The 59,784-nt window shown below is 45.2% G+C and overlaps 1 protein-coding gene across 1 annotated transcript; it reads right to left on the reverse strand.

Moving 5' to 3' along the window:
• Window positions 1-2,205: 2,205 nt before the first annotated feature.
• Window positions 2,206-55,835, reverse strand: rnf216 (ring finger protein 216). Its single transcript, XM_083779176.1, has 17 exons — window positions 55,752-55,835; window positions 54,986-55,053; window positions 51,737-51,861; window positions 49,258-50,514; window positions 44,370-44,440; window positions 42,634-42,733; window positions 39,755-39,916; window positions 30,060-30,165; window positions 29,113-29,246; window positions 27,624-27,674; window positions 25,713-25,850; window positions 24,535-24,683; window positions 21,691-21,769; window positions 10,328-10,425; window positions 8,432-8,654; window positions 5,974-6,049; window positions 2,206-3,175 (listed from the first exon to the last, which is right to left on the reverse strand). Exons 2-17 carry the CDS (start codon window positions 55,047-55,049, stop codon window positions 2,721-2,723), a joined length of 3,288 nt encoding a protein of 1,095 aa, XP_083635302.1. The 5' UTR covers window positions 55,050-55,053; window positions 55,752-55,835; the 3' UTR covers window positions 2,206-2,720.
• Window positions 55,836-59,784: the final 3,949 nt, after the last annotated feature.

The following is a 59,784-nucleotide window of genomic DNA, read 5'->3' on the forward strand; positions in this document are numbered from 1 at the left end:
AGAGACAGACAATAGAGTGACAGACAGTCAGTCACTGAACGATGCCCACGTTAACCCATTCTGACCTCAGATCAGATTCATACGAGGTTTCCGCCGGACACACACTGGTCTGATGAACCCATTCTGACCTGAGATCAGATTCTAAAAAAATGTCAGTCGCTCTTCGATTTTTCAAAAAATAGCAGACCTACAAGCTCGTATCGCGCCACTCGGTGGCGCGATACGAGCTTGTAGATCTGCTATTTTTCAATAGCTAAAGCATAACATGATGCTGACACCAAAATGGGTGCCCGGTCAGAATGGGTTAAAATAACACAATATTGATTCTCTTCATCAGATATCTGGTTTAAAATAAATCCCACATTGCTACGGGACAGGCCCAGGGACTAGAATGGAAAATAAAAAGGTTAAGTCCTGAGTTCCATTCAAAGTGAAAAGCTGGAGCAGATTATAAGCAGTAAATAACAACAAACAAACAAACAGCCGCGGCACACTGGAAACACGACGCAGACGTCAGAGTTTAAAGCAAGCTGTAAGGTCGTGTGACCTTCTGAAGTCATCTTGGAGCTCAACACGAACACACCAAGACGTTAGACTATCGGTACATGACCTTAATGTCCACACACACACACACACACACACACACACCAAGACGTCAGACTATCAGTACATGACCTTAATGTCCACACACACACACACACAGCACTCACAAGTTACCATTTATCCCATTCTGACCTGAGATCAGATTCTAAAAATGACTCTTTTCTGAAAAAGCTGTTTCTATGTCAGTCGTTCTTCGATTTTTCAAAAAATAGCAGACCTACAAGCTCGTAGTAAAAATAGCAGATCTACAAGCTCATAGCGCGCCACCGAGTGGCGCGCTATGAGCTTGTAGATTTGCTATTTTTAAATAGCTAAAGCATAGCACCAAAAGGGGTTCCTGCCTAAAATGGTGACACATACACATACATACAAGTGACACATACACAAGCTGATTATGTCGGAGACTGACACACACACACACACACACACACACACACACACACACTTTCATCATCATCCATGACTGAAACCATTAGGCTCCCCAGGCTCAAATGGGGGGGTTTGACGACGTCTCTCTCTCTCTCTGTGTATGAGTAGAGAAAGTGATTTGTCACACTTACAGCACACTGGGCTGAACAAAGACGTCCCTTTTTCTCTCAACAAACATCACAAAGCGCCAAGCTGTCTCTAATGCTCGCCTTGGATTGGTCGGAGGAGAAGATATCCCGCCGTCATGTGATCGGTTCACTGCCACCGCCGCCTGAGGGGGGGGGCCAAGTTATCATGACTCAGCCCCCCCCTTTTTGTGTGTGTGTGCTGTGCACCGAGTGGCGCGCTACGAGCTTGTAGATCTGCCATTTTTCAATAGCTAAAGCATAACGTAATGCTAACACCAAAAGGGGTTCCTGCCCAGAATGGGTTAAAATACAGAAAAGGATGATGGGCTCCATTCTCGTCACCGCTAAAGCCCTTATCTCTAAATTTTTTACTATTTTGCAAAACATTTTTGAATAGTTAAAATGGCCAGTCTACAAGCTCACAACGTGTCAATGTAGATGACATTTAGTTGAACTATTCAAAAATGTTTTTCAAAATAGTAAAAAAAAAAAAAAGGCAAAGAAGTTTAGGGAGAAGGGGTTTAGTGATAAGCCCACTATCTCCAACACTAAATGAGAACCAGACAGAGGGATAAGTTTACGCAAAAAAAAATGTTTATTACAAAACCATACTGCTCACAGTCAACTAAGCAGAGGTACACAGAAACAAAGACCCAACAAATGTAGTTTATTTTGTTCAAAAATATATTTATAAATCAGTAATTAAAACCCCCCCTCCCCTCCCCTCCAAGCGCTCAAAACATTCAGTTCAAGAGTCGCCTATAGAAGAGTAGAAAAAGAACCTGTGAGGTCACAGAAGAAGACCCACCAGGAGAAAGATGGTGGTCGAGTGACCACTCGTGTGTCCAATGATTTCTGGGGGAAATGCATCATTGCCGGAGGGACACACGCTGTGGCACCATTCTGCCCAAAGCTACCCCAGTCACATTGCAACGGTCAGAGACTTAAATAATGGAACAGAATCGCTAACGATGTATCTGAAATGAAACTGTGAAAGTGAGTGAGAACAAAAGCCTTTTGGTATTTATTTATTTTTACTCTGTGGTAAAAAATAGGCTTGGATATAAACAAAAGATGATAATCGGCTAAACGAGGCATTGGAAACGTGTATTTTAGCTGGTAATTCAACCAGGAATGCTGCGCACACACACACACACACACACACACACACACACACACACACACACGACACCTTAATGTCTAGTATGGGGATAAATAAATATATATCTATACACATACACACCCATAACTAGTGTGTGTGTATGAGTGTATGATCACTCCCAACAATAGCAACATAATGCCTGATTTAGGAGTGAAAACAAAAGCCGTTTTGTATTTTGGTAAAAGCCTATTTGGTAAAATAGGCTTTGATATAAACAAAACGGGCCGCCGTCTAGGGCACGGCAGTTTTTCCGGGTTTTTTTTTTTTTTAAGTCAGCAGGCCACAAGCCGTCCAAAAAAAAAACAGGAAGAGACACTGAAAACTGCCGTACCTAGACCCCTAGAAGTGTGGAAACGGATTGTGTGTGTGCGCATGTGTGTGTGTGGGGGTCCGATCCATCAGTAGCGTCTGTAGTGTCTGTGTGGGGGTCCGTAGTGCATGGGGAGGTCCATCATGTGGGGGTGATTGTGATTGACGGCAGGATGGTGGTCGAGGGGGGCCAGGTGTTGCAGCGCAGGGACATAGGGCGCCACCGGGGGCGCCCTATGTTCCTCCATCCTGGCCCTGTGGAGCTCCATCCTGACCCTGTTCTGTTCGAGTAAGGCGCGGCCTCGGAGGCCTCCGGCCATGGCTAAGATGTGGTGATGGTCGGCGGCGCCGGGGACTCCGCCCAGTCCGCCGGGCACCACGGGGATGAAGGGGGCGCGGACCACCTGGGGGGGGTGAGGCACGAAGTTGGGCTGGGGAGGAGGGGGAGGAGGAGGAGGGGGGTGGTCGGGGGGCGGGCCCACACGTGGCCGCTTGGCGGCGGCGGCGGGCTCGGGAGGAGGTCCGACCCGCTTCCCTGAGTTTTCTGAGAGAGAGCGAGAGCGAGAGAGAGAAAACAGACAACAGTATGTTCAGATGGGCGAATAGAAGTCAAGCAGCTCAACCATCACCTGTGGGGTACCGCAGGGCTCTATTTTAGGTCCTAAACTATTTATATTATATATTAATGACTTATGCAAAGTCTAGTATGTTGTTTTTGCCGACGACACCAACATCTTTTGTGCCGGGGAGAACCTCCCAACAACTATTGGAGGTCGTCTCTGCAGAACTAGAGAAACTGAAACTGGTGGTTTGACACTAATAAATTATCACTCAATCTGAAAAAAAAAAAAAACTAAATTCATGATCTTTGGAAATAAGAAAATACATACATTAGTTGAATTAAAGATTGATAATGTAAAATTGCAAAGAGTTTATGAGAACACCTTTTTAGGAGTAATTGACCACAAATTCACTTGGGAAACCCCATATAAAGTATATCCGGTCCAAAATAGCAAGAAGTGTTGGTGTTCTTGGCAAAGCAAGGTATTTATTAAACTATAAGTCACTACTCACATTATACAATACGCTGATATTACCATATCTATCTTATTGTGTGGAGGTCTGGGGAAATAATTACAGAGGAAACGTCCAGCCACTTGTCATCATACAAAAGAGAGCCATAAGATTAGTGCATAAGGTAGGGTAGGGTATTACGATCATACTAATGAACTGTTTTTAACCCATTCTGACCGGGCACCCATTTTGGTGTCGGCATCATGTTATGCTTTAGCTATTGAAAAATAGCAGATCTACAAGCTCATATCGCGCCACCGAGTGGCGCGATACGAGCTTGTAGGTCTGCTATTTTTGAAAAATCGAAGAGCAACTGACATTTCTAGAATCTGATCTCAGGTCAGAATGGGTTAATCAGACCAGTGTGTGTTTATGTGGAAACCTCGTATGAATCTGATCTCGGGTCAGAATGGGTTAAGGTAAAATACATTGAAGTTTAGTTTGGCGTTTGGTGTAGGGTGGCATTCTCGTTAATGTAACGAGTATTCCGATCCATGTTCTGTTGTAAGTAGGATAGGCATTTATAAGCTTTGAGCTTCTGCCTACTCCTTTTGATCATCTTCATGTGTCGGTTTTGTTTTGTTTTCATAACAGCTTACATTCATTGTCTTTAACCCATTCTGACCGGGCACCCATTTTGGTGTTGGCATCATGTCGTGCTTTAGCCATTGAAAAATAGCAGATCTACAAGCTCATAGCGCGCCACCGAGTGGCGCGCTACGAGCTTGTAGGTCTGCTATTTTTGAAAAATCGAAGACACTTTTAGAATCTGATCTCAGGTCAGAATGGGTTAATAATGAAACTGTCAGGATGTGATAGACATTTTTAGAATCTGATCTTTGATTGATTGATTGAAATATTTATTAACAGTTTGTAGAATTTACAGTACATTTTAAGCACAAACTCAATACAAAAGACTGTCAACTGTGAGTGGACGACCCAATTAAGCATTACACTTGTTTACAACAGGGTCCACATTGTTCAATTCATCAAAACATTTAGAGACATACAAATAGACACTTCTATGTAGCTAAAGAACAGAACAGGAATTCATCATATAGGAAGCAAAAAGGGAAAAGATACATATACAGTGAGGGGAAATGGGGTGGGGGATTCAGTTTTTACAGAGGCCAGTTTCGAATTGCAGCCATCCGTAGGTGCCCTTTGAGAGCGGTTTTGAAGGAGTCAAGGGATTCACATGTCTTAATGACTGTTGGTAGGGCGTTCCACATTTTGGTGGCATAGGAGCGAAAAGAATTTAGTCCCTTGTTTGTGCCGAATCTGGGTTGTACATGGTTTGTTGCACTCCCTCTGGTGTTGTGGGTGTGGACTTCGCTTACATTAAGGAAGTATTTAGACAGGTACATGGGTATCTTGGTGGTGTATCGAATCTTGTGGACCAGACCCATTGCAAGATGCTGTACTCTGTCGTCGACCCTAAGCCATCCCAGCCTGTCAAAGTGGGCAGGGGTGAGGTGGGTTCGGGGGGTGAGGCCAATTAGGAGCCTGACCAGTTTGTTTTGGGAGGTCTGGAGCCTTGTTTTAAGGGCCTTTGAGGTGCTGTGGTACCAAGAGGTGGATGCATAGTCAAAGAAACCTTGTACGAGGGCTCCTGTTAAGGTCTTCAAGGTGTTTTTGCTGACCAGTGAGGAGATCCTGTAAAGGAATCTTGTTCTTTGATTGACTTTTTTGATTACGTTGGTGGCCATCTTATCACCGGAAAGATTGGCCTCCAGGATGGAACCTAGGTAGGATATTTGATCTTTTCGTGTGATAATATTGTCACCCACTCTAACCAAGAAGCCATCTGCCTTGCTGAGATTACTATTTGATCCGAAGAGGATGGATTCAGTTTTTCCCAGGTGTAAGGATAGTTTGTTATCAGCGAGCCAGGTGCAGATTCTACCGAGTTCAGAGCTGAGGGTCTTTTCAACCTGCAGTTTGTTCCTGTCCGAGACCAGCAGTGCTGAGTCATCTGCGAACAGGAACAAGTTGCAGTCACAAGCTGAAGTCATGTCGTTAACATATATTAGGAACAGTAAAGGCCCCAGTATGCTTCCTTGTGGGACGCCACAGCTCACTGGGAGGGAAGGGGACAGTGTTCCGTTCACCTCCACCATCTGTTCTCTCCCCTCCAGGTCAGAATGGGTTAAATATTGTATTTGAAACTGAAGGATGATCAAATAAACTAAACTAAGAGAGAGAGAGATGGACATAGAAAGGTAAACTCTGGTGCGTGTCTGTAAAAAGCGAGGGTTAAACACTGACCTGGACTGCTCTTGTTCTTGTTGAGCTCTGCCTCGCCCATCTTCTGGATCTCCTGAATGATCCGCTCATCATCTTCCTGCAGAGAGAGACACACAGACGGTTCAAAACCCCACAGCCACTGTTTGGGGGAGACGGTGGCGTTGCTAACCCATTCTGACCTGAGATCAGATTCATACAAGGTTTTCCACTGGACACACACTGGTCTGATGAACCCATTCTGACCTGAGATCAGATTCTAAAAATGTCAGTCGTTCGATTTAAAAAAAAAATAGCAGACCTACAAGCTCGTATCGCGCCACTCGGTGGCGCGATATGAGCTTGTAGATCTGCTATTTTTAAATAGCTAAAGCATAACATGATGCCGACACCAAAATGGGTGCCCGGTCAGAATGGTTAATAATGCCGGCATAATGGAACCCCCGTATTGTAAACATAGTCTACAAGAATCCCATTAAGGTAAAAAAATAAATGCATTTTTCCTCCAGTTTTTCCTCTAGTTTTATCTAGCCAACATCAGATAGTGTTATAGCTCATATCCGGAAGTCATAGAACTCCATTGTAGTCGTAGAAACTGTTACAACAAAGTCGTCACAAAGCTGTATTGTTGCTTTGATCTACAACAATCAGTCATCATTACCATGAACACAAGACATTGTACTTTTGTACAAGGAACGGCATTATGAAGAGACTAACCCATTTTGACCCCATTCTATAAATGTCTTCTACATCCTGACAGTTTTCTGAAAAAAGCTATGTTTCTATGTCAGTCGTTCTTCGATTTAAAAAAAATAGCAGACCTACAAGCTCGTAGCTCGCCACTCGGTGGCGCGCTATGAGCTTGTAGATCTGCTATTTTTTAAATAACTAAAGCATAACGTAATGCTATAACACCAACAGGGGTTCCCACCCAAAATGGGTTAAACCCCGTTTAGATTCTGAAATAACTTCCCTGAGCATTAGCTCGTTTTTACTGAAATGGAGATTGAAAAAAGTACAATGTGTGTCTATGTTGGTGGTAATGAATGATGTTGATGACAACAGTACAGCACTGTGACTCGCTTCGAACAGAATTTGCACATCAATGACATTCTATTAGTTCCAGATATGAGCTACATTGGATTGGATCGCCATCGCGCAAATTCCAGCTTTTCACCAGAGGTGAGTAATTAGTTCATAGCACAGGCAGACTCTTCACATAACTAGAACATGTCTGAAATAAGTGCCAGAGCTGAAATCGACATGTAAATATGAAACAAATGCTTAAACATGTAGCTAGGTGTAACGTTGGAGACCACAGAAGTGAACCTTTCAAGCCTGTTTCTCTGCAAGACATTACTCTATAAGACACATCTCCAAAACTGGTGGGTCAAACTGAACCAATATGTCAATTTGAAGCTATGATTCCCTGCTTTCATATGACGTGAAAAAAAAAAAAAAAAAAAAAGAAAATCCAATGGCAGTCCCTCAGTCAAATTTAGTCACATTTGGGTTTCAGGATCCAGAGTGGATGTTAGACATCATGTCATGCTTTAACTATTGAAAAATAGCAGATCTACAAGCTCGTATCGCGCCACCGAGTGGCGCGATACGAGCTTGTAGGTCTGCTATTTTTGAAAAAAATCGAAGAACGACTGACATTTCTAGTATCTGATCTCAGGTCAGAATGGGTTCATCAGACCAGTGTGTGTCCGGTGGAAACCTCGTATGAATCTGATCTCAGGTCAGAATGGGTTAAAGATCGATATGACGAGACTATCTTTGCTGGTCCTTGACATGAAAATGTTTGAGAAACATGGGGGTTATCAGAAAACCGTCAGGATTTAGAAGACATTTGTAGAATCGTTCCCAGGTCAAAATGTATTAAGGTTGACTAGCATGAATCCCACAGCGGTAGTTGCACTCAGTGCTGCTAAAAAAAAAAAGAAGATCTGTTGCTGCGACACACGTTTTGTTTTTAAGTGCAATAAGGGTTTGTTGTGCAATAACAGCTACAATTACATGTTTGTGCATTAATACATGCCTATAGTATGATGCACTGATTGGTTGGCCCTTTTAATTGCGTTGTACATGTTGCAATGACAAATAAAGATCTATCTATCTATCTATTTCCTATAAGAGAGAGTGTGTGTGTGTGTGTCAGTGTTTTTGGCAGCAAATTTCAATTTTAGTTTATTCATAGTCATAGAAAGAGCTTGTAGATCAGCTATTTTCAGCATGCAACCAAGTGTAAAATTACTTATACTGGATCTCTTGTCCACTAGTCCCTTCCTAACATTTTAGTCTAGTTTTTATTTGTCGACGAAATTGTCAGTATATTTAGTCTTTAGTCTAGTCATTTAGTTTCCATTCGTTTTTGTCAGTGAAAAGAGGTAGTCGACGAACATTTTTCGTCTTTGTTTTAGTCGACGAAAACAACACTGGTGTGCGCGCGTGCGTGTGTGTGTGTGTGAGTGCGTACCGTGGGGTCCGACCAGAGGGAACACTTGCGACAGTGGCGACAGGGCGCGCCCGGCGAGCGCACGTGCTGGCAGAAGTGGTTGTAGCCGTTGATGGGCTCGCGGCACAGGTAGCACATGAAGCTACCGCAGCGGCAGGACATCCTGTTGCAGCCCTCAGACTTCACCAGCCCCATGGTGCACTTCACGCACTTACGGACTCGCGCCGCCGTCATGCGCTCCTCACTGCAGGGGGAGGGGGGGGGGGGGGGGGAGAGAGAGAAGGGGGTGGGAGAAGGGGGTGAGCTTGTAGATTTAAGCAATAAGCCACGAGAGGTCTCAGGTTACCGGGTATTTTACACTGCCTGGGGGCGTAGGTGGACCCGACGCGAAGCGGAGGGTCTTCTACAAAAAAAGAAATTGGTCATTTGTCTGGAAAATCATCGTGTTGAAAATATCGTATCGTGAGTCGAGTGTATAGTTACAGGCCTATCGAGCACTGACCCGTTTCCGACGGCCGTAGCCGCTACGTTGCTACGTCGCTACGCTACCGTTTGGGGGGAAAACACTGAAGCAGCTGATCTCTCTAGCAGGCCCCGCTTCCTGTCTCTTTCGCCCCAACAGGAAGTTAAGAGACGATCTGAAAGCACAGCTCAAAACAGGAAGTAGTGGCTGACTGTATGGGCCCGCTGCGATGGGAGGAAGCAGCCGGACACTACACTTCCTGTCTGGGAAACAGAGCCGCTCAGCTGCTTCCTGCTCTGGTGGAACCAGAGCAGGATCGGAGGGGGTGTGTGTGTGTGGTGTGTGTGTGTGAGTGTGTGTGTGTGAGTGTGTGTGAGAGAGTGTGAGAGTGTGTGTGTGTGTGTGTATGTGTATGGGTGTGTGTGTGTGTATGGGTGTGTGTGTGTATGTGTGTATGGGTGTGTGTGTGTGTGTGTGTGTGTGTGTATGGGTGTGTGTGTGTGTGTGTGTGTGTATGGGTGTGTGTGTGTGTATGGGTGTGTGTGTGTATGTGTGATTGAGAGGAGGAAGCAAAATAAATAGTGAACCAAAATGGAATCGATATGAATCGATTCACTGTTGTGTGCCCCCCCCCTCCCCCCCCGGGGGGGAGTTTCAAGACACTTGCATGGAGTAAAGATAAAATAAAATCTCATGACTGAACCACCTTGTCCTAAACCTTTTCTTAAGCTTCAACGACCATCCCAGTCACAGACACTCAGCCTCCGCAGTGCTCCAACTGAAAGGGTGTCATTTCTATCCAAAAAGCCCTTGAATGACGGAACGTGATTAAGCATTGCTGTGATGATAAGTTCACATTAAAATAAACAACACACACATTGGATTTTTTTTTAAATAATCCGAACCATGGCCATAAGAAGACATCTATGGAATCTATGGAAGGACTGAAACCAGTGGTTGACAGAGAACAGAGAGCGGGGTGTGCATACTTAGTTTAGACGAGTCATTGGTTAGACATGGGTTAAGGTTATAGGTTTAGGTGTGCTGCCCCCGTGGGAGGTTAAGGCTGAGGGTTTGAGATAGGTTGTAGTTGCAGGACTAATGACTAAATACTGTCTAAACTAAAGTACTGCACCCTGGAGATGAGCACCTACTGTCTAAACTAAGTACTGCACCCTCTGGAGAGCTTTTAAACCATTCTGACCGGGCACCCATTTTGGTGTCAGCATCACGTCGTGCTTTAGCCATTTAAAAATAGCAGATCTACAAGCTCATATCGCGCCACCGAGTGGCGCGATATGAGCTTGTAGGTCTGCAATTAAAAAAAAAAATCGAAGAACGACTGACATTTTTTAGAATCTGATCTCAGGTCAGAATGGGTTCATCAGACCAGTGTGTGTCCGGCGGAAAACCTCGTATGAATCTGATCTCAGGTCAGAATGAGTTAAACTCACATGAGAACCCTCATCTTGATCTCGTCCATCTCCATGACCTGCTGGCACGTCTTCCCCGCGTGCTGCTTCCACTGGACGTGGCACTTCCTGCAGCTCTCCTAGAGGGGGAGGGGGAGGGAGGGGGAAGAGGAGGACGAGGAGGAAGAGGAGGAAGAGGAGGACGACGACATCATTAGAATTTCCTTCACACTGCATTAAGGCTAACCTGACGCTGCCAGATGAGGGCGGTATTGGGTAACCATGTTCCCCAACACAGCACTCATCTGGGATCTCTCAGGCAGTTGAGCTGACAAAAATCCGTTCCGTACCGGACCAATCAGCGTGAGCTAAGGGCGGGATATGTGCGAAACCGGATGTGAAGCTATATAGACACGTCAATATGATTGGTTGTGTTTGCACGCCCACACGGTGATAGACAGACGGTCCCATCCAATCATCTACCAAGTATCTTGAAAAAAAGGAACAGCCCCGTCATCGAATTTGCTTCCGCGATCCCAGATCCCAATAAGCTGTGAAACAAATTTGTGTAGCAACCTTCTTGGATCTGGCAGCGTCAGGTTACATTAAGGCGGCTGCATATTGCAAATTAAAAGCCATTTATTAAAGGGACACTTCACCCTTTTTGCAAAAATAATAATATGTTAATGACGTTTAGAAGCTTTTAGATCACTTTCCTGGGGGTATTTATGTGTGTAATATGTGGTTTTTAGATATTTTAGATTGTAGCAGTGAGCCCGTTGTCTCTGATGTCATGGACACTGGTCTCACTACCTTCCTGGACTACAATTCCCATAATTCTTTGGTGCACTGCTCCTCCTTGTGGATAGGGGGGAGAGCTGTCTTACTGAGACAACATGTAGTCCAGGGAGGAAGTGAGCCCAGTGTCCATGACATCAGAGACAACAGGCTCACTGCTACAATCTAAAATATCTAAAACCACATATTACACACATAAATACCCCCCAGGAAAGTGTTCTAAAGCTTCTAAACGTCATTAACATATATTTTTTTGCAAAAAGGGTGACGTGTCCCTTTAACTCAAAACAAATTGATCCACTGGCAGTGGGTTTCTCTGCGTGTGTGTGTGCGGTGCATACGAGTGCATGTGCTGCGTGTGTGTGCGGTGCATACGAGTGCATATGCTGCGTGTGTGTGCGGTGCATACGAGTGCATGTGCTGCGTGTATGTGCGGTGCATACGAGTGCATGTGCTGCGTGTATGTGTGCGGTGCATACGAGTGCATGTGCTGCGTGTGTGTGTGCGGTGCATACGAGTGCATGTGCTGCGTGTGTGTGTGCGGTGCATACGAGTGCATGTGCTGCGTGTGTGTGTGCGGTGCATACGAGTGCATGTGCTGCGTGTGTGTGCGGTGCATACGAGTGCATGTGCTGCGTGTGTGTGCGGTGCATACGAGTGCATGTGCTGCGTGTTTGTGCGGTGCATACGAGTGCATGTGCTGCGTGTGTGTGTGCGTGGCATACGAGTGCATGTGCTGCGTGTGTGTGTGCGGTGCATACGAGTGCATGTGCTGCGTGTGTGTGTGCGGTGCATACGAGTGCATGTGCTGCGTGTGTGTGTGCGGTGCATACGAGTGCATGTGCTGCGTGTGTGTGTGCGGTGCATACGAGTGCATGTGCTGCGTGTGTGTGCGGTGCATACGAGTGCATGTGCTGCGTGTGTGTGTGCGGTGCATACGAGTGCATGTGCTGCACTCGTATGCACCGCCTGTGCCTCTCTGCCTGCAGCGAGCGTGTGTGATTCCGTTCGTCACCACAGTCTGCTCGGTCGCCTAGCAACGTGCAATTCCATCCTCCCAGCGGCTCAGCCATGCCGACCCATACGACGGATGCTTTGCCCCTCAGCTGAAGGACATCTGGGGCAGAGACCGTTCCTGTTGCCATGCTTGGCAGAGACGCGTGTGTGTGTGTGTCTGTGTGCGTGTGTGTGTGTGTGCAACGTGCAGTGCACAGCGCATGTGCACGCCACGGGCATGTAAACGCATGCAGAAACAAGCCAAGTGCAACAACTGTAAGAATGAGAAACGCACAATCACGTGCATTCTCATTTCTCACATTTTGGATTGAAGTAGATTACAAAAAAAAAAGTCTTCCTAATCCTAACATTTTTCTGAAAAACCCATGTTTCTATGTCAGTGGGGCTCAACCTTTTTCATGTCAAGGACCCCCAGAATTATCTCTATTGGGCCACGGACCCCCCATCTCAAAATATGTAGTTCCAAGGACCCCCCCAGAATTCAGAGATTTGTGCCACATTTTCACGATTTTTCAAAAATAGCAGACCTACAAGCTCATAGCGCGCCACTCGGTGGCGCGCTATGAGCTTGTAGATCTAAATTACAACATAATGTTTAAAACACCAAAAGGGGTTCCCACCCAGAATGGGTTAATCTCGGTGACAGACAGCACTGCTGTTATGCTTTAGCTATTGAAAAATAGCAGATCTACGAGCTCATAGCGCGCCACCGAGTGGCGCGATACGAGCTTGTAGGTCTGCTATTTTTGAAAAATCGAAGAACGACTGACATAGAAACATAGCTTTTTCAGAAAACTGTCAGGATTTAGAAGACATTTATAGAATAGTTCCCAGGTCTAAATGGGCATTAATAACCACGGAATAAATATACCGGTAGGTACATATAAAAGTATACTCTATATAAATGAGCAGAAATCTGTTACGAATGTGAACGGCGGCAGTCATTGGAGCTCCGTTGGCGTTCGTGGGCTTTAGAGAGCGTTTAAACAGAGGTCTGTTTGTCTTTCTAAAGGTTATTGGGGACACTCTTGGAAGAGTCTTCGAGCCCTTAATGTCCATTCAGCCACCGTTACCACCCAGGCTCTTTAATGTCAGGGTAGGAAGGAAGTCTCTGGCTTCTTGTGGAGGCACAGGTCTCTCCTCTCCACCCTTTGGCTGACCTTGCACACGACGCTGGCACCGGGAAAAAATGGCACGCACGCACTTTGGTTCAAAGAGCCAGACACGATCACCTTACTCAGTGAAAGCATAGCAGTGAGGAGCCAAGACCTCTAAAGCCTGTGTGGAGTAGGTCTGCAACTAACCATTATTGTCTCCACCAGGCCGAAGGCATGGGGGGAGAGTATGTTTTGCACTCCGTCCGTCCGTGTGTGTGTCCGTCCGTCCGTCCGTGTGTGTGTGTCCGTGAGCAGCTAATCTCGGCCACCGTTAACCCGGTCGATGCCAAATTTTGCACACACACTCCCTGGATGCCAACGATGAACCTCTGCCCCAAACTTTCCAGAACGGCCTGTTATAGCGCCACCAGGAGGCCGCTTTGTGCAAAACAAGTTTTTGCACAGTACACCTACAGATTTTGTCCAAACATCACGCAAATTGGTACACAGTCTCTCTAGAGCCATTCAACGAAACCGGTCTTTCAGATTTCTCAGACTCCATCCTGATTGGTTAAGATTGGCTTCCAAAGTTCACAGGAGTGCTCAGTTTCAAACAAAATGCTGCAAATCATGAACACATCGCGTGATTTCCGTGAAATTGTGCACCCACATTCCCACTAGGCCGAGGACGAAATGCCACATGAACAATATCAACTCAGCCTCAAGGTGGCGCTATAACTGGCCGAAAAGTGTTTTTACCTCTAAATGCACGGATCTGTGGATAACTTTGTATGCCAACTCCTAGGCAAGCTGCAATGTCCTACATTCCTATCCTGGTGGAGACCTGTGCCCAGAAGGGCACTTTTTTTTTCATCATCCATTCATCTGCCGATTATTTAACCCATTCTGACCTGAGATCAGATTCATACGAGGTTTCCGCCGGACACACACTGGTCTGATGAACCCATTCTGACCCGAGATCAGATTCTAAAAATGTCAGTCGCTCTTCGATTTTTCAAAAAATAGCAGACCTACAAGCTCGTAGCGCGCCACTCGGTGGCGCGATATGAGCTTGTAGATCTGCTATTTTTCAATAGCTAAAGCATAACATGATGCCAACACCAAAATGGGTGCCCGGTCAGAATGGGTTAAACGATTAATCGGATTATGACACTAAAATAACCTAAAATATATATATTTAGGTTATTTTAGTAACCTAATGTTTTAACTAACTAAAAAAATGTATTCGTTCAAAATGTCATTTGATTAGCTGCCGATTAGGCTGCTATTCAAATAAAAGACAAACTAAATTAAAATTAATTAAAGCAACTCACGGTGTCTTTAGGCTTAATCTGACTGCATACATTTGATTAAAGAATAGCTACACATGTGTCAGTCTAGAAGGAACAGTACTCTTCTGAACTCAAATACACATAGGTCATTTAAAAATAAATATTGTTCTTGATATTATAATCGTTATGTGTCATATTTTGCTAATGTAACTATCATCAGATTGTAATGGAAGAGAGATGGCTCACTTCTCTTTTACTTTACTTACACTTAACACTGGAAAAACTATGGTTAAGTGCATGGAAATCACCTATGATGAATTGCAAAAAAAACTAGTGATTAGTTGCCGATTTCGATTAATCGATTGCTAAATTAGTTGACAACTAATTGAATAATAGATTTGATTAATCGATGAATCGTTGCAGCCCTAGTGTGGAGGTCAACGTCCATTTAACCCATTCTGACCGGGCACCCATTTTGGTGTTGGCATCATATTATGCTTTAGCTATTCAAAAATAGCAGATCTACAAGCTCATAGCTATGAGCTTGTAGGTCTGCTATTTTTTTTTAATCTAAGAACGACTGACATTTTTTTAATCTGATCTCAGGTCAGAATGGGTTAATAATGAAACTGTCAGGATGTAATAGACATTTTTTTAATCTGATCTCAGGTCAGAATGGGTTAAAAAAAAAGAAGAACGCACGACTGATCTACACAAAGTGAAGGGCGTGTTTCTGACCATCACCTCCACGGGGGGGGGGGGGGGTCCCCAGGAGGCGGGGCCCCGGGGCCTCCTGGCGCTGACTGACTGACTGACGGGCGGAGGTGCATCAACTGTCATGTCACTCGTCGTCAATATTGGATGAGCTGCTTAAATATTTCATGACGACACCACTTTGAGCCAGAGTTACAGCTGAGGGAGCCAAGCCTTCTGTTAACCCATTAACCCATTTAGGCCTGAGACCAGATTCTACAAATGTCTTCTACATCCTGAGAGTTTTCTGAAAAGGCTATGTTTCTATGTCAGTCGTTCTTCGATTAAAAAAAGATAGCAGATCTACAAGCTCATTGCGCGTCACTCGGTGGCGCGCTATGAGCTTGTAGATCTGCTATTTTTGAACAACATCTAACAAGTGACACGGATGCTTTGGGGGGGGGGGGGGGGGGTCCCTGGGACAACACATTTTCAGATAGGGGGGGTCGGTGGCCAATTACGTATAGATTGTGGGGTCCTTGACATGAAATATTGAGCACCCGTGATACAGAAACACATGTATTTCAGAAAACTGTCAATGCATGCACTTGCATGGGGAGAGATGGAGATTGCAGGGAGTCATTGCACATTGCTGAGAGAGCAGACTGTCACACACACACACACACACACACACACACACACACACACACACACACACACGAGGGGAGGAGAGCATATGAAGTGAAGGGGAGAGGCGGATCAAACGAAACGGTGACAGAGTGCCCCCTAGTGGGGTAACCTGGAGCCAAGGAACAAGTTGTGTGTGTGTGAGTCTGTGTACGTGTGTGTGAGTGCGAGTCTCCTTAACCCATTCTGACCTGAGATCAGATTCTAAAATTGTCTTCTACAATCCTGACAAAAATAGCAGACCTACAAGCTCGTAGCGCGCCACTCGGTGGCGCGCTATGAGCTTGTAGATCTGGTATTTTTCAATAGCTAAAAGCACAACATAATGGGTTAAGTATATGACTTGTTGGACCAGCTGAGGAGCTAGTATTCAGGAACACACCTGGATACTTATAGCCGGGCTAAAGATACGAGCGATGATGTCATCACATCGTTAACCCCGCCCACCCAAGCAGCGCATTACAACAACACCTGTGTGGTGGGCGTGGCTTGCAGCCTCGGGGGGGGGGGGGGGGGGGGGGGGGGGGGGGGGGGGGGGTTGGGGAAGACGTCCTGGTTGGATAGTGAGTGAGAGTGATTTGCCAAAGTCTCAAAAAATGGGACAAAGATCACACACACACACACACACACACACCAAACAACATCACACACACGCGCACACTGCAGTAAAAGACGTCTGGGCGCTGCATACCCATACACACATGCACTGTTGCAGTAAGACACACACACACACACACACACACTTGCATTAAGGCACTCCCACACACACACCCTGTTGCAGTATGAGGAAGAAAGAAGAAAAATAACACCCAGTGGAACCTGAACGTCTCGCTGAAGAACGTCTAGTCCTAAATATTAACTCATTTTGGGGCGGGAACCCTTTTTGGTGTTAGCATTATGTTATGCTTTAGCTATTCAAAGAAATAGCAGATCTACAAGCTCATAGACCTACGAGCTTGTAGGTTCTGCTATTTTTTTTAATCGAAGAACGACTGACATAGAAACATAGCTTTTGTTCAGAAAACTGTCAGGATGTAGAAGAGATTTTTTAGAATCTGATCTCAGGTCAGAACGGGTAAAAAAAAAAAACGGGTGACTTCTTACTAAGTTAATGACCATAAGTATGAAGCAGGCCTAGCAGGTTTAGTTCACTGCACGTCTACCATCAACACAATGGATCCATTTTAGACCTTTTTCCTCCTTTCTTCAACCTTCATTCATGACAATATGATCCCATTGTGAAAAATCGAAGAACGACCGACATAGAAACATAGCTTTTGTTCAGAAAACTGTCAGGATGTAGAAGACATTTTTTTAGAATCTGATCTCAGGTCAGAATGGGCTAGTCTCTCTCTCTCTCTCTCTCGCCCTGCAGGCTGCAGCAGTCCTTATAAGGCAGCAGAAGCAGTTTGCAGGGCTTCTGATTGGGGGGCTGCAGAGCAGTGTGTGCGTGTGTGTGTGTGTGTGTGAGCGTGTCTGTGCGCGTTATGTTTGAAGGGAGGTGGCTCTCCTTCTACTACAATCAAATCAACTTTGCAGAATGCATGCACAGAATGCAGAGCCCGGGGAAACGGAGCAAACATACTGTGGGGGGGGGGGGGGGGGGGGGGGAGAGCGACAGAGAGAGAGAGAGAGAGAGAGAGAGAGAGATCTGACGACTGAGACGCCGCCTACTGCGCGACTAACCAACTAACACACCTTTTCTGAACTGCGCCCATGGAGGGTAAACCCATCCGACGGCCTACATTCTGTCATTATGAACGAAACCGCACGTGCACGCACACACACACACACACACACACACACACACACACACACACACACGCACAGGCCAGGAACAAGCCTGTCCAAATTCCCTCACAGAACCACATGTGGAATATATTAAAGTAAGTGTGTGTGTGTGTGTGTGTCAGACAGGGGGAAGAGGGAGAGAGAGAGAGAGAGCGGGGGGGGGGGGGGGGGGGAGATGAATCTGGGTCAAAACATGATCTGAACCACATTTGAAACGAAGGGGTGAAACGTGTCCGTCCAATAGCGAGGCTGTGTGCGGGGAGTGGCAAGTGTGCTCAGCCAATGAGGGGGGGGCTAGCCTGAGGAGGGCCGGGGGAGTGGCTTAAAGAAGTGTGTCAGTTACATAATGACAAGACCCCTCCCTCCCCAGCACTGGGACATAATGACTAGAGACCCCTCCCTCCCCAGCACTGGGACATAATGACTAGACCCCTCCCTCTCCAGCACTGGGACATAATGACCAGACCCCTCCCTCCCCAGCACTGGGACATAATGACTAGAGACCCCTCCCTCCCCAGCACTGGGACATAATGACTAGAGACCCCTCCCTCCCCAGCACTGGGACATAATGACGAGACCCCACCCTCCCCAGCACTGGGACATAATGACCAGACCCCTCCCTCCCCAGCACTGGGACATAATAACCAGACCCCTCCCTCCCCAGCACTGGGACATAATAACCAGACCCCTCCCTCCCCAGCACTGGGACATAATGACCAGACCCCTCCCTCCCCAGCACTGGGACATAATAACCAGACCCCTCCCTCCCCAGCACTGGGACATAATGACCAGACCCCTCCCTCCCCAGCACTGGGACATAATGACCAGACCCCTCCCTCCCCAGCACTGGGGTGTAGTACTGTACAAGAACTGCCTTAGAGAAAGTGTGTGTGTGTGTGTGTGTGTGTGTGTGTGAGACTGCCAGTAGGGAAGAACCAACAAAAACAACCTCCATGAACTACATTCAAGCAGTCTTCCATTTCATTTCTCTTGGTTTAGATACTTAGCAGATCTACAAGCTCATAGCGCAGCACCGAGTGCCGCGCTATGAGCTTGTATATCTGCTATAACTGAGGGGGGGGGGGGGTCACCTGGAATGTTTGTGTTTAGTCTAGTTTTAGTCGACTAAATATAAGATTTTAGTCGACTAAATCTACAGTTTATGAAAATAGCCGATCTACAAGCTCAGATCGGCAATTTTCAGCATACAACCAATTGTAGAATTAATCTCTTGCCCACTAGTCCCTTCCTAACATTTTAGTCCAATAATAAATATACTGACAATTTCGTCAACAAATAAAAACTAGTCATCATAGCTCAAGTTTCCATCAGTGGAAATAACGGTCGACGAACATTTTGTTTTAGTCGACGAAATCAACACTGCAACACTCAGCACAATGCACCCTCAATCTTAAAACTTTTAAGTAAGATAACCAAAACTACACACCCAACAAACACAAATCGGGCAACGGCAGGGCCTCTAAAACCTCAGGGGTTACCAGCTGTGTCCAAAACACACTTGCGTTACTCAGTCTATAGGAAGGTATATTTCAGTCTATAGGAAGGTATATTTCAGTCTATAGGAAGGTATATTTCAGTCTATAGGAAGCTATATTTCAAAGGAAGCTATATTTCAGTCTATAGGAAGGTATATTTCAGTCTATAGCAAGGTATATTTCAGTCTATAGGAAGGTATATTTCAGTCTATAGGAAGTGGCTGGACAAATCTGCAGTTGTGAGAGGTCCCGGTTAAGGGAAGGTGTGGGGGGGATGTAGCCAGTGAAATAACTGGGAAATTATTCAAAAAGATTTAGAACAGGAACTACCCTGAGATACATCTGGTGCATGTCTAACAGTGTGTGTGTGTGTGCGTGTGTGTAATGAGGTGCAGCTGTGCATTGAGTTTCCGAGAAGATTCAGTTGTGAGCCTCTGGCTCCCTCTACAGGCTGCTGTGGAGAACTACAGGATGAGCATGAGGTCAACTACTGGAGCCTGAAGGTGCACAGACATCTGAGCAGTTTGGGGATAACTTGGTTGGGATCAAAGTATTGGACAAATGGACCGATAGGTATCCTTAACCCATTTTGGTGTTTTAACCCATTCTGACCAGAGATCAGATTCTAAAATGTCTTCTACATCCTGACAGTTTCCTGAAAAAGCTATGGTTCTATGTCAGTCGTTCTTCGATTTTTCAAAAATAGCAGACCTACAAGCTCGTAGCGCGCCACCGAGTGGCGCGCTACGAGCTTGTAGGTCTGCTATTTTTCAATAGCTAAAGCATAACGTAATGCCAACACCAAAAGGGGTTCCCCGCCTAAAATGGGTTAAGCATTACGTTATACTTTATAGAAAAATTGTAGATCTACAAGCTCATAGCACGAGAAAATGTCGTTTTATGGTTACAAAATATATATACACATGTGGGCAGTTAGGCTTACAAATAAGGTTAAAGATTCAGGTTAGGCCGGATTAGTTGCATCATGCCAGTTCCTGGCACGGTAAAAAGTAGCAGAGCTACAATGCTATGCTCTACAAGATCTACAGATCTACAAGCTCATAGCGCGCCACCGAGTGGCGCGCTACGAGCTTGTAGGTCTGCTATTTTTTGAAAAATCGAAGAACCACTGACGTAGAAACATAGCTTTTTCAGAAAACTGTCAGGATGTAGAAGAACATTTTTTGAATCTGATCTCAGGTCAGAATGAGTTAAATAATAAAGCTTGTGCACGGGAATCCGTGTGACAGGCTTGGCAGATGGCTGACAGTCTGACAAAGCAAAGCCCCGCACTCCCCCCCCCACGCATTCCTCAAGAGGGGGGGAGGGGGTGGGGGGGACGTACCACGAGACACAGTTTCAACGACCTCCCCAGATGGAAGTCTCTTCATCGTCTCCATAAAAAAATGTTAATTGTTCATCAATCTTTGTCTCTCGTACACACACACACACACTACTGCCTGCTTTACTTTGATCCCTCCATCTCTCTCTGTAAGCCCGTTTTGTCGTGCAAACCGCGGTGGATTGCCAGAAACGGCGGCACGTGTTTAAGCACGCTCGTCTTTGCCATGTTGAAACCATTCCCATGGTCACATTTGGCCTTTAAAGGACAACTTTTCAACCAAGGTTCATGTTTTAGGTTGTCATTAGAGAAACTAAAAGGTGAGTGTTCATTTTCTTTCATTTGCTGCTTTCTTTCGTTTTAGGGATTTTACATGTTTTTGACAGGGGGGAGGGGGCATTCGAGTATGGGGCTAAATATGTATTTTTCTTTAAAAAAAATTATGGCGATTTATTTTTGCATGATTTACCATAGTCCTAATAAACCCCAAGAAATTACATCTGGCCACAAAAGATCACGGGATCTACTGAATGTGACAAACTGACATATTGAGCCTATACACGCAGTATAAGCCTTCCCCCAGTATAGGCTACCTTCACATTCAGTAGATCCTGTGATCTTCTGTGGCCAGATGTAATTTCCTGGGGTTTATTAGGACTATAGTAAACCATAAAAAATATAAATCACCATAAAATGGTGTAAAAAAAAAATACATATTTAGCCCCATGCTCGAATGCCCCCGCCCCTGTCAAAAACGGCTAAAAATCACTAAAACGAAAGAAAGCAGCAAATGAAAAAAAAAACCCATTACACTCACCTTCTACTTTCTCTTTTACCAAGTATCTACTTTACTTTAATAAACTAAAACATGAACCTTGGTTGAAAAAAAAAAAACTAAAGTTGTCCTTTAAACAAATGAAAATCAAGGACGAAATCAATGGCATCCTCGTCCACATGCTGCGTTGGCTCCGATACATTATTTCACACGCAATGTCTTCACATTCGTCCCATTCGAGAAACAATCTACAGTACCAGGGCAAGTTGACACCGACACACACAATATTATCATAGTGGCAAATTCAGCGGACATTTGACCCGAGCGTGTGTGTGTGTGAGGGAGCGTGTGTGTGTGTGTGTGAGCGTGTGTGTGTGTGTGTGTGTGTGAGCGTGTGTGTGTGCGTCTGGGACTGACCTTGCGGCATGCGGGGTTGGGACAGCTGAACAGGGACATGGCTTTGTCCAACAAGGCCGGGAAGTTGCAGAACGGACACCTGGGGGAGGGTCAGAGAGGGAAGGTGAGAGAAAGCCCAACGGACACAGAGCACCCATCGCACAGACGGAACACACACAGAGCACCCATCGCACAGACGGAACACACACAGAGCACCCATCGCACAGACGGAACACACACAGAGCACCCATCGCACAGACAGAACACACAGAGCACCCATCACACAGACGGAACACACACAGAGCACCCATCGCACAGACGGAACACACACAGAGCACCCATCGCACAGACAGAACACACAGAGCACCCATCACACAGACGGAACACACAGAGCACCCATCGCACAGACAGAACACACAGAGCACCCATCGCACAGACGGAACACACAGAGCACCCATCGCACAGACAGAACACATACAGAGCACCCATCGCACAGACGGAACACATACAGAGCACCCATCGCACAGACGGAACACACACAGAGCACCCATCGCACAGACAGAACACACACAGAGCACCCATCGCACAGACGGAACACACACAGAGCACCCATCGCACAGACGGAACACACAGAGCACCCATCGCACAGACGGAACACACAGAGCACCCATCGCACAGACGGAACACACAGAGCACCCATCGCACAGACGGAACACACAGAGCACCCATCGCACAGACGGAACACACAGAGCACCCATCGCACAGACGGAACACACAGAGCACCCATCGCACAGACAGAACACGTACAGTACAGCCACTCCCACCCACTCCATACTGTACGTTCTCAACACCACATGATGAAACATTAGAAGGACACGGACTCGTTACTTTCTGGCAGAAACCTTTTGTATTAACCCATTCTGACCCGAGATCAGATTCATACGAGGTTTCCACTGGACACACAGGTCTGATTATAACCCATTCTGACCTGAGATCAGATTCTAAAAATGTCAGTCGCTCTTCGATTAAAAATAAATAAATAGCAGACCTACAAGCTCATAGCGCACCACCGAGTGGCGCGCTATGAGCTTGTAGATCTGCTATTTTTCAATAGCTAAAGCACGACACGATGCCAACACCAAAATGGGTTCCCGTCAAGAATGGGTTAAACCCTTGCTTTGAGTTGCTTAGTGGATTGCACTCAGTGGTAAAAAAACAAACACATGCTGGCCATTTCTAAACTATATTAATTTTACACTCAGTGTTAGGGAACTCAGTACAGTAGCGGGTTAATTTGATAAATAATAGAACTTAGTAGGCACATCTACTGGATGGCAGGTGCAAGGACAAAAGTGGATATGGCAATACAATAATATATATTTCAGGAGTCTGCACACTGTAACTTTGTAAAGCTCCCGGTCAAGGCTTTTATTATAGATTAACGTTTCTACACGGCGTCTTTATCGCACGAAGACAGGAGACTGTGTCCAAACGTTAATCTATAATAAAGCCTAGACCGGGACATTCACAAAGTTTCATTGTTTTTTTAAATACATTTCCCATTGAAAAGTATCAAGAGCTTGTGACCAAATAAATGGGAAAACATTGGATCCGATAAAGAAACTTGGATTCTCCCTCGGTCTCCTAACGGTCATCACAGCCAGCCCCAGTGCGTTTGCCATGCTTCTATTGACCTCGTTCTAATAACCCATTCTGACCTGAGATCAGATTCATACGAGGTTTCCACCGGACACAGACTGGTCTGATTAACCCATTCTGACCTGAGATCAGATTCTAAAAATGTCAGTCGCTCTTCGATTTTTCAAAAAATAGCAGACCTACAAGCTCATAGCGCGCCACCGAGTGGCGCGCTATGAGCTTGTAGATCTGCTATTTTTCAAATAGAATTGAACCGTTTGAGAATGGGATAACCATGCAATGTCATCGCTAAATCTTCATACCATTCCTCCAGGAAATATCTGGAAAAATAAACTGGATAATTGATTTTTGTTGCGACCCTTTTGTTTCCTGGTGGTTTTGCAGGCTTAAAATCCCCAACAGGATTCATTGAAACAAGTCATTTTGTTTTAGACAAACAAGGTTGTCCGCCAGACAGTGATGAATCCGATACATCATTATTTTTTTTAAACAGATTTTTCATTACGTGTCATTAGCGGAGAATTGGATACATCGCCCCCGACGTCGCACTGTGTTCGCACGCGCAGCAGTGCTTATTTAGTCGACTAAAACTAAGTGCAGTCGTCGACTACCTTTTTCCACTGGGGAAAACTAAATGGAAACTAAAAAAAAAAAAAAAAAAATAGACAAAAATGTTAGGAAGGGACTAGTGGACAAGAGATCCACTATAAGTCATTTTACAATTAGTTGCATGCTGAAAATAGCCGATCTACAAGCCCAAAACTAGTCGCGCTGCGACGTGTTGCGAGCTTGTAGATCGGCTATTTTCAGCAAGTGAAAAAAAAAAATCATTACGACGGCATCAAGGCCTGCCAAACTACTTAATCAACTGTAGATTTAGCACTAAAACATTCCAGGTGACTAAAATGTGAAAACTAAATGAAAACTATTCAAGAGACCATGAATAAAACTTAACCCATTCTGGGCGGGAACCCCTTTTGGTGTTAGCATTATGATATGCTTTAGCTATTGAAAAATTGCAGATCTACAAGCTCATAGCGCGACACGCTACGAGCTTGTAGGTCTGCTATTTTTGAAAAATCGAAGAACGACTGACATAGAAACACAGCTTTTTCAGCAAAGCTGTCAGGATGTAGAAGACATTTTTAGAATCTGATCTCAGGTCAGAACGGGTGCTGCCACGCTGAGGCTGGGCAGTTCCCTTACCGCACTAGCTCGTCTCCACAGGTGGCGGCCACGGCCTCCTCGGCCTGCCTCTCGTAGTACTTCAGGAGGATGTTCTCCGGCAGAACCTTCTCCAGCTCGCACACCGGGTAGGAACAGGTGCAGCCGCCCTCCATGCAGCTCAGCTCAGACTGCAGGGACATGAGAGAAGACACATTACTATAGGAACAGGTAGGAACCTTAGAGTATATATGAATAGAGAAGGCACCCAGAGGAAACCCTGAGGCGAAATGGACATAGTGGCCGAATGAAGGTATTGCAGCCTGGCCCCAAACACATGAACGCGCTGTCCGTTGACTATCATTGTACACGTTCACGACGGACGCACGCTCGTGCGCGTTCAACGGCAGCGCGTTCATGCGTTTGGGGTCACTCACCATTGCAATCCGTCCCAGAATGCACTCTGTTCCTACCAGGAAGGAGGAGTGAAATCGCCTCATGCGCTTTTGAGCAACTCAATGCAAGTGGATGGGAGGAGAACTCGGGTGTCTTCCCTATTCATATATACTCTACAGCTGCAACACACAGGTTGGGACATGATAGCAGACAGTGAATACAAATGCAGACAGGCCTGACGTCGAAAAAGAAAAAGTACGCTCTGAAAGAATATATATTCAAAGATTTGTGCCGCATTTTTAGGATTTTTCAAAAATAGCAGACCTACAAGCTCGTAACGCGCCACTCTGTGACAAGCTCGTAGCGCAGTAGATCCAGTGGGACAGTTTTTGAATCTGATCTCGGGTCAGAATGGGTTAATCAGACCAGTGTGTGTCCAGTGGAAACCTCGTATGAATCTGATCTCAGGTCAGAATGGGTTAACACTATTCATCCGATGTACAAGCTCGTTGCGATGCCATGTGCCGAGAGAAAGTTGATCTTTTACATTCCTTGTTATTCATGTCCTCGCTGTATTGCATTACTGCTTATTATTTTAATGTTTTATGCCTTGCTTTTCTTTTCTTTTCCTCCATTGCTCTGTAAAGCACTTTGAGCTTGCACATCTACAAGCTCACACGGCATCTTATCATGAGACCGCTGTTTTACAGCAAATAAAGCAGCATTCAGCAGGTGTCTACCGCTGTGTGTGTCTGTCTGTGTGTGTCTGTGTCTGTGTGTGTCTGTGCGTGTGTGTGTCTGTGCGTGTGTCTGTGCGTGCGTACCTGTCCAGAGCCAAAGACCGCCTCCTGGGCGTACTTCACCAGGCACTCCTTGCAGAACAGATGACCGTCAGAACACTGGGTCATCTTCTCGAAGGAGAACTCTCCGTAGCAGCAGCCACACTCGATCAGCTGTCCGTCCTAAGGGGGGGGGGGGGGAGAGGTGGACATATGCACTCACTAAAACGTTGTCTTTATATATATATATATATATATATATATATATATTAGTGATGCACCGAATATTCGGCCGCAGAAAATATTCGGCAGAAAATGGCTAAATATGCATTTTCGGCCTATTCGGTTTCGGCCCAAATAGGCAGAAAATATATCACCGAATAGTGTATGCAATTAATGCATTCAAAGAGCTGAATAAATGTTTTATGGACCCATAATAGTGATTATTATTTAAGTTAAGTTTTGCCATAACCATTTATTTTGCCATAAATCAGGGAGCTTTAAGGTACGGCCATGACAGCAATGGTAGGAAAAAAGATGTATATTAATCATATTCGGATATTCGGTATTCGGTTTTCGGCCAACTGTTTCCTATATTCGGTATTCGGTTTCGGCCAAGAATTTCAATTTCGGTGCATCCCTAATATATATATATATATATATATATATATATATATATATATATATCAACTCCCAAACAATGTATAATCCAGTGTTGTTTTCGTCGACTAAAACTAAGACGAAAAATGTCCGTCGACTACCTATTTTCACTGACAAAAACTAAATGAAAACTAATGATGACTAAAACTAAGACTAAATATACTGACAATTTCGTCAACAAATAAAAACTAGACTAAAATGTTAGGAAGGGACTAGTGGACAAGAGATCCGGTATAAGTCATTTTACACTTGGTTGCATGCTGAAAATAGCTGATCTACAAGCTCACAACGCGGTGCGGAGATCAGTCCTTTCACACTTGCGTGTGGCATAGCTTAGGAGGCAGGCAATCATACTACACTCCCATTGGCTTAGGCAGCCTGCGTGGCAGCCAATCAGGCTAGGCCGTCAGTATGACTAGGTCCTCTAAAAAGGTAGTCTACATTTCATGAGCTTTCACAATTTTCAAAGTATTAATTGCTGTAGACTGGCTGCAAAAGTTTACAGTGCATTATTCAGCTTAATAGCTTTGCAGGGACTTGCACTGCGGCGGCAGCTTCGCAGATAAATGATACGCGACCTTCAGCCATTTTTTACTCTCGCAGAAATGTTCTCGTGCCAACACATTAAATAGATTAATTAGAGAGGGTCCATTTTCAGGTCTCAAAACTGCTGACACCACACACACACCCTCCCCCCCCCATCATAAATATGAACCCAGCAGCAACTACACTAACGGCTGGGCAGCAAGGACACACACACACACACACACACACACACCTTAGTGAGAAAGGGTAAAGATTAGACTAGAACCCATTACTAAGTTAATTTAGAAATATACCGGCACTTTGCAATACGTTAAAAAAAGAAGAAAAGGATTGCGAACACCACCTGCTTTCGAGATATCTATCCATCCATCTCTACATGCCATTTTATATATATATATAAAATTACTTTTCCATTTAGAGAACGGAATGTGTGACAATACAACACAGAGTGGATTGAGAGAGAGAGAGAGAGAAGACATTGTCTTAGCTTGCTACGATTTCTTTGCTAATTGATAACATATGGCGCTAACCCTAACCCCTCAGGAAGGTGAACAGCTATCACACAGGTTCACAGTATTTACTCAAACCTCCAGCCTTTCGCCCTGCTAAAATAACATAACTGTGTCTTTTATACTTTTTATTATGATTTCACAAACATACATTTAGCCTTTGGTTAGGCTTTTAGTGTGAGAGAAGTAAATCAAGCAGCGTGAACCCGACCACAGACTCCAGGTCAGTTTTGGGGCCTACCTTTTTGTATTCGTCCTCGTTGACCTGCAGAGCCAATAGGAAGTCCTCGTGCTGGAGTGGGGGCGGGGCACAAGACAAGACAGTTGAGTGACAGCTGAGAAAGAGAAGATATTATAGACCGCAAACAGCTTTGCGATCAGACGGCATTGTTCACACCAGAGGCGCCCAAACATTTTCATGTCAAGGACCACCAAAAACATATATATTTGGCCTCCAACCCCCATCTGATAATATGTTATTCCAGGAACCCGCCCAAAATGGGTTTTAATCCACGAGGATGTGGTGCTACGGTCTACTGCTCTGTTGACCGTGTGTGTGTGTGTGTGTGTGTGTGTACACACTTCCCATCACAGTCAGAACTGCAGCCTCACTCCCAATCTTCCGCTGTAGTCTGAAAACCCACCTCTTCAGAATTTTATGTCGACTTATAGCTCGTTACGTAGACAGCACTAGAATTGCATTTTATGTAGTCATAGCACTTTATAGTACACATGTATATTGTATAATATATAATATAGCATAGTATGTATAGTTGACATAGATACTCCACTGTTACGTTCTTAATTTATACACAATCCATGATAACTACTTTTTATATTATGTGATGTATGACATGCTTTTGTTTTTGCTTAAAGATAGAGTGCCACAATTTTTTTTATTTTTCCAGTTTTTCATGTGTCTATGAGGTGACAGTACTTCATTAGACACCCTGGAGTTGTTTTTATGTGCAATGGTGTATTAACTTTGTATTTAGGGTTTCTTCCTGGAGGCTGAACCCTTGACAGTCAAACCAATGAAGGCCAATGAAGTAAACAGTAATATAGTGACACCACACTATCAGCCCCTCCCCTAACCCCTCCCCCTTTATCATACAACTACAGCTGTGGGTGCGGCTTCAGTTCAGGTGGATCACCACCCATCAGGCAAACCAGGCATACTTAATGAACTGGTGGGCGCGCGTGTCCATATAAAAGCATGATTTTAACAAATACTGTACACTTTTTGGAAAAAAGTTCTTCCCCCTTATATTGTAATAATACCTGATGATCATGTTTTAGGGTGGAGAAAAAAATGGTGGCACTACATCTTTAACCCATTCTGAACGGGAACCCATTTTGGTGTTGGCATCATGTTATGCTTTAGCTATTGAAAAATAGCAGATCTACAAGCTCATAGCGCGCCACCGAGTGGCGCGCTACGAGCTTGTAGGTCTGCTATTTTTGAAAAATCGAAGAACGACTGACATTTTTAGAATCTGATCTCAGGTCAGAATGGGTTAATCAGACCAGTGTGTGTGTGTCCAGTGGAAACCTCGTATGAATCTGATCTCAGGTCAGAATGGGTTAAATGTAAGTCGCTCTGGATCAAGAGCGTCTGATGAATTGTAAATTGTAACATACCTCGGCCCACTCCTAGGCCTTCTGCTCGTAGGACAGCTCCTTCTGAACGCTGTGTGTGTGTGTGTGTGTGTGTGTGTGTGTGTCCATACCTCGGCCCACTCCTTGGTCTTCTGCTGGTAGAAGGACAGCTCCTTCTGAACACTCTCCTCCAGCACGCCGTAACACTTAACGTGCCGCCGGTGTTGCGAGAGGAAGAACATCTTCCTCTCGTATTTCACAGAACCTGGTGGTCGGTCGTCGGGGGAAACAAAAGACGTGAATCATCAAATCATCACGCCCCCCCCCCCCGAGTGAGTGTCTCTTTTTTTTTATAAGATTTTTTTTTTTTTGCGGCTTACGCCTTTTATTGATTTTTGAAGGGACAGACAGTAGGCTGACAGGAAACGGGAGAGAGATGGGGGGATGACATGCAGTAAAGGCCGTGTCGGGTCCGGGAGTCGAACACGCGGCACACTGCGACTGGATTACCAGTCCGGTGCCCAGACCGTTACGCTACGGCCTGGGCCGAGTGAGTGTCTCTTAATTAACTATTGGAAACAGCTGTGGCACCGTTTTTAATACTAAGAGGAAATAGACAGCCATGTTTAACTGATATCATGACGTGCTGCACGCATATCCGTTCTTTACCGTTTCTATCCTCGCGTCACGCCAATATCAATTCAAAAGGCGCTTTATTGGCATGAGAAAAACGTTTACGTTGCCAAAGCCAGTGTCACAAAATAATGAAAACCGTTGAACATGGGGAAAGTATATACAGTTGGAGGAGGTACAGCATTTTGTAAACAGAGCTACAGTACTGTATGTCACATTGCATCATTATATATGGTACATATAAAGCTTCTTTGAAACAAATAGCAGCTATTTCTTTGGGAAAACATTGAAAACATTCATGATTAAAAAAAAAAAAAAGCAGACCTATAAGCTCGTAGCTCGCCACTCGGTGGCGCGCTATGAGCTTGTAGATCTGCTATTTTTCAATAGGTAAATTATAACATACTGTTTAAAACACCATTTAAATGTGATGCAGTGCATTTACCGTGCTCGAACTGGAAATGTATGCTGCTTCCACGTTCTACGCGCAGCAGCCGCTTTCCTGAGGGATCGTCCCATTCATTCCACTTCTTCAGCGCTTCACATAAGGCCTGCAGACAAGACGGAGATATTAAACCATAAGGCCTGCAGATCTGGTTACTACACTCACATTGTGTATACGTACATGTGAGGGTTGTGAGATCTGGTTACTACACTCATATTGTGTATACGTACATGTGAGGGTTGTGAGATCTGGTTACTACACTCACATTGTGTTTACGTACATGTGAGGGTTGTGAGATCTGGTTACTACACTCATATTGTGTTTACGTACACGTGAGGGTTTGAGAAAAGAGGAGAGATTGACCACTATGGTGAGAGAAGACAAAAGGGGGAGAGGTGAGAGCATGACGTTATGATGCGAGCAGTGTCACCTTCCGTGTGATTGCATAATGTCCCTGACCTTCCGTGTGATTGCATAATGTCCCCTACTTTCCGTGTGATTGCATAATGTCCCTACCTTCCGTGTGATTGCATAATGTCCCCTACCTTCCGTGTGATTGCATAATGTCCCTCACCTTCCATGTGATTGCATAATGTCCCTCACCTTCCGTGTGATTGCATAATGTCCCTCACCTTCCATGTGATTGCATAATGTCCCTACCTTCCGTGTGATTGCATAATGTCCCTCACCTTCCATGTGATTGCATAATGTCCCTCACCTTCCATGTGATTGCATAATGTCCCTCACCTTCCATGTGATTGCATAATGTCCCTCACCTTCCATGTGATTGCATAATGTCCCTCACCTTCCGTGTGATTGCATAATGTCCCTACTTTCCGTGTGATTGCATAAATACCCTCACCTTCCGTGTGATTGCATAATGTCCCTCACCTTCCGTGTGATTGCATAATGTCCCTCACCTTCCGTGTGATTGCATAATGTCCCTTACCTTCCGTGTGATTGCATAATGTCCCCTACCTTCCGTGTGATTGCATAATGTCCCTCACCTTCCGTGTGATTGCATAATGTCCCTACTTTCCGTGTGATTGCATAATGTCCCTTACCTTCCGTGTGATTGCATAATGTCCCTACTTTCCGTGTGATTGCATAATGTCCCTCACCTTCCGTGTGATTGCATAATGTCCCTACTTTCCGTGTGATTGCATAATGTCCCTCACCTTCCGTGTGATTGCATAATGTCCCTACTTTCCGTGTGATTGCATAATGTCCCCTACCTTCCGTGTGATTGCATAATGTCCCTCACCTTCCGTGTGATTGCATAATGTCCCTACTTTCCGTGTGATTGCATAATGTCCCCTACCTTCCGTGTGATTGCATAATGTCCCTACTTTCCGTGTGATTGCATAATGTCCCTACTTTCCGTGTGATTGCATAATGTCCCCTACCTTCCGTGTGATTGCATAATGTCCCTACTTTCCGTGTGATTGCATAATGTCCCCTACCTTCCGTGTGATTGCATAATGTCCCTACTTTCCGTGTGATTGCATAATGTCCCCTACCTTCCGTGTGATTGCATAATGTCCCCTACCTTCCGTGTGATTGCATAATGTCCCCTACCTTACGTGTGATTGCATAATGTCCCCTACCTTCCGTGTGATTGCATAATGTCCCCTACCTTACGTGTGATTGCATAATGTCCCCTACTTTCCGTGTGATTGCATAATGTCCCCTACCTTCCGTGTGATTGCATAATGTCCCTCACCTTCCGTGTGATTGCATAATGTCCCCTACCTTCCGTGTGATTGCATAATGTCCCCTACCTTCCGTGTGATTGCATAATGTCCCCTACCTTCCGTGTGATTGCATAATGTCCCTACTTTCCGTGTGATTGCATAATGTCCCCTACCTTCCGTGTGATTGCATAATGTCCCTACTTTCCGTGTGATTGCATAATGTCCCCTACCTTCCGTGTGATTGCATAATGTCCCTACTTTCCGTGTGATTGCATAATGTCCCTCACCTTCCGTGTGATTGCATAATGTCCCCTACCTTCCGTGTGATTGCATAATGTCCCCTACCTTCCGTGTGATTGCATAATGTCCCTACTTTCCGTGTGATTGCATAATGTCCCCTACCTTCCGTGTGATTGCATAATGTCCCTCACCTTCCGTGTGATTGCATAATGTCCCCTACTTTCCGTGTGATTGCATAATGTCCCCTACCTTCCGTGTGATTGCATAATGTCCCCTACCTTCCGTGTGATTGCATAATGTCCCTACTTTCCGTGTGATTGCATAATGTCCCCTACCTTCCGTGTGATTGCATAATGTCCCTACCTTCCGTGTGATTGCATAATGTCCCCTACCTTCCGTGTGATTGCATAATGTCCCTACTTTCCGTGTGATTGCATAATGTCCCCTACCTTCCGTGTGATTGCATAATGTCCCCTACCTTCCGTGTGATTGCATAATGTCCCTACTTTCCGTGTGATTGCATAATGTCCCCCACCTTCCGTGTGATTGCATAATGTCCCCTACCTTCCGTGTGATTGCATAATGTCCCCTACCTTCCGTGTGATTGCATAATGTCCCTCACCTTCCGTGTGATTGCATAATGTCCCTCACCTTCCGTGTGATTGCATAATGTCCCCTACCTTCCGTGTGATTGCATAATGTCCCCTACCTTCCGTGTGATTGCATAATGTCCCTCACCTTCCGTGTGATTGCATAATGTCCCTCACCTTCCGTGTGATTGCATAATGTCCCTACTTTCCGTGTGATTGCATAATGTCCCCTACCTTCCGTGTGATTGCATAATGTCCCCTACCTTCCGTGTGATTGCATAATGTCCGTCACCTTCCGTGTGATTGCATAATGTCCCCTACCTTCCGTGTGATTGCATAATGTCCCCTACCTTCCGTGTGATTGCATAATGTCCCCTACCTTCCGTGTGATTGCATAATGTCCCTACTTTCCGTGTGATTGCATAATGTCCCTCACCTTCCGTGTGATTGCATAATGTCCCCTACCTTCCGTGTGATTGCATAATGTCCCCTACCTTCCGTGTGATTGCATAATGTCCCCTACCTTCCGTGTGATTGCATAATGTCCCCTACCTTCCGTGTGATTGCATAATGTCCCTCACCTTCCGTGTGATTGCATAATGTCCCCTACCTTCCGTGTGATTGCATAATGTCCCCTACCTTCCGTGTGATTGCATAATGTCCCCTACCTTCCGTGTGATTGCATAATGTCCCTACTTTCCGTGTGATTGCATAATGTCCCCTACCTTCCGTGTGATTGCATAATGTCCCTACTTTCCGTGTGATTGCATAATGTCCCTACTTTCCGTGTGATTGCATAATGTCCCTCACCTTCCGTGTGATTGCATAATGTCCCCTACCTTCCGTGTGATTGCATAATGTCCCCTACCTTCCGTGTGATTGCATAATGTCCCTCACCTTCCGTGTGATTGCATAATGTCCCCTACCTTCCGTGTGATTGCATAATGTCCCCTACCTTACGTGTGATTGCATAATGTCCCCTACCTTCCGTGTGATTGCATAATGTCCCTACTTTCCGTGTGATTGCATAATGTCCCTACTTTCCGTGTGATTGCATAATGTACCTCACCTTCCGTGTGATTGCATAATGTCCCTCACCTTCCGTGTGATTGCATAATGTCCCCTACCTTCCGTGTGATTGCATAATGTCCCCTACCTTCCGTGTGATTGCATAATGTCCCTCACCTTCAGTGTGATTGCATAATGTCCCCTACCTTCCGTGTGATTGCATAATGTCCCCTACCTTCCGTGTGATTGCATAATGTCCCTCACCTTCCGTGTGATTGCATAATGTCCCCTACCTTACGTGTGATTGCATAATGTCCCCTACCTTCCGTGTGATTGCATAATGTCCCCCACCTTCCGTGTGATTGCATAATGTCCCTCACCTTCCGTGTGATTGCATAATGTCCCCTACCTTCCGTGTGATTGCATAATGTCCCCTACCTTCCGTGTGATTGCATAATGTCCCCTACCTTCCGTGTGATTGCATAATGTCCCCCACCTTCCGTGTGATTGCATAATGTCCCCTACCTTCCGTGTGATTGCATAATGTCCCTCACCTTCCGTGTGATTGCATAATGTCCCCTACCTTCCGTGTGATTGCATAATGTCCCCTACCTTCCGTGTGATTGCATAATGTCCCTACCTTCCGTGTGATTGCATAATGTCCCCTACCTTCCGTGTGATTGCATAATGTCCCTACTTTCCGTGTGATTGCATAATGTCCCTACTTTCCGTGTGATTGCATAATGTCCCTCACTTTCCGTGTGATTGCATAATGTCCCTCACCTTCCGTGTGATTGCATAATGTCCCTCACCTTCCGTGTGATTGCATAATGTCCCTACTTTCCGTGTGATTGCATAATGTCCCTCACCTTCCGTGTGATTGCATAATGTCCCCTACCTTCCGTGTGATTGCATAATGTCCCCTACCTTCCGTGTGATTGCATAATGTCCCCTACCTTCCGTGTGATTGCATAATGTCCCTACTTTCCGTGTGATTGCATAATGTCCCCTACCTTCCGTGTGATTGCATAATGTCCCTACTTTCCGTGTGATTGCATAATGTCCCTACTTTCCGTGTGATTGCATAATGTCCCTCACCTTCCGTGTGATTGCATAATGTCCCTCACCTTCCGTGTGATTGCATAATGTCCCCTACCTTCCGTGTGATTGCATAATGTCCCCTACCTTCCGTGTGATTGCATAATGTCCCTCACCTTCCGTGTGATTGCATAATGTCCCCTACCTTCCGTGTGATTGCATAATGTCCCCTACCTTACGTGTGATTGCATAATGTCCCCTACCTTCCGTGTGATTGCATAATGTCCCTACTTTCCGTGTGATTGCATAATGTCCCTACTTTCCGTGTGATTGCATAATGTCCCTCACCTTCCGTGTGATTGCATAATGTCCCTCACCTTCCGTGTGATTGCATAATGTCCCTCACCTTCCGTGTGATTGCATAATGTCCCCTACCTTCCGTGTGATTGCATAATGTCCCCTACCTTCCGTGTGATTGCATAATGTCCCTCACCTTCAGTGTGATTGCATAATGTCCCCTACCTTCCGTGTGATTGCATAATGTCCCCTACCTTACGTGTGATTGCATAATGTCCCCTACCTTCCGTGTGATTGCATAATGTCCCCCACCTTCCGTGTGATTGCATAATGTCCCTCACCTTCCGTGTGATTGCATAATGTCCCCTACCTTCCGTGTGATTGCATAATGTCCCCTACCTTCCGTGTGATTGCATAATGTCCCCTACCTTCCGTGTGATTGCATAATGTCCCCTACCTTCCGTGTGATTGCATAATGTCCCCTACCTTCCGTGTGATTGCATAATGTCCCTCACCTTCCGTGTGATTGCATAATGTCCCTACCTTCCGTGTGATTGCATAATGTCCCTACCTTCCGTGTGATTGCATAATGTCCCCTACCTTCCGTGTGATTGCATAATGTCCCCTACCTTCCGTGTGATTGCATAATGTCCCCTACCTTCCGTGTGATTGCATAATGTCCCCTACCTTCCGTGTGATTGCATAATGTCCCTACCTTCCGTGTGATTGCATAATGTCCCCTACCTTCCGTGTGATTGCATAATGTCCCTACTTTCCGTGTGATTGCATAATGTCCCTACTTTCCGTGTGATTGCATAATGTCCCTCACTTTCCGTGTGATTGCATAATGTCCCTCACCTTCTGTGTGATTGCATAATGTCCCTCACCTTCCGTGTGATTGCATAATGTCCCCTACCTTCCGTGTGATTGCATAATGTCCCCTACCTTCCGTGTGATTGCATAATGTCCCTCACCTTCAGTGTGATTGCATAATGTCCCTACTTTCCGTGTGATTGCATAATGTCCCTACTTTCCGTGTGATTGCATAATGTCCCTCACTTTCCGTGTGATTGCATAATGTCCCCTACCTTCCGTGTGATTGCATAATGTCCCCTACCTTCCGTGTGATTGCATAATGTCCCTCACCTTCCGTGTGATTGCATAATGTCCCCTACCTTACGTGTGATTGCATAATGTCCCCTACCTTCCGTGTGATTGCATAATGTCCCCCACCTTCCGTGTGATTGCATAATGTCCCTCACCTTCCGTGTGATTGCATAATGTCCCCTACCTTCCGTGTGATTGCATAATGTCCCCTACCTTCCGTGTGATTGCATAATGTCCCTCACCTTCCGTGTGATTGCATAATGTCCCCTACCTTCCGTGTGATTGCATAATGTCCCTACCTTCCGTGTGATTGCATAATGTCCCTCACCTTCCGTGTGATTGCATAATGTCCCTCACCTTCCGTGTGATTGCATAATGTCCCCTACCTTCCGTGTGATTGCATAATGTCCCTACCTTCCGTGTGATTGCATAATGTCCCCTACCTTCCGTGTGATTGCATAATGTCCCTCACCTTCCGTGTGATTGCATAATGTCCCCTACCTTCCGTGTGATTGCATAATGTCCCTCACCTTCCGTGTGATTGCATAATGTCCCTACCTTCCGTGTGATTGCATAATGTCCCCTACCTTCCGTGTGATTGCATAATGTCCCCTACCTTCCGTGTGATTGCATAATGTCCCTCACCTTCCGTGTGATTGCATAATGTCCCTCACCTTCCGTGTGATTGCATAATGTCCCCTACTTTCCGTGTGATTGCATAATGTCCCCTACCTTCCGTGTGATTGCATAATGTCCCTCACCTTCCGTGTGATTGCATAATGTCCCCTACCTTCCGTGTGATTGCATAATGTCCCTTACCTTCCGTGTGATTGCATAATGTCCCCTACCTTCCGTGTGATTGCATAATGTCCCTCACCTTCCGTGTGATTGCATAATGTCCCCTACCTTCCGTGTGATTGCATAATGTCCCCCACCTTCCGTGTGATTGCATAATGTCCCTCACCTTCCGTGTGATTGCATAATGTCCCCTACCTTCCGTGTGATTGCATAATGTCCCTCACCTTCTGTGTGATTGCATAATGTCCCCCACCTTCCGTGTGATTGCATAATGTCCCCTACCTTCCGTGTGATTGCATAATGTCCCTCACCTTCTGTGTGATTGCATAATGTCCCCCACCTTCCGTGTGATTGCATAATGTCCCTCACCTTCCGTGTGATTGCATAATGTCCCTCACCTTCCGTGTGATTGCATAATGTCCCCTACCTTCCGTGTGATTGCATAATGTCCCCTACCTTCCGTGTGATTGCATAATGTCCCTCACCTTCCGTGTGATTGCATAATGTCCCCTACTTTCCGTGTGATTGCATAATGTCCCCTACCTTCCGTGTGATTGCATAATGTCCCTCACCTTCCGTGTGATTGCATAATGTCCCCTACCTTCCGTGTGATTGCATAATGTCCCCTACCTTCCGTGTGATTGCATAATGTCCCTTACCTTCCGTGTGATTGCATAATGTCCCCTACCTTCCGTGTGATTGCATAATGTCCCTCACCTTCCGTGTGATTGCATAATGTCCCCTACCTTCCGTGTGATTGCATAATGTCCCCCACCTTCCGTGTGATTGCATAATGTCCCTCACCTTCCGTGTGATTGCATAATGTCCCCTACCTTCCGTGTGATTGCATAATGTCCCTCACCTTCTGTGTGATTGCATAATGTCCCCCACCTTCCGTGTGATTGCATAATGTCCCCTACCTTCCGTGTGATTGCATAATGTCCCTCACCTTCTGTGTGATTGCATGATGTCCCCCACCTTCCGTGTGATTGCATAATGTCCCTCACCTTCCGTGTGATTGCATAATGTCCCTCACCTTCCGTGTGATTGCATAATGTCCCCTACCTTCCGTGTGATTGCATAATGTCCCCTACCTTCCGTGTGATTGCATAATGTCCCTCACCTTCCGTGTGATTGCATAATGTCCCTCACCTTCTGTGTGATTGCATAATGTCCCCTACCTTCCGTGTGATTGCATAATGTCCCTCACCTTCCGTGTGATTGCATAATGTCCCCTACCTTCCGTGTGATTGCATAATGTCCCTCACCTTCCGTGTGATTGCATAATGTCCCTCACCTTCTGTGTGATTGCATAATGTCCCCTACCTTCCGTGTGATTGCATAATGTCCCTCACCTTCCGTGTGATTGCATAATGTCCCTCACCTTCCGTGTGATTGCATAATGTCCCTCACCTTCCGTGTGATTGCATAATGTCCCTCACCTTCCGTGTGATTGCATAATGTCCCTCACCTTCCGTGTGATTGCATAATGTCCCTACCTTCCGTGTGATTGCATAATGTCCCTCACCTTCCGTGTGATTGCATAATGTCCCCTACCTTCCGTGTGATTGCATAATGTCCCTACCTTCCGTGTGATTGCATAATGTCCCTCACCTTCCGTGTGATTGCATAATGTCCCCTACCTTCTGTGTGATTGCATAATGTCCCCTACCTTCCGTGTGATTGCATAATGTCCCCTACCTTCCGTGTGATTGCATAATGTCCCTCACCTTCCGTGTGATTGCATAATGTCCCTCACCTTCCGTGTGATTGCATAATGTCCCTCACCTTCCGTGTGATTGCATAATGTCCCTCACCTTCCGTGTGATTGCATAATGTCCCTCACCTTCCGTGTGATTGCATAATGTCCCTTACCTTCCGTGTGATTGCATAATGTCCCTACCTTCCGTGTGATTGCATAATGTCCCTCACCTTCCGTGTGATTGCATAATGTCCCTACCTTCCGTGTGATTGCATAATGTCCCTCACCTTCCGTGTGATTGCATAATGTCCCCTACCTTCTGTGTGATTGCATAATGTCCCCTACCTTCCGTGTGATTGCATAATGTCCCCTACCTTCCATGTGATTGCATAATGTCCCTCACCTTCCGTGTGATTGCATAATGTCCCTCACCTTCCGTGTGATTGCATAATGTCCCTCACCTTCCGTGTGATTGCATAATGTCCCTTATAGTAAGAGAAATCTATGAAAATCTGGGAACTAAGAGATTTCTTCACCAATGTGTTTCTAAATGTGTCTAATAACATGTACTAAAAGTTTGAAATTCAACTCCTGTGGGAAATTGAGTTATTAGCATAATATGTGACCATACCCATAACATCCTATATAAGGCCAAAAAGTCAAAATTTCATCATTCTTTAAGTAGCATGTGACATATGAAACTATAGGGGGTTTTCATGATTCTGAATCCATTCCAACCATTAGTTTTGCACAAAAAAAACACTCCTTGGGCTAAATTAGGCCATATCCACTTGACCTCATCACGTTTGTGATGACGGCTATGGCCGTTTTCCTCCCAAGGAGTGTTTTTTGTGCAAAACTAATGGTTGGAATGGATTCAGAATCATGAAACCCCCCTAGTTTCATATGTCACATGCTACTGAAAGAATGATGACATTTGGACTTTTTTTCTTTATATAGGATGGTCACATATTATGCTAATAACGCAATTTCCCCTGGGAGTTGAATTTCAAACTTTTAGTACATGTTATTAGAAACTGGTAACTGGCAACTGGAAACTTACAAAAATTGGTGAAGAAATTTCTTGGTAACTATTTAGTTCCCAGATTGGTCAAATACCTGATAAAAATGCCATTTCCGTGTGATTGAATAATGTCCCTTACCTTCCGTGTGATTGAATAATGTCCCTTACCTTCCGTGTGATTGAATAATGTCCCTTACCTTCCGTGTGATTGCATAATGTCCCTTGAGGTTATTGAGAGCCCACTTGAGGTCCTGAGTCTTCAGCATCCTGAAGTCGGCCATCAGCAGGTCGGCGGCCTGCATCTGGGCCTCTGCTCCCACCACGCCCAGCCGGCTGTAGTCAAACAGGTCCTCCGTCACCTGCAGGGAGACCAGGAGACCAGGTCACCCAGAGACCAGGACACCAAGACACCAGGACAGGGAGAGCATGAATGCAAGGTTATAATAGGGTTTTTTTTTTCATTATAGTTTAGTTTTAGTTAGTTTTGACATATTTTTTTCTAATTCAGTTAGTTTTAGTTAGTTTTTAGAGCAGGTTTGCTAGTTTTTATTTTGGTGAAAATGCTTAGTTTTAAGTTTTTTTTCGTACTTTGGTTTATTTGTGGGTTAGGGTTAGCGTGGCTACATGCTGCCGTACGGTGCTGAAAACTGCCGTAAAACTTGTTGGAGAAATGAGGAAATTAATCGAATTCATTTAAAACAGTTCTTTATATACATGCTAAAAACAAACAACTAGCAGTAGACAAATTAACTGCAGCCATGGTCCATGTATCTGACTGGCTGAGGAACTCGTGCTTGCATCTGAATACAAAAAAGACTGTTGGTATGTTTTTTTCACGGAACTCCACAGACCCTGACACTGACATTCTTATTGAAGGCAGTAGTATTCAGGTAGTATCAGAATTTAAATATCTTGGAATTACACTAGACTCAAACTTGACATTTAAAAAGCATGTTTAAAATGTAGCCAATAAAATCAAATTCAATTTATCCAATTTCAGACACATAAGACCATATCTAACAACAGATGCAGCCAAACTCTTCATGCATGCTATGATTTTTTCACACATAACCTACTGTTTTACAACCTGGTCACAGACAAATCAGACAACTTTAAAACCCATAGAATCACTTTACAAACAGACATTAAAAACACTGGATCAAAAGCCCAACCGTTACCACCATTGCCATATAGTTCAAAAGTACAACTTATTTAATTTTGACGGCTTTAAACACTTTGCCGATGCCTGCCTCATTTTTAAGATCTTAAATGGACTTGCACCTCCACCACTGAAACAGTTCATAGATCGAAGGGACAGTGGTGACAGAACAACAAGGGCAACTACCAGAGGAGACTGTAAAGTGCCAATCAGACGTAGTGTGTTTGGTAAAACAGTCTTCTCTGTTAGAGCCTCCCATCACTGGAACAGTCTCCCTACAGAATTAAGAGAGACCTCCAACTATCTGACCTTCAAATTCAACCTGAAAAGGTGGCTAAAAACAACTCAAATTTGTAATCACGAGTAACTAACTATCAGCACTATTTAGTATTTATCACCGGTGTCATTTCTCACTTCACTTGCCATTGTTCTGTCCCCTGTACCATGTCGATCTGTTCCCGTACTGTATTGTGTTTTTGTATGGACGTGGTGTTGGGTGCTTGCACATATGCACACATGGCATCAACGCATGGTGTGTGTGCAGGCACACTACACTTTGTCTTTCTTTTATCTGTATTGTATTGTGTTTTTGTATGGACGTAGTGTTGGGTGCTTGCACATATGCACACAAGGCATCAACGCATGGTGTTGTGTGCAGGCACACTACACTTTGTCCTTTTTATCATTCATTCATTTTTTAAGAGCCTGCCCAGGGACTACAGATGAAATTTAGCTTCGGCTAACTCTGGCCCATTTACATTGATGTGAAAACTGACATTGACATTGTTGATTAATGAGCTTTGTCCCTGTCAAATAAAAAAATAAAAGGATTATATTATAAATATCCAAAAGGCATAGAAATATTGATAAAAACTAAAACTAAGGGTATTTTGTCTATAATTTCAGTTAGTTTTAAGGACACACAATACAGTTTCAGTTTAGTTATCGTTTTTTAATTTATTTGTTTTCATTAGTTTCAGTTAACTAAAATGTTTTTTAATTCTAGTTTTCGTTTTTTAGTTAGTTTTAGTTAACCATTATAACCTTGGCATGAAGCAGTGTTGTTTTCGTCGACTAAAACCAAGACGAAAAATGTTCGTCGACTACCTTTTTCCACTGACGGAAACTGAGCTACGATGACTAAAGCCAAGACTAAATATATTGACAATATTGTCAACAAATAAAAACCTAGACAAAAATGTTAGGAAGGGACTAGTCTAGTGGAGATCCAGTACAAGTCATTTTACACAAGCATGCTGAAAATAGCCGATCTACAAGCTCACAACGCGTTTCAGCATCACGACACGCACAAAATACATTTCATTCGACTAAATCACCTGTAGATTTAGTCGACTAAGATCTTATGGTATTTAGTCGACGAAAACTAGACCAACACTAAAACATTCCAGGTGACAAAAATGAAAACTATTCAAGAGACTATGCCTAAAGCAGCAGCTGTTAACCCATTCAGGCATGACGTCGACATTTTAAATAAATGTTTTCTAAATCATGACAATTTTCCTGAAAGATTTGAGGCACATTTGAACGATTTTTCAAAAATAGCAGACCTACAAGCTCATAGCGCGCCACTCGGTGGCGCGCTATGAGCTTGTAGATCCATTTAACCCATTCTGACCGGGCACCCATTTTGGTGTCGGCATCATGTCATGCTTTAGCTATTTAAAAATAGCAGATCTACAAGCTCATATCGCGCCACCGAGTGGCGCGATACGAGCTTGTAGGTCTGCTATTTTTGAAAAATCGAAGAGCGACTGACATTTTTAGAATCTGATCTCAGGTCAGAATGGGTTCATCAGACCAGTGTGTGTCCGAAGGAAACCTCATATGAATCTGATCTCAGGTCAGAATGGGTTAACTGCGTAAACCGTTACAGCACGCACGCACACGCCCCCCTACCGGTGCCCGTGGTTCTCCAGACTCCAGCAGGATGCTGGTGGGAACGGGTACTGCAGCCTCTCTCCTGGGATAGGTGTTCTCCAACAGTGCGTTGCACACGCTATAGAAACACAAACAGAGAGACCATTTACACTTTAGAGCATTCAGCAGACGCTCAACCCAGAGCCATTTACAGTTAACCCATTCTGACCTGAGATCAGATTCATACGAGGTTTCCCGCCGGACACACACTGGTCCTGATGAACCCATTCTGACCTGAGATCAGATTCTAAAAATGTCAGTCGTTCTTCGATTAAAAAAAATAAATAGCAGACCTACAAGCTCGTATCGCGCCACTCGGTGGCGCGATATGAGCTTGTAGATCTGCTATTTTTCAATAGCTAAAGCATAACATGATGCTGACACCAAAATGGGTGCCCGGTCAGAATGGGTTAAGCAAGAACACCACATGGTGATACATCAAATGCATGAAATAATCGTCATCAAGAATCATAAGACAATTCAAAGAATCAGACCCGTCTGGACATGCATGGACAAGCAAACATTTACATGAACCATATCTTAAATGCCCATTACAATTAAAGGGGAGTTGCGCACAAGCCGTTTTCTTACAGTATGTAGACATCTATCTCCTCAAAAAAACAAAAAAGAAAAGATGCCAAGCGGTCCATAACATTTTTTTTAAATATATATATATATATATATATATATATCTCACCATTACATCACCTAATCAACATAAGTTAGACTTTAATACAGCAGCCCTCACTTTACACAGGTTTTGGTCAATATATACATATTATCCCCTTTAACAATTCACAGTACAGTCCTACTAATTCCTTGGTAAGCTGTGCATTTAGTCTTTTATGCAGTACAAAGTAAAATCCTCAGTGTTCATTTATCCTTTTTCTTTGCGGCTTTCGCTTTTATTTAATATCTTTTATAGGAGGGACAGACAGTAGGCTGACAGGAAATGGAGAGAGAGAGAGAGAGATGGGGGAGTGGCATGCAGTAAAGGCCGTTGGGATCGGGATTCGAACCCGCGGCACACTGCCAGACTTGGGACTACCGGCCAAGGTGCCTGGACCACTGAGCCACGGCCCAGGCCAAGGTGCCTGGACCACTGAGCCACGGCCCAGGCCAAGGTGCCTGGACCACTGAGCCACGGCCCAGGCCAAGGTGCCTGGACCACTGAGCCACGGCCCAGGCCAAGGTGCCTGGACCGCTGAGCCACGGCCCAGGCCAAGGTGCCTGGACCACTGAGCCACGGCCCAGGCCAAGGTGCCTGGACCGCTGAGCCACGGCCCAGGCCAAGGTGCCTGGACCACTGAGCCACGGCCCAGGCCAAGGTGCCTGGACCGCTGAGCCACAGCCCAGGCCAAGGTGCCTGGACCGCTGAGCCACGGCCCAGGCCAAGGTGCCTGGACCGCTGAGCCACGGCCCAGGCCAAGGTGCCTGGACCACTGAGCCACGGCCCAGGCCAAGGTGCCTGGACCGCTGAGCCACGGCCCAGGCCAAGGTGCCTGGACCGCTGAGCCACGGCCCAGGGCTGTAATTGTGATTTCTGAGTGCAGTCAAATAAATGTAACCTCTTACACGAGGTTACAATTATAAAGAGTTAATAATAAACTAACACTGAGGATTCTGTGTCGACATGGACCAATAGCCCTGCATTGTCTAATCACACAGTCTTTAATTAATTAAAGTCATTTAGAAGGAAAGTAGATGCTTCTTACATGTTGATGTCATTGTTTTGTTGGACAAGGTCCGCTACGTAGGTCTCCTGGGCGTCGGGGAAGAGATCCAACTGGAGACGCATGCAGAGAGGAGATGGATGGGGGACAGACAGAGGAGATGGATGGGGGACAGACAGAGGAGATGGATGGGGGACAGACAGAGGAGATGGATGGGGGACAGACAGAGGAGATGGATGGGGGACAGACAGAGGAGATGGATGGGAGACAGACAGAGGAGATGGATGGGAGACAGACAGAGGAGATGGATGGGAGACAGACAGAGGAGATGGATGGGAGACAGACAGAGGAGATGGATGGGGGACAGACAGAGGAGATGGATGGGAGACAGACAGAGGAGATGGATGGGAGACAGACAGAGGAGATGGATGGGAGACAGACAGAGGAGATGGATGGGGGACAGACAGAGGAGATGGATGGGGGACAGACAGAGGAGATGGATGGGGGACAGACAGAGGAGATGGATGGGGGACAGACAGAGGAGATGGATGGGGGACAGACAGAGGAGATGGATGGGGGACAGACAGAGGAGATGGATGGGGGACAGACAGAGATGGATGGGGGACAGACAGAGGAGATGGATGGGGGACAGACAGAGGAGATGGATGGGGGACAGACAGAGGAGATGGATGGGGGACAGACAGAGGAGATGGATGGGAGACAGACAGAGGAGATGGATGGGGGACAGACAGAGGAGATGGATGGGGGACAGACAGAGGAGATGGATGGGGGACAGACAGAGGAGATGGATGGGGGACAGACAGAGGAGATGGATGGGGGACAGACAGAGGAGATGGATGGGGGACAGACAGAGGAGATGGATGGGGGACAGACAGAGGAGATGGATGGGGGACAGACAGAGGAGATGGATGGGGGACAGACAGAGGAGATGGATGGGAGACAGACAGAGGAGATGGATGGGGGACAGACAGAGGAGATGGATGGGGACAGACAGAGGAGATGGATGGGGGACAGACAGAGGAGATGGATGGGGGACAGACAGAGGAGATGGATGGGGACAGACAGAGGAGATGGATGGGGGACAGACAGAGGAGATGGATGGGGGACAGACAGAGGAGATGGATGGGGGACAGACAGAGGAGATGGACGGGGGACAGACAGAGGAGATGGATGGGAGACAGACAGAGGAGATGGATGGGGGACAGACAGAGGAGATGGATGGGAGACAGACAGAGGAGATGGATGGGGGACAGACAGAGGAGATGGATGGGGGACAGACAGAGGAGATGGATGGGGGACAGACAGAGGAGATGGATGCGGGACAGACAGAGGAGATGGATGGGAGACAGACAGAGGAGATGGATGGGAGACAGACAGAGGAGATGGATGGTGGACAGACAGAGGAGATGGATGGGGGACAGACAGAGGAGATGGATGGGGGACAGACAGAGGAGATGGATGGGGGACAGACAGAGGAGATGGATGGGAGACAGACAGAGGAGATGGATGGGGGACAGACAGAGGAGATGGTAAGGTAAGGTACATTTTATTTATAAAGCGCCTTTCAAAACAAATGTCACAAGGTGGCAGGTGCTGTACAATAAATACAATTAAATAAACAAGAGCAACACATAGATCAAGAATAAAACGAAAACACAATGACAGTAATAATACAAAAATATATATATATATAAACATGCAGTACCATATAGACAATATTACAGACAAAAGTGCTTTTGAAAGAAATGGGTTTTTAGCAGCTTTCTGCCCTCCTTGGGGAAAGGGGTAATTCATTCAGGGACGGGGGTACAACTGCAAAAGCTCTATCGCCTTTTGTTCTTAGTCTGGTATTAGGAACTTTGAGCAGGTCTTTCTTTACCTGAAGACCTCAGTGTTCTCACATTTGAGATGGGGAATAATAGTTCAGTTATGTACATGGGAGACAGCCCATGGAGAGCTTTAAAAGTGATTTTAATACAAATTTAAAGACAATTCTGCAGTCCATTGGAAGCCAATGTAAAGCGGCAAGCACAAGGGGTACGTACGAGACCTTCTAAAAGTGTTAGTTAAACGTCTGGCAGCTGTTATATTGTGCACCAACTGGAGGCGGTGTATTGAAGAGCGACTGAGGGCTAGTGAATAATGAGTTACAATAATCCAGCCGGGAAGAAATAAAAGCATGAATGAGTCGTTTCAGATCTCGAGGGGTTAAAAGCGACTTGATTTTGGAAATGTTTTTTTAGCTGAAAGAAACAGGTTTGAACCACTTTTTTTAATGTGTGGCTCGAAATTAATTTGCTGGTCAAATAACACTCCTAGGTTTTTTTGACACTTTTGTGAAGTGTGCCGATGAAGGACCCAGGGACTGCTTTATCCCATTCTGACCGGGCACCCATTTTGGTGTTGGCATCATGTTATGCTTTAGCTATTGAAAAATAGCAGACCTACAAGCCATTTACAGTTAAGCAAGAACACCACATGGTGATACATCAAATGCATGAAATAATCGTCATCAAGAATCATAAGACAATTCAAAGAATCAGACCCGTCTGGACATGCATGGACAAGCAAACATTTACATGAACCATATCTTAAATGCCCATTACAATTAAAGGGGAGTTGCGCACAAGCCGTTTTCTTACAGTATGTAGACATCTATCTCCTCAAAAAAACAAAAAAGAAAAGATGCCAAGCGGTCCATAACATTTTTTTTAAATATATATATATATATATATCTCACCATTACATCACCTAATCAACATAAGTTAGACTTTAATACAGCAGCCCTCACTTTACACAGGTTTTGGTCAATATATACATATTATCCCCTTTAACAATTCACAGTACAGTCCTACTAATTCCTTGGTAAGCTGTGCATTTAGTCTTTTATGCAGTACAAAGTAAAATCCTCAGTGTTCATTTATCCTTTTTCTTTGCGGCTTTCGCTTTTATTTAATATCTTTTATAGGAGGGACAGACAGTAGGCTGACAGGAAATGGAGAGAGAGAGAGAGAGATGGGGGAGTGGCATGCAGTAAAGGCCGTTGGGATCGGGATTCGAACCCGCGGCACACTGCCAGACTTGGGACTACCGGCCAAGGTGCCTGGACCACTGAGCCACGGCCCAGGCCAAGGTGCCTGGACCACTGAGGCCAGACAGAGGAGATGGATGGGAGACAGACAGAGGAGATGGATGGGGGACAGACAGAGGAGATGGATGGGGGACAGACAGAGGAGATGGATGGGGGACAGACAGAGGAGATGGATGGGGGACAGACAGAGGAGATGGATGGGAGACAGACAGAGGAGATGGATGGGAGACAGACAGAGGAGATGGATGGTGGACAGACAGAGGAGATGGATGGGGGACAGACAGAGGAGATGGATGGGGGACAGACAGAGGAGATGGATGGGGGACAGACAGAGGAGATGGATGGGGGACAGACAGAGGAGATGGATGGGGGACAGACAGAGGAGATGGATGGGGGACAGACAGAGGAGATGGATGGGGGACAGACAGAGGAGATGGATGGGAGACAGACAGAGGAGATGGATGGGAGACAGACAGAGGAGATGGATGGGGGACAGACAGAGGAGATGGTAAGGTAAGGTACATTTTATTTATAAAGCGCCTTTCAAAACAAATGTCACAAGGTGGCAGGTGCTGTACAATAAATACAATTAAATAAACAAGAGCAACACATAGATCAAGAATAAAACGAAAACACAATGACAGTAATAATACAAAAATATATATATATATAAACATGCAGTACCATATAGACAATATTACAGACAAAAGTGCTTTTGAAAGAAATGGGTTTTTAGCAGCTTTCTGCCCTCCTTGGGGAAAGGGGTAATTCATTCAGGGACGGGGGTACAACTGCAAAAGCTCTATCGCCTTTTGTTCTTAGTCTGGTATTAGGAACTTTGAGCAGGTCTTTCTTTACCTGAAGACCTCAGTGTTCTCACATTTGAGATGGGGAATAATAGTTCAGTTATGTACATGGGAGACAGCCCATGGAGAGCTTTAAAAGTGATTTTAATACAAATTTAAAGACAATTCTGCAGTCCATTGGAAGCCAATGTAAAGCGGCAAGCACAAGGGGTACGTACGAGACCTTCTAAAAGTGTTAGTTAAACGTCTGGCAGCTGTTATATTGTGCACCAACTGGAGGCGGTGTATTGAAGAGCGACTGAGGGCTAGTGAATAATGAGTTACAATAATCCAGCCGGGAAGAAATAAAAGCATGAATGAGTCGTTTCAGATCTCGAGGGGTTAAAAGCGACTTGATTTTGGAAATGTTTTTTTAGCTGAAAGAAACAGGTTTGAACCACTTTTTTTAATGTGTGGCTCGAAATTAATTTGCTGGTCAAATAACACTCCTAGGTTTTTTTGACACTTTTGTGAAGTGTGCCGATGAAGGACCCAGGGACTGCTTTATATTCATTGCATATAGTATCTGGGCCTATGATAAAGACTTCAGTTTATAGTATCAGGGCCTATGATAAGGACTTCAGTTTATAGTATCAGGGCCTATGATAAAGACTTCAGTTTATAGTATCTGGGCCTATGATAAGGACTTCAGTTTATAGTATCTGGGCCTATGATAAAGACTTCAGTTTATAGTATCAGGGCCTATGATAAGGACTTCAGTTTATAGTATCAGGGCCTATGATAAAGACTTCAGTTTATAGTATCAGGGCCTATGATAAGGACTTCAGTTTATAGTATCAGGGCCTATGATAAGGACTTCAGTTTTGTCCGGGTTTAATTGGAGAAAGCTTTCTGCCATCCAGTCTTTAATGGAAGACAGACACTTTGCTATGATCAGAGGGTTAAATACAATCGGATGCAATACATTAACTGCAGATCCCTACAAAATAAATAAATTAAAAAAGTTACTCACCACGTCCCGTATCAAGGCTCTAATGTGAGGTGGATAATCCGGCCTGTTTCCCTCTCGAGGCACCGAGGGACCAGGCCGGACATCGTCTGCTGGGGGGGGCGGAGGAGGAGGAGGAGGAGGGGGGAACCCAAACGCTGCGGGGGGCGGGGCTGGGTTTGGGGCCCCCTCTGGGTTGGGGGCCGGGGGTGCAGGGACGGGGGCGGGGGCCGGGGGAGCAGGGACGGGCGGTGCCGGGGCCAGGATGAGACTGGCCTGTCTCAGAATGGGCCGGATCGGGGGGTGGTGGTGTATTGCTGCGGGGGGCTGCGCCGCAGCAGGGGGTGCATTGGGGGGATTATTAGGCACCCTGGCGTTGGGGTTCGGGGGGGCTGGGGGGGGAACCTGATTAGGCTCAGCCACAGGCTGAGGGTTGGGGTTGACGCCCCCCTGGCTGCCCACGGTGATGCGGTGACCCGCCTCCGGCTGTCCCAGGCGCTCTGGAGCGGCGGCGATCAGCACGGCGGGCGGGGGCGGGACCACCGCCGTCTCTCTGGCCGCCTCGGCTCTGTTGAGTCCGAACGGGACCAACAGGTGGCCCAGGGCGGGGTTGGGTGGCATGTGTTGGCGATTGGCGCCGGTTTTTGGCCGCACGACTCGAGGTCCGTCCAGTATCGTCACCGGTGGACGATGTTGTGCGCTGAAATACACACTCAAGTGGGTCTGTTTGGATGTGCTGGGCGTCGGGTCTGTCCGTGTGTGTGTACTGGTACTGATGGTTACTTGCGTCGACGTCGACCCAAGAACGGCGATTGCCGGTAAAAATAAAACCTGAATGTTGGAGGAGGTACTCGCTTGGGACTGCTGCGTGTGTGTGTGTGCTGCTGTCGACGCCGCCGCCGACGTGCCCGGCTGTGGCTGCTGTGCCTTATTCCCGGAAGACGTGCCGGGCTGAGCCGGTTCTGGGTCCGGTTTTATTCTGGTTGTCGAGACGGCCGTGGCATCTCTGGAGGTAGAAAACGGGACAAAGGTGGAGGAGGTCGACGCCACAGCGTCGAGGCCCCTGGCCTCTCTGGAGGTCGACGCGACGGCATCGTGGCCCCTGGCGTCTCTGGAGGTCGACGCCGTGGCGTCGAGGCCCCTGGCCTCTCTGGAGGTCGACGCGACAGCATCGTGGCCCCTGGACAAAGTACTTTGAGCCGTGGCTCGGATTGTTGGCTTGGCTGGTGACCCACTCCACGTCGCTGCTGGCCGAATCACCTGTCGCCGTGGAGGCAGCGCCTTGACACAGAAATAAAACCAAACGTACAATTGTAACCCATTCTGACCTGAGATCAGATTCTAAAAAATGTCTTCTTACATCCTGAAAAAGCTTCTGTTTCTATGTCAGTCGTTCTTCGATTTTTCAAAAATAGCAGACCTACAAGCTCGTAGCGCGCCACTCGGTGGCACGCTACGAGCTTGTAGATCTGCTATTTTTCAATAGCTAAAGCATAACGTAATGCTAACACCAAAATGGGTTAAACAGGATATTTTGGGCCCACACCACCACCCACAGCGGCTGGTAGATAGCCGAATCATCTGCGATTTTTACAAAACACAAAGTCATTAAAATACTTTACATAAAATGCTGACACATTTGGAGCCAATAACAAATACACCAATGGAGTATTCTCTCCTCTAGGCATAGAACCTAAGATGCTTGAAGTCAAGTCAAGTTTCCATAGCCTGTACATTTTGTACAGGCACTTTTTAGACGGCACTAGAATTGCATTTGTATGTAGTAATTGCACTTTATAGTATAGTATGAATAGTATAGTATGAATAGTGTATAGTTTCATTGTATAGATATATTCCACTGTTATGTTCTTAGCTTACACATGTTTCATGATAACTATCCATTATTATTGCCATGCTTTTTGTTCTTGCTTATTGTAAATCTCTGGATTAACCCATTCTGGGCGTCTTATGTTATACTTTAGCTATTGAAAAATAGCAGATCTACAAGCACTCGGTGCCGCCCTACGAGCTTGTAGGTCTGCAATTTTTTGAAAAATCATGAAAATGTGACGCAAATTTCACGCAAATCATTTTTCGGAAAATTAATGATTTAAAAGACATTTGTAGAATCTGGAATCAGGTCTAAATGGGCTAAGAGCATCTGCTAAATGCCTAAATTGTAATAATGGCAATCATGTTTATTGAAACCTCAGAATGGTAATGATGGCATTTATTATCCCATTCTGGGCGGGAACCCCTTTTGGTGTTAGCATTATGTTATGCTTTAGCTATTGAAAAATAGCAGATCTACAAGCTCATAGCGCGCCACCGAGTGGCGCGCTACGAGCTTGTAGGTCTGCTATTTTTTGGGGGGAAAAAAACGAAGAACGACTGACATAAAAACATAGCTTTTTCAGAAAACTGTCATTTTTAAACAGACATTTTTAGAATCTGATCTCAGGTCAGAATGGGTTTAATTATGCAGGAGACGAAAGACCCTCACCTCCATGATGCTGACGTCATCGTCGTCGGGGACGAGAACAGGTCCGCGGGTCGGTCCGTGGGTCGGTCCCTCCTCATCAGAATCATCTGAAATGGTTATGAGCTCTCTCCTACGCGACCGACGGTCTAAAAGCAAAACGTGCACAAATCACCATTTATGTATCTATATATGAGAACACAACATTCTGCACAATGAGAGCATGTGATGGTTTTATATATGCATTTATTTAAAGACAAATATATGGGCATACCTAACAATCTATGGCAAAACAATGGGAACATAACATTTCCATCTTTGCCATTTTCAACCTAAAAATCCAAAAATCGCCAGGGACTCCCCCCATAAGATGGGGGTTGAGAAGATTCCCAACCCCGTTTAATTTCAAGGACCCCCAAGTTTGACAATCGACATGCATTTAGTCTACGGACCCCCATTTAAAGGATTTCCATCTCTGGGACCCCCGATTTATATAGTAAAAACCAATGTTAATTTTAACTCTGAGAGTGTACAAATGGAACCAAATGGACCCGTTAACCCATTCTGACCGGGCACCGATTTTGGTGTCGGCATCATGTCGTGCTTTAGCTATTTAAAAATAGCAGATCTACAAGCTCATATCGCGCCACCGAGTGGCCACCGAGTGGCGCGATACGAGCTTGAAGAACACTTTATGTAAACCATACTGCAGTAACCCTGGGAAAATAATTCAAATGTATAATTTGTTGAAAGTGATTTTTGCTATGTTTTTTATTTCTTATTTTATATTTTGAGTTAGTGTTTGTAAACTTGGAAGTATTGCTTGTAAGTAAGATTCAAGATTCAAGAGTTTTATTGTCACACAGATGTGCAAGTACAGCATTGTGAAAAACTTAGGTTGGGGTGCTCCACAATTCACAATAAAATATAAATAACAGTGCAACCCCATTTAAAAGGTTATTTAAAAAGGTTAAAAACAACTCAGATAAAACCCATGTAAAAGGTTTTAAAAGGTTTTTAAAGGAACACAGACAACACACAAGTCCTTAATACATAAATAAAGTGCATTGTTCATTTGTTTAGCAGTCTTACAGCCTGGGGAAGAAAACTGCTCTTGAGCCTGGTTGTGCAACTTGTGCTGGCTTTGATGCTTCGATACCGCTTTCCTGAGGGCAGCAATACGAAGAGTCTGTTATGGGGGTGTGTGGGGTCTTTAATGATTCTCCGCGACTTGCTGAGACAGCGCTGGTTGTACAGCTCCTCCAGACTGGGCAGCCGACATCCAGTGATACGCTCGGCCGAGCGCACCACCCTCCTGAGAGCCTTGTGGTCTCTGTCTGTGCAGCTCCCATACCAGCTGGTGAAGCTGCTTGTCAGCAGGCTCTCAATAGTCCCTCTGTAGAAGTTCCTGATGATTTTCTGACTCAGGCCGAACTTCTTGAGGGTCGCCGGAGTCCATATAGGCGCTGTTGCGCTTTTGCAACCACCACCTTTGTGTGTGTCTCCCATTTGAGTTGCTTGTGGATGTTCACCCCCAAGTATTTAAAGGTTTCCACCCTCTCCACCACAGCGCCGTTGATGGTGACGGGAAGTTGTGGTTCCCTCCCCCGCCTGTAGTCCACAATGACCTCTTTGGTCTTGGAGACGTTCATCAGGAGATGATTCTCTTTGCACCACTGCTCAAGGTTGTTCACTTCCTCTCTGTACGCTGCCTCGTCATCTCCGGTGATCAGCCCCACCACCACCGTATCATCGGCAAATTTCACAATGGTGTTTGAAGCATGTGTGGCCACACAGTCGTGGGTGTAGAGAGAGTACAGGAGTGGACTGAGAACACAGCCCTGTGGTGCTCCTGTACTGAGAGTCAGTGGGGAGGAGGTGCAGTCGCCGACTCTCACCACCTGGGGGCGGCCCGTCAGAAAGTCCAGGATCCAGTCGCACAGAGCTGTGTGCAGACCCAGATCCTGAAGCTTACTGACGAGCCTAGATGGTACTATCGTGTTGAACGCTGAGCTGTAATCCACAAAGAGCAGTCTCACGTAGGTGTTCCTCCCCTCCAGGTGGGAGAGGGCAGTATGAAGGACATGAGAGATCGCGTCCTCCGTGCTCCTGTTGGTGCGATAGGCAAACTGCAAGGGGTCCAAGGTGGGGGGGGAGCATAGGACATATTTGTGCTTTGACCAGTTGCTCAAAGCACTTGCTGGCTATAGGTGTGAGGGCTATGGGGCGCCAGTCATTGAGACTGGTCACTTTCTGCTGTTTGGGGATGGGAATGATGGTGCTGGACTTAAAGCAGGTGGGAACAGTTCTGAGGGAGAGAGACTTGTTAAATATCCCCGTAAACACCCCTGCCAGCTGGTGGGCACAGGCCTTCAGGACACGTCCCGGGATGCCGTCTGGACCGGCTGCCTTGCGTGGATTAATCCGACTGAAGGAGCGGCGGACGTCGGCCTCACTGATGGAAAAGGGGCAGTCAGAGGGGGGTTGCGGGGGGGTCTGTTCTCCCACAGGGGTGGGGGTGAGGGAGGGGGCAGTCGTGCTGACAGAGGGTTCAAACCTGGCATAGAATGAGTTAAGTTCATCTGGGAGAGTAGATGTTATTTGAGGGGTTTGGTTCGTTTTTCCCCTGTAGTCACTTATAGCCTGGAGTCCACACCATAGGTGCCTCGGGTTGTTGGTGTCGAGCTTGGACTCCATTTTCTTGCTATAATCCCTCTTTGCCAGTTTGATGGTTGCCCTGAGTGAATAGTTTGCCTTTTTGTACTCCTTTTTGTATTGCCTTTGTTAAATGTTTGTCTGTGTCGGACCCCAGGAAGACTAGCTTTTGTCAAGGCAAAAGCTAATGGGGATCCTTATAAACAATAAACAAGCTCTTGGTGAGTTAAGTGTGAGCTTGTAGCATTTGGGGGAAAGATTTAGTGTAGAGGCGTGAGGAGTACATAGAGTAGATCGCTGGGCTGGGGGGGGACACTGGTCAAAGTAGTATATATATATAGCCTTAACGTCCAAGTGGTTAAATAGTAAATAAGTTTGTGAACCCCTTTTGGTGTTAGCATTACGTTATGCTTTAGCCATTTAAAAATAGCAGATCTACAAGCTCATAGCGCGCCACCGAGTGGCGCGCTACGAGCTTGTAGGTCTGCTATTTTTGAAAAATCTAAGAACGACTGAAATAGAAACATGGCTTTTTCCAGAAAACAGACATTTTCAGAATCTGATCTCAGGTCAGAATGGGTTAATGTGATGGTTAATGAACGGGTGCAGTGGTCTTACCATGACTCCGGTGAACGTTGAAACTTTGAATGTGAATGACGTCATTGTCCCCGCCTTCTGCCATTGTTCTATTAGACACACACACACACACACACACACACACACACACACACACACACAGTATTTAGAAGACACTCTTAATGCAGGGATATTTACAGTAAGCAAGAACACCACATGGTAATACATCATATTGGCATCAAGAATCATAAGGAAGCTAAGAGAAAGTAAAATATATCTGTACAATGAAACTATGAGTAGACTACTATGTCTACATAAAATGCTAAAACACACACACTTGACACCAGGAAATGCAGTCCACTAGTTGCAAAAACAATCATCATCATTACTTACATTAACTTAAGATAGATTTTCAATGACAATTCAATTGTCAATTGAATTCAAATCTCAATTGAATTCGAATCAGAGTCATTATTTCACTGAGGAGCAAGTTAAGCAGCTCAAATCGACCTTATGCAAGACAAACAGGTTGATTATTTGTGCCTCCAGCTCTCCATTTAGCTTTACGTTTTGGTTTAGTGTAAAACCAGGAGAAACTACACTACGACAGTAGTCATCTGGTCATGTAGATCTTCTCCTCTCCCATTAGCTTTATTTCACTTCCCATTTAGCGGTGCGTCTCCAATAAGCTAAATTGGTGGTGCTATTTAGCGTGACAAGCGCTCTCAAACTTTGCACCTTTTTGCCTCGAGACTCACAACAAGCTAGCGTTAATTAATAGCTACACCATTCTTTGTGAAATGCTTACCTTGGAGGTTAAGGTTTTGACAACAACACGTACGCTCAGCTGACAGCATGCGAACAATCAACCTGTAAAAAACACAAACAGAAATGTATCTCTCAGACCAGGAAAAGAAACAACACAGTCGAAACGAAAGGAGAAGTCAAGGGAGAGATGTTAGCTTTAGCCGAGAAGCTAAAGCAAACAAGTACGACTGTCTGTGTGAATATCTGCCCTACAGTCGATCAGTTCGTCCCGTCATGGAGTCCCGTGTAGTTCTGGATATTCATGTTCCATCAAAAGTGTAATGTACCTCAAGACAGCCTCGCCCAAAACGGGTTGTTTCTCGGTTGATGTTCTTGACCAGCGGGAATAAAACTGAGCCAAAACAAGAGCCTACGTCACACGCACGACGTTGAAACGAGTTGCATTCTGGGAGTTGTAGTTAGATTGACTTGACTACTTTATTTAATAATAGTTTGTGTTATTGGCCTCCCTCTACACTAGTCTATTGTTTATAATTTCATTGTTTATAAGGATCCCCATTAGCTTTTGCCTTGACAAAAGCTAGTCTTCCTGGGGTCCGACACAGACAAACATTTAACATTTAACAAAGGCAATACTAATACTAGAATTGTTTACGAACACTAACTCAAAATAAAACATGGTAAAATAAAAAGTCTACACAGGTGATTGATTGAAATCTTTATTAACAGTTTGTAGAATTTACAGTACATTTTAAGCACAAACTCAATACAAAGACTGTCAACTGTGAGTGGACGACCCAATTAAGCATTACACTTGTTTACAACAGGGTCCACATTGTTCAATTCATCAAAACATTTAAAGACATACAAACATTTAGAGACATACAAAGACATTTCTCTGTAGGTAAAGAACAGAACAGGAATTCATCATATGGGAAGCAAAAAAGGGAAAAGATACAATATACAGTGAGGGAAAATGGGGGGGGGTGGGGGGGATTCAGATTTTACAGAGGCCAGTTTCGAAATGCAGCCATCCGTAGGTGCCCTTTGAGAGCGGTTTTGAAGGAGTCAAGGGATTCACATGTCTTAATGACTGTTGGTAGGGCGTTCCACATTTTGGTGGCATAGGAGCGAAAAGAAACAGCTCCAACAGCTTAACCATTCAAAAGTTCAAAAAGACAAAAAAACTAGGCGATTTGCACAAATTGGTAAAACTGTAACAGAAATACAAAATACAATAAATGATATGGCATTTACATAAACGCCTTGACACAAAATCACATCATAGAATAAATTTACAGACTGACTTCTGACTTCAGACTGACTTCTGACTTCAGACTGACTTCTGACTCTCTGAGGGAAGGGAAAGGCAGAAAGAGATCTCTGGCACAGCACCAAACATATAACTCACTGAGAATGCACACTGAATCACACTAAGCTGAATCCAACTACTAATTAGGCTGCTAATACAATGAGTGAGTGACAATATGTAATAATCGTATATAATAATCGTATGTTTTCTCATGCCAATAAAGCCCTTTGAATTGAATTGAGTGAGTTGCAAAATCAAAACACGCCAGCAGGTGGCAGACTTTGCACTTGAACACAAAGGTTATCACAACTATGGTTTGCACGGACACGAACAGATACACAGGGAAGGGGGTCCGTGTATTTTACGGCCATTTGAATTCTAATTTCGTATTTGACAAACCGTATTCAGAATACGGTGTGGTGTTCTGAAACCTGTTTGTCAAATATATAAATGGTAAATTAAAACATAGAATACGGTTCGTTTTCTGAATACTGTTTAGAAATTGCTCATTAAAAACTTATAAATAGGTATTTAAAACGGAAATATAACCCGATTCTAGATTTTCGTTGGTGTCGTTCGAAACAGAATTAATAATTCAAAACAAGACGCACCGCGACCTGTACTGTGTTCTCTGGTTCATTTAATCTTAGTCCAGTAATAATGTAATTTGACCTCAAACTAATTGCAAAAAAAACCAAACTCAGCTGATTTTGTATTGTTGTGGACTAACTTTCTGTGGTTTGGAGGCGAGGAATGATGCCACAACAAGGGTTTTCAATAGCAGGCTGTTTACTGGCAGAACGGCAGACATACAGTGTGTTTCCAACAGGTTGGCACAATAACAACAGGACTTCATAGGTCGGCAATAATACGGCAGCAGTACATGTAAACTCACACTACTGTACTACTGTCTCTTCGGTGGGTGAGTCTGTCCGTGGTGGTCGGGTGGAGACGGAGGATTCCTCGGTACGTCTACACTCATTGAACACCGGAACATAACTCACTTAAACCAGGCGGGCTGAACAGAATACCCAGAACTCTCTGAGGCTGAGAGCCAATAGCAACAGATTACGTCAAGTAAACACACACATCATAGGCTGTGGGCAATGTTGTAGCAGGGCATAGAATGGCAGTTGTTTTTATGCAAAACTAATGCTTGGAATGGATTCAGCATTGTGAAAACACCCTAGTTTGACATGTCACATGCTACTTAAAGCAAAAGGAAAATTTGAAATTATTTGCCTTATATTGGATGTCTATGGTGGCCATACTGTACTGGTCATTTTCAACCCTTTCCCCTCAGACAATTCCAGGCAACTTTGTGTATGTTATTCAGGACATATGTAAGATACAAAATCAGGTTGACCCCTTTTTGCTGCTGTAAGTAACGTCCCTCCCTTTCCCTTAAAAGGGGACGGAGGCGTGGCCACGGCCGTCTTGAGTGACAGGCAGTGCTGCTGTTACTGCAAGCAGACACAGGCAGCGCTGTTGACGATCGCACCAGGCGATATTATATTTAATCAAATGTATCCTTTATGATAGTTATTTAAACATATTCCGTGGATATGCACGGCTTGGGATACACTGCCATGTCTTCCTTCTCACAATGCATTTCTTTCATGTGGATTCCAAGGGATTCGATTTCCCAAAAGTTGCGTAACTGGTCTGACAGTGCCTGTTCCTCTCCGACGCTGATGTACATCACTTCAATGTCCACAACTTCAGTTATGATATTTAGCGTGGTGACTTATCCTTGCACCAGCCATCCAAATACACTTTCCAGTGCAACTAGTCCTTCATTCAGTCTCTCCATTTTTCCTGTGACCATTTTCCAATATTGGTCTCCGCCAATTAGGACTCCCAATTCCACTGCATCCATCCCTATGATGGGTACATCTGCTATGGGCATTCCTTTTGCTTCCAAGTCCCTCCTTATCTTTCCGTTTGGCGCTTTAATCATAGAAGAGCTCAACTTGGGTGTTTCCAATAAATGGACATCAATGCTTTGATTGTTCTTAATATTTCTCAAACGAGCCTTCACTTTCCTGCAGGTAATTCTCTGGGGTGTTTTAAAAATTAGATCTATATACATCATCTACAAATCGTGGTTAACTAATGACGATTCATGATGAATCATATTCCATGTTGAGACTGATTGGTCGAAACGGGGCCACGCCCATCCATCCCACATGACTGTACACATTTGGACATGCGCGCGCGCGCACACACGCGCACACACACACACACACACACACACACACACACACACACACACAATATTGGCTATGCCAGTTTAAATTAACATACAAATTAAGGAGAATCTTCAATTTAGTTTCTTTTAATATAATCTTATTTACATTGAATTTTTTCATAAATGTTTTAGTACATAGTAAGTTACAATACTCTTGCATCCATTACACAATAAATTCAGAACCTATAGAAAATGGGAGATCGCAACAATGATACTGCAAAACAGTCATTTTCAACCGTACTACAGCGCATTAATCCCAAAACGCGTTCCAATGCATTTATTCAACATTTTAGGTTTTGATTTCATTCATTTCTCCGGAGGCTCGAGGACTGTCAAAGAGATCTTTGTTCATTCACGGTGGTCTCGTCTCCAGATGAGAGAGAAACCTTTAAGCCCCGACCCAACCCTTTTGAGCCAACAGTCAAGAGGAGAACGTTTAGGGGGGGAAGGAAATGACGGAGAGAACTAATAAATTGAGAGAACCATCATAGGCACAAATAAAGGGGGGAG

The sequence above is a fragment of the Protomyctophum parallelum genome (genome assembly GCF_964188405.1).
Source record: "Protomyctophum parallelum genome assembly, chromosome: 13".
NCBI classification, from domain to species: Eukaryota; Metazoa; Chordata; class Actinopteri; order Myctophiformes; family Myctophidae; genus Protomyctophum; species Protomyctophum parallelum.

Coding starts and splice junctions, on each gene's coding strand:
- rnf216 (XM_083779176.1), bottom strand. CDS start 55,049: ATGGCAGAAGGCGGGGACAATGACGTCATTCACATTCAAAGTTTCAAC. Junction 44,441..49,257: donor GAGCCTTGATACGGGACGTG/GTGAGTAACTTT, acceptor ATGCGTCTCCAG/TTGGATCTCTTCCCCGACGC. Junction 39,917..42,633: donor CTGGAGAACCACGGGCACCG/GTAGGGGGGCGT, acceptor GTCTCCCTGCAG/GTGACGGAGGACCTGTTTGA.